We start from the raw sequence: 72,089 nt of genomic DNA, 5'->3' as shown, positions 1-72,089 counted from the left end.
AGAAGCAACAAAGAGACCAAAGATAACCCTGAAGAAGCTGCAAAGCTCCACAGCGGAGATTGGAGTATCCATAGGACCACTTTAAGCCGTACACTCCACAGAGCTGGGCTTTACGGAAGAGTGGCCAGAAAAAAGCCATTTCTTAAAGAAAAAAATAAGCAAACACATTTGGTGWTCGCCAAAAGGCATGTGGGAGACTCCCCCAAACATATGGAAGAAGGTACTCTGGTCAGATGAGACTAAAATTGAGCTTTTTGTGAGTATAACAGAACTCATATGGCAGGCAAAAACCTGAGAAAAAATCCAAACAGGAAGTGAGATTTCTGAGGCTGGTCGATGTTCAACTCATCGCCTATTCAAATCCCTGTAGGATATGGATCTGTTAGCACTTCCTACACCTTCCACTAGATGTCAACAGTCTGTAGAACGTTGAATGAAGCCTCTACTGTGATGTGGGACCGGATGGGAGGTGTTTCAGTCAGTGGTCTGGCAGAGTGCCAGTTCTTGGTCACGCGCATTCCAAATGATATCGCCTTGCGTTCCATTATTTCTGTAGACACAAAGGAATTCTCTGGTTGTAACGTTATTGGATATTTATGATAACAACATCCTGAAGATTGATTCTCTACTTAGTTTGACCAGTTTATTCGACCTGTAATATAACTTTTTGAAGTTTTCGTCCGAGTTCGCCTGCATCTGCGCGAGCGTTTGGACATGTGTACTAAACGTGCTAGCTACTTGGAGATAAGTAATGGACATTATCGAACAAAACAACGATTTATTGTGGAACTAGGATTCCTGGGAGTGCATTCTGATGAAGATCATCAAAGGTAAGGGAATATTTATGATGTAATTTTGTATTTCTGTCGACTCCAACATGGAGGAGAAATGTTGTTATATCTGAGCGCCGTCTCAGATTATTGCATGGTGTGCTTTTTCCGTAAAGTTTTTTTGAAATCTGACACAGTGGTTGCATTAAGAACAAGTGTATCTTTAATTCTATGTAAAACATGTATCTTTCATCAAAGTTTATGATGAGTATTTCTGTTATTTGACGTGGCTCTCTGCAATTTCTCCGGATATTTTGGAGGCATTTCTGAACATGGCGCCAATGTAAACCGAGATTTGTGGATATAAATATGCACATTATTGAACAAAACATACATGTATTGTGTAACATGATGTCCTATGAGTGTCATCTGATGAAGATCATCAAAGGTTAGTGATTCATTTTATCTCTATTTCTGCTTTTTGTGACTCCTATCTTTGGCTGGGAAAAATGGCTGTGTTTTTCTGTGACTATGTACTGACCTAACATAATCGTTTGGTGTGCTTTCGCCGAAAAGTCTATTTGAAATCAGACATGTTGGCTGGATTCACAACATGTGTAGCTTTCATTTGGTATCTTTCATGTGTGATTTAATGAAAGTTTGATTTTTATAGTATTTTATTTGAATTTGGCGCGCTCCATTTTCTCTGGCTTTTGGCCAAGTGAGACAGTAGCGTCCCGCCTAAACTCAGATTTTTGGATATAAATATGAACTTTACCGAACAAAACATTCATGTATTGTGTAACATGAAGTCCTATGAGTGTCATCTGATGAAGATCATCAAAGGTTAGTGATTAATTTTAACTCTATTTCTGCTTTTTGTTACTCCTCTCTTTAGCTGGAAAAAAATGGCTGTGTTTTTCTGTGACTATGTACTGAGCAAACATAATCGCAAGGTGTGCTTTTGCCGTAAGTCCTTTTTGAAATCAGACACTTTGGCTGGATTAACGAGAAGTTTATCTTTAAAATGGTGTATAATACTTGTATGTTTGAGGAATTTTAATTATGAGATTTCTGTTGTTTTGAATTTGGCGCCCTGCAATTTCACTGGCTGTTGGTTAGTTGGGACGCTACCGTCCCACATATCCCAGAGAAGTTAAACAAGCATCAGTATAGAGACAAAGTAGAGTCGCAATTCAATGGCTCAGACATGAGAGGTATGTGGCAGGGTCTACAGTCAATCACGGACTATAAAAGGAAAACCAGCCCCGTCGCGGACCAGGATGTCTTGCTCCCAGACAGACTAAACAACTTCTTTGCTCGCTTTGAGGACACTACAGTGCCACTGACACGGCCCGCTACCAAAACCTGGGGGCTCTCCTTCACTGTAGCCGACGTGAGCAAAACATTTAAACGTGTCAACCCTCGCAAGGCTGCAGGTCCAGACGGCATCCCCAGCCGCGTCCTCAGAGCATGCACAGACCAGCTGGCTGGTGTGTTTACGGACATATTCAATCAATCCTTATCCCAGTCCGCTGTCCCCACATGCTTCAAGAGGGCCACCATTGTTCCTGTTCCCAAGAAAGCTAAGGTAACTGAGCTAAATGACTACTGCCCCGTAGCACTCACTTCCGTCATCATGAAGTGCTAGTCAAGGACCATATCACCTCCACCCTACCTGACACCCTAGACCCACTCCAATTTGCTTACCGCCCCAACAGGTCCACAGACGACGCAATCGCAATGACACTGCACACTGCCCTAACCCATCTGGACAAGAGGAATACCTATGTTAGAATGCTGTTCATCGACGACAGCTCAGCATTTAACACCATAGTACCCTCCAAACTCGTCATCAAGCTCGAGACCCTGGGTCTCGACCCCGCCCTGTGCAACTGGGTCCTGGACTTCGTGACGGGCCGCCCCCCAGGTGGAGGGTAGGTAACAACATCTCCACCCCGCTGATCCTCAACACTGGGGCCCCACAAGGGTGCGTTCTCAGCCCTCTCCTGTACTCCCTGTTCACCCACGACTGCGTGGCCATGCACGCCTCCAACTCAATCATCAAGTTTGCAGACGACAGTACAGTGGTAGGCTTGATTACCAACAACGACGAGATGGCCTACAGGGAGGAGGTGAGGGCCCTCGGAGTGTGGTGTCAGGAAAATAACCTCACACTCAACGTCAACAAAACAAAGGAGATGATCGTGGACTTCAGGAAACAGCATAGGGAGCACCCCCCTATCCACATCGACGGGACAGTAGTGGAGAGGGTAGAAAGTTTTAAGTTCCTCGGCGTACACATCATGGACAAACTGAAATGATCCACCCACACAAACAGCATGGTGAAGAAGGCGCAGCAGCGCCTCTTCAACCTCAGGAGGCTGAAGAAATTCGGCTTGTCACCATAAACACTCACAAACTTTTACAGATGCACAATCGAGATCATCCTGTCGGGCTGTATCACCGCCTGGTACGGCAACTGCTCCGCCCATAACCGTAAGGCTCTCCAGAGTGTAGTGAGGTCCGCACAATGCATCCCCGGGGGCAAACTACCTGTCCTCCAGGACACCTACACCACCCGTTGTCACAGGAAGGCCAAAAATATCATCAAGGACAACAACCACCCGAGCCACTGCCTGTTCACCCCGCTATCATCCAGAAGGCGAGGTCAGTACAGGTGCATCAAAGCAGGGACCGAGAGACTGAAAAACAGCTTCAATCTCAAGGCCATCAGACTGTTAAACAGCCATCACTATCCTTGAGTGGCTGCTGCCAACACACTGACTCCAATCTTTTTTTTAACCCCCACCCCTTGTCTATAAGCACACCCCCCTCTTCCCCTTCTGTTACCATCTCCTGCCCTCCCTCCCTTCCAAAGAGTGTAAACAGCGCCTGGCCGATTGCCACCGCACATCCTCCCAGTGTCGCTGCCGGCCTTCCTTAGCCTCATGGTGGGCATTCTGCCTGTAGCCCAGACATTTTTTCTCCTAACCCGCAGTTTGAGGGTGTTGTTGACAGGGATGTGAGCTGGTATTTTCCAGGGTCAATGTGGATACAGTGTCTTGACCAAGGTACACAAGGGTGTAGGCACTGCTATGTCTGGAGGTTTATTAATACCCACATTAGCAAGTTGTTGTCCTAGTGCAGCTAGTGGCCCTTGAGCAGGGATTAAAATGATAATTTTACTCTGTCTTCACCAACCATTGTTTTTATCAGATAACTGTCCTACTCTAGTTAGACCCCTATGGTACTGTGACGTGAAAAATAAATATTGCCACGTGACTATATTGATTGATCAGAGTTCAACATCAAATGTCAGACCATTGGACAAAGAGGAATAACAATCCATGATTTATGAGAATGAGCCACATCAAGATTATCAGATTATCGTCATCTCATTTGTTTTGGTTGGGGGACTGTTTGAAATGGATAGAAATTCTTATCAACTGATAACATAACATGTTATATTTCTTCCATATATTACAGCCTAGTGATGTGTTGTTCTCACATGGAGATATATTTTTCAACCCACGTTTCAAGTTTGTTCATTTGCTTGTCAAATTAGATTACATTTTTTATTTGGTTGTTTACTACACTACCTTACTTACTGTCACATCTACTCCCACTCCCCGGCGCTCAACGCAGTTTACTAATCACTGGCTCTGACTACTATCAATACACACACACCTGGCACCTTCGTTAAGTGCACCTGCATCTCATCATGAGACACACCTGGACTCCATTACTTCACAGAACTCCCTTAGTCCTGCCTGGGGAAGGGAACTGACTATGTGTTTCATGTCTCGACGCTACTCTTGTCTTGTATCGTTCCATGTTCATTATATTATTAAACTCACCACCTGCTTCTCGACTTCCCAGAGTCTACGTTACACTCACTCTGTTTAACATATGGCCTCACATGTTAGTCCTTAAAAAGATAGGTGAGGCTAAGGCTTAAGAGGGTGTGAACAATGCTGAATGAGTGTAGACTAAGAAGAGCTCTCCAGTAGGTCTACCAACACATTTTCTCAAAAGTGGAGTTACAAGTTTATCAACTGTCAAAGCAGAATTACCATTGTTCCTCAACTGCAGTGTATAATATTGCATTTTGTAGCTCTGAGTCTATACTTTATCCAATGTAAAAAACACAATTTGAAATTTTGCTACGTTACACTGAATCGAGGCAGTCGGTCACATTTGTACTTCCCAAATACATTTTTAGACCTTGTGACTTAGAAAGGCATCTTGTGAGCCGCATTGAAGACAGTGTTTGAAAACGCAACAGGGCCACACAAAGTGCATTTGACGGCATGCACACTGTGAGCCATATTTGTCTCCCTCCTTAAGGAATGTGATCGACGACATTGAGTCTTTGAGATGGCACAGTTACCCATTTCAATCACACGGCTGGGAAGTGTGAAGTGTGAATAATTGGGAATATCTATTAACAGATCAATGGCAAGCCTGCTAGTGCCACATTTATGGTGTTCCCGAGGAGTTTGTTGAACTTGTGATGAGGAGGGCGGAATCTGTCTCGTGGTTTACCAGTAACACTGCACTCTGTGTCAGCCTCAGCGCAATCAATGGATGTATTGTCAAATACTTATCAAGGCCCCCAGATAGCACCTCGTTTCTCTTTTAAACAGATAAAATGATGGTAATGGGAAATGTGCTCTCCTGAGCATCTTAAATATCTGCCATGTAAATGAAGAGATGCAGAGTATACTTAAGGATTTGGACATGGATAATAGATGTGATGAGCATGGCACTCTTAAGTTGTGTGGCATTTTGGTGTCTTTGAATATTGTGTTAACATCTCGATCTTGAGGAATTATGCTCAAATATTTGTTATAGAATAATATAATATGTGAGTTTGTGACCCCTTACTGAGCCACAAATGACATATTCTACAGGAACTGCTGTATACCATGGACACATTACTGTACATTTTTACTACAGTAGCTGAAAATATCAAAATTCATGCATATCTTTTACTTGAATGGCACAAAGGACAAACCTTTCCCTGCTCCCTAAATGAACTCTTGGTTGGGGCCTCCGGCATCCCACTCTGAAATATCTTATCCACTTTCTGTAAAGGAGATAGACACACACATTTCAATGGTATTTCATGAGATAGTCGTGAGAAGTTGTTACAAGAAGATGTAATGAGTAAGATGGTAGGAATGTGAGGACCAGGGAATGGAGAATGAAGTCAAGATGTGGAGGATGAAAAGGAGGAGGATGAAAGATATCTGGGGATACCAGGGTATTTGATCTGGAGTCTAGGATCATGTTCAATATGTCTAGGGCAGTGGTCATTCACCTTTTCTCAGTCAACATTGCTTCACGAATCAAAATACAAGACAAGATCTTCCACTCAGAATTTTTAAAAGGTAAAAGGTAAAACCTTTTAAAAGTGTAGGAATGAGGTTTCGTGCAATAGGTCTAATCCATTATCACAGTATATTGACTACCGTTGCCAATGCTGTTCTTCTCAGACCACAATTATATTTCAAAACTCGATGATACTGTATATGATAATACGGGTAATATATCAGTTGTTGTGTTACTTGAGGCACAGCTGAGAATACATTGAAATAATTAGCTTTTGGACTGAAGGTACCTGTAGCTGTTTGTTTTGAAAACCCCTCCACTGAGACTGACAGAGTCCACAAGACACAGAACTCTGTGGCTTTTTGCAAAACAGTAAATGCCTTTTTCAAAATGTAGATGCCTTCTCAAAACATAAATACATGAATCAAAACTATATTTTAGCGTCGAAATTGCAAATACATTCATCAAAAGAACACGACTGCCTGCAAAAAAAAATATCCAACAATACTTATCTCTTGAGTCCAAGCAGACAAAACAAAAAGATAGTCACTGTTTGAAATATCCCAGTAGATCAATACATTTTCTTTGCAGTCACTACATCATGATTACAACTATCAAAAGGTACAGAATTATGGGCAATTACTCTTCTTTTATGCATACAGTATTTCACACGCATCAAATCAAATATTAATCATGATAAAACATTTAATACAAAAAAAGCACAGTGTGCAGGATTCATTCATCGGTATCATCACAATCCAATTCAATCTATTCAATATAAAGGTTTGTTTAGACATTCAATTGGTGCAAAGAAACACAATCCACAATAGAATAAAGGAAAGTTGAATACAATGGAGGAACACAACTGATATGAATGTACTGTATATGTCTAAATCCACACCAAAGCAAAGTTCTATAATGGAAGGTCACAATGTTGGAGATGATCATTTAGGAGTAACCCAACTTTATTCTCTGCATCTCTGCATGTGCGCAATAATGCAAAATAAAAAAAATTAGACCAGGGCTTTCCAATGTTCCTGGAGAGCTACCATCCTGTAGGCTTTTGCTCCAACCTAATCTAGCGCACCTGATTCTAATAATTAGCTGGTTGATAAACTGCATCAGGTAAATTACAACTCGGGTTTGAGGGAAAACCTGCACGAGGGTKTCTCTCCAGGAACAGGGTTGGAGAACCCTGAATTAGACAGTCCCAATTTCCTAGACCTTTCCATATATCCTTATTTCAACACCAAACCCACAACTGGTGTGCATGGCAAAAGTGTCATCTGACCTTAGCACCGGTTCCAATCCAAGTGCCAATGCCGTTTACGTTTGTTGGATGACATGAAAACAGAGCTCTTTGGCCACACGCACGAGTTGTGGGTTTGGCGTCGAAAAAATGATGCATAAGCAGAAAAGTACCCCATACCTAATGTAAAATATGGTGGTGGATCTTTGACATTATGTGGCTATTTTGCTTCCACTGGTCCTGGGCCCGTTGTTAAGGTCAACGGCATCATGAACTTGACTTAGTATCAGGACATTTTTTGCAAAAAACCTGGTTGCATCTGCCAGGAGGCTGCCGCAAGTATATCTTCCAGCAAGACAATATCCCCAAGCTCACAGCAAAATCCACGAAGCAATGGTTAATTGACCACAAAATCAGGCTCTAAACCCCATTGAAAACCTTTGGTTTGAATTGAAGATGGCAGTCCATAGGCACAGATGAAGGATATCAAGGATCTGGGAATATTCTGTAAGGAGGAATGGTCTAAGATCACTCCCAAATTGTGATCACTCCCAAACTCCAATCTCATAAGAAAAAAGGCTCAGTGCCATTATCCTCGAAAGGTGAGTTATTGAAGGTTATAAAATGGATGGTTAAAACCGCATTCCAGCTGGTGTCTATTGCACAAGTTACCACCGGCTAAAACTATGACGTTGAAATGCCTATTTACTCTATTCCATCTGACTGCGCAAACTAATGTATTATCAGCCCAGTCAGTCAATTTATAAACTTGAGCACCACTATAAAAAATTATCTAGACATTTTCTCCCATTTCATTTAAACTAGCATTTTCCACAGCAGAGATATGTATAAACCTTGCTGTCTGTCTCTCCCATATTTGCAACATTGTTTCAATATTGAAATCTCCAGCTGCCCCGTAGTAATGAACGTGTCGGGGGTCGGAACGAAACAGACCGGCAGGCAGCTTTTCTTAGCCAGTCGAAATCATGAATCAGCTGGCATCATTTTTACGGATATATACAAAGAAATGTCAATAGAAACAGGTAAAATGAAACTAAATGCAGCTAGTTTGCCATCTTTCCAGTTTCCGTTTGAAGTGATTGTGTCAGCTATTTTGTTGGCTAGCTCCTCTGAACAACAGTGTCCTGACATTTTCTATGCCAGGATAATCACCTATTATTAGCTAATTCTTATGGATGTATGCAAATAAATGTCACAAGAAAACACCTTAAACTCAAATGCAGCTATTTTGCTGATATTCTGGCTGCACTGTTTGACGTGACTGTAAGTTAGCCGTAGTTGGCTAGCTAGCAAGCAAGGGATAAGAGCATTGCCAGCCAGCATGGCAATGGAACATTTAGAACGAAGATAGATAGATATCCATAGATACAGAACAAAAAGACTGATCGACTGGATCGCGTCCCTGGCAACCGAACCGATAGAACGAACGACCACCCGGCTTGGGTAGCAACCCTAGATTTGTGTCGAGACTATATATTGTGGAAGGATGAAATAGTATGAAGAAATTAATCAAAATAATGTTTTTAATGAAAATATGTCAATCGTTATTTGAATATGTTGGTACCCATTATATTAAAGTGATAATGCCCTTGAAGCCGGTGTTTGGAGGATATGCAGTATTGGCACAGTTTACAACACTCGTGCCAACATATCCTCCAAACACTGGCTTCTCGGGCAATATCACTTAATTTTTACCTTTCATTTGAGAAAAAATATATTATTTGTTAAACATTACTTGCTAAGCTTTATCTGGGCAATTGTATGAGTATAAAATAATTTAAACAAATGCATGCAATATAGCTCAGTACTTGAATTATTTTAAACAGTATTTTTTGCTCATTTTTATCAAGGGTACCAATCATTTTGGATCTGACTGTATATTGTACATGGTATGACAGCCCAAAAGCCGGCAGATTGCGATATTGAGGGTTTCATCTTACCCTCCAAACACATTGTAAGCAGATGGTAATACACTCGTATACCACGTGGACTGGTTCGTACCTAAAACATTCTCCATTCAGGTTGCAAATGCGTCGATTTAATCCTTAACTAGATTTAACGGCGAGAAGGCAGAAAAATCATCTTTATAGCAGAACAGCAATGATCAAATGCTCAAATACATGTACAGAACTTTTGATGACTTTTGTTTGCCTTAGTACCTGACTTGAACGCATACTCTCATAAATCTGCAGCACCTATCTAACCTATAATTTAATAAAATAATATTAATTGATTGATTTAATGATTATAATGGATTATTACAGTATAGGTATATAAGTGCTGCAGATTTTTACAAGAGTATGCGTCAGTTACTAAGGCAAGAAAATGGTCAGATGTTCTGTATATGTTTTTGAGCATTTGATCATTGCTGTTCTGTTCTGTTTGCCTTGATGACAGCTTTGCACACACTTGGCATTCTCTTAACCAGCTTCACCTGGAATGGTTTCCCAACAGTCTTGAATGAGTTCCCACATATACTGAGCACTTGTTGGCTGCTTTTCCTTCACTCTGCGGTCCAACTCATCCCAAACCATCTTCATTGGGTTGAGGTCAGGTGACTGTGGAGGCCAGGCCATCTGATGCAGCACTCCATCACTCCCCTTCTTGGTCAAATAGCCCTTACACAGCCTGGAGGTGTATTGGGTCATTGTCTTGTAGAAAAACAAATGATAGTCCCACTAAAGTGGTTCAGAGAATGGCAAGAGTGTGCAATGCTGTCATCAAGGCAAAGGGTGGCTATTTGAAGAATCTCAAATATACAATATATTTTGATTTGTTAAACACACACACAAGTTTGGGGTCACTTAGAAATGTCCTTGTTTTTGAAAGAAAAGCAKATTTTTTCCCCATTAAAATAACAGTGTAGACATTGATAATTTTGTAAATTACTATTGTAGCTGGAAATGGCTGATATTTAATGGAATATCTACATAGGTGTCCAGGGGCCCATTATCAGCAACCATCACTCCTGTTCCAAAGGCACATTGTGTTCGCTAATCGAAGTTTATAATTTTAAAAGGTTAATTGATCATTAGAACACTCTTTTGCAGTTATGTTAGCACAGCTGAAAACTGTTGTCCTGATTAAAGAAGCAATAAAACTGGCCCTTTTTAGACTAGTTGAGTATCTGGAGCATCAGCATTTGTGGGTTCGATTACAGGCTCAAAATGGCCAGAAATAAAGTCCTTTCTTCTGAAACTCGTCAGTTTATTCTTGTTCTGAGAAATGAAGGCTATTCCATGCCAGAAATTGCCAAGAAACAGAATAGCTCATACAACACTGTGTACTACTCCCTTCACAGAACAGCACAAACTGGCTCAAACCAGAATAGAATAGTACCCGCAAAACACCAGTCTCAACATCAATAGTGAAGAGGCGACTCCAGGATGCTGGCCTTCTAGGCAGAGTTCCTCTGTCCATTGTTTGTGTTCTTTTGCCCATCTTAATCTTTTATTTTTATTGGACAGTCTGAGATATGGCGTTGTCTTTGCAACTCTCTTGGGGTATGTCTCTATAAGCTTTGCACATCTAGCCACTGGGATTTTTGCCCATTCTTCAAGGAAAAACTGCTCCAGCTCCTTCAAGTTGGATGGGTACCGCTGGTGCACAGCAATCTTTAAGTCATACCACAGATTCTCAATTGGATTGAGGTCTGGGCTTTGACTAGGACATGCCAATACATTTAAATGTTTCCCCTTAAACCACTCAAGAGTTGCTTTAGCAGTATGCTTAGTCATTGTTCTGCTGGAAGGTGAACCTCTGTCCAAGTCACAAATCTCTGGAAGACAAACAGGTTTCCCTCAAGAATTTCCCTGTATTTAGCGCCATCCATCATTCCTTCAATTCTGARCAGTTTCCCAGTCCCTGCTGATGAAAACATCCCCACAGCATGATGCTGCTGCCACCACCATGTTTCACTGTGTGGATGGTGTTCTCGGGGTGATGAAAGGTGTTGGGTTTGCGCCAGACATTTTCCTTGATGGCCAAAAATATAAATTTTTGTCTCATCTGACCAGAGTACCTTCTTCCATATGTTTGGGGAGTCTCCCACGTGCCTTTTGGCGAACACCAAATGTATTTGCTTATTTTTTTCTTTAAGCAGCAGGACCGCTACCTCCGCCTTTGTGCAAGGAGGGGCACTGCCAGAGCCCTGCAAAATGACCTCCAGCAGGCCACAAATCACTAATTTGGACTCTTTTGTGTATGTCCATTACATGAAATCCAATTAAAAATCAATTTAAATGACAGGTTGTAATGCAACAAAATAGAAAAACGCCAATGGGGATGAATACTTTTGCAAGGCACTGTATATACAGTGGGGAGAACAAGTATTTGATACACTGCCGATTTTGCAGGTTTTCCTACTTACAAAGCATGTAGAGGTCTGTAATTTCTATCATAGGTACACTTCAACTGTGAGAGACGGAATCTAAAACAAAAATCCAGAAAATCACATTGTATGATTTTTAAGTAATTAATTTGCATTTTATTGCATGACATAAGTATTTGATACATCAGTAAAGCAGAACTTCCGTATTGAGCGAGTTACTGGTACTTCCTGCTTAAATCTTTGCTTGTAAGCAGGAATCAGGAGGATAGAATTGTGGCCAGATTTGCCAAATGGAGGGCAAGGGAGAGCTTTGTATGCATCTCTGTGTGTGGAATAAATGTGGTCCAGAGTTTTTTTCCCCCTCTGGTTGCACGTGACATGCTGGTAGGAATGAGGTAAAACGGATTTAAGCTTGCCTGCATTAAAATCCCCGGCCACTAGGAGCGCCGCTTCTGGAGGGGCATTTTCTTGTTTTCTTATGGCCTTATAAAGCTTGTTGAGGGCGGTCTTAGTGCCAGCATCGGTTTGTGGTGGTAAATAGACGTCTACGAATAATATAAATGAGAACTCTCTTGGTAGAAGGTGTGGTCTACAGCTTACCATGAGGTATTCTACCTCAGGCGAGCACTACCTAGAGACTTCTTTAATATTAGACATTGCACACCAGGAGTTATTGACAAATAGAAACACACCCCCACCCCTCGTTTTAACAGACGTAGCTGCTCTGTCCTGCCAAAAGACGGAGAAGCCAGCCAGCTCTATATTATCTGTGTCGTCGTTCAGCCAAGTCTCTGTGAAACATAAGGCATTACAATTTTTTATGTCCTGTTGGTAGGATAGTCTTGATCGTAGACAGTCCAGTTTGTTTTCCAATGATTGCACGTTGGGCAATAATACTTGTCGGTGAATTCTTCATGCTGATAATGGGGATTTGGGCCTTGTCTCCATAAAGCAGTATATCCGTCGCATCGGACTCATTAAAGAAAAAATCTTATCCAGTTCAAGGTGAGTAATCGCTGTTCTGATGTCCAAAAGGTATTTTCAGTCATAAGCGATGGTAGCAGCAACATTACGTATAGAATGAGTTACAAACAATGCAATTMTTTTTTTTTTTAAAGCCCGTAAAACAGCAGCCCTCCTCTCCGGCGCCTTTATTACCACTGTCTGGATTACATCTTCAAACCAAGAGCAACCATGGCATCCGTGACAGAGAGGGAGAAGCGTCCATCCATGCATACGGGTAAGAGAGTCTAACTAGCTACATTTTCAGATATTAAACATTTCTAATTTTGTCAGAAAGTCGTTTTCATTTCAAGTTAAAGTATACCGTTAGCTAGCTAGCTAACATTAGCTTGCCCCGTTAGCTAGCTAACATTACGTGTATGATCTGTGTAGTAATATTATTCATATCTCAGAGCCATTTGCATTGCTAGTTATAGCCTAATGTTAACTAACATTGAACCTGGTTGGATAGTTATCTGCAGATTCATGCAAGGTAGTAACGTTATGAGTTGGGATTATGATTCATTGTTTCGCTAGCTAGCTACATGTCTAAACACAAGACTCCACTATTCAAGTAACTACACTACCGGTCAAAGGTTTTAGAACACGTACTCATTCAAGGGTTTTTCTTTATTGTTACTATTTTTTACATTGTAGAATAATAGTGAAGACATCAAAATGATGAAATAACACATATGGAATCATGTAGTAACCAAAAAAGAAATTAAACAAATCAAAACATATTTTATATTTCAGATTCTTCAAATAGCCAACAAGTGCTCAACATATGTGGGAACTCCTTCAAGACTGTTGGAAAAGCATTCCAGTTGTAGCTGGTTGAGAGAATGCCAAGAGTGTGCAAAGCTGTCATTAAGGCAAAGGGTGGCTATTTGAAGAAGGTCAAATATAAAATATATTTTGATTTGTTTAACACCTTTTTGGTTACTACATYATTCCATGTGTGTAATTTAATAGTTTATGTCTTCACTATTATTCTACAATGTAGAAAATAGTCAAAATGAAGAAAAACTCTTGAATGAGTAGGTGTTCTAAAACTTTTGACCGGTAGTGTATTTCAATAGAATGTTTGTCATTGCGACAACTGTCGATAGACGTAGCTGTTAAATTCGCTCTGGCTATCTACTCCCGATTTCAGAGCACTCTAGTCTGAGTGGCCAGAGTGCAGAATAACTGACGAATTTAAGAACACTCAACACCCGTTGAATATGGCCGGTGTCAGTGAACGTTGGCAAAAAAAAGCGTTATTACATTGTTGCCAGCAGCACAGTTGCATCACCAATACTCTGGATAACATAAAAACAGCCCAACCACCTCTGCTAGGGTGAGTAAAATGAGCGGTTCTCTCATTTGTGTCTGGAATTAGCTAGCAAGCTAGCCAATGTTAGCCAGTTAGCTTGGGTTCTTCACGGCTGTTGTTAGGTCAGAACGATTGGATCAACCATACTCCTCGGCCAGAGCATCCAGTGTATGCTTTGAACGCTCCGAGAGTGGAACACTCGGAATTTACAAAGATGGACAATTTGACAATGCTATGAGTTTACGAACGCCCAGAGCACACTCTGTCACTCAAGATTAAATTCACGAACACACAGTTTAAGCCAGCCTTTAGTCTTGAAATGTTTTGTTGTTTAGTACATAGCCTCACATGTGACTCTTTAAAGAGATGGGTGGGGCTAAAGCTTAAGAGGGTGTGAACGATGCCGAATGGGTGTAGACAAAGAAGAGCTCTCCAGTAGGTACCAAAACTTTCAATGGGCATATTCTCAAAAGTCAGGTTACAAGTTTTTCAACTTTGAAAGCATAGTTACTTTCCCATTGTTCCTCAACTGTATTTTATGATATACCATTTTCTTTCTCCGAGTCTCTACTTTTATCCAATGCAAAAAACACAATTTCAAATGTTGCTACATAAGACCGAATCGAGCCGGTCGGTCACATTTGTTGTGGGACTCATCACATACGCTGCTGCTACTGTTTTATCTCTCCTGTTGCCCAGTCACTTTATTCCTAGGTATATGTACATATCTACCTCATTTACCTTGTACCCCTGCACATCGACTCGGTACTGGTACCCCGTGTATATATACTCATTGTGTATTTAATATTACTTTCATTGTGTGTTATAACTTTTCTATTATTTCTCTATTTTCTTCCTCTCTGCATTGTTGGGAAGGGCCGTAACTATGCATTTCACTATTCGTTTACACTTGTTGTTTACGTAGCACGTGACAAATAACATTTGACGTGTTGACGTCATTTCACAGGATTCGTTTTTGGACAGAAGCCAATCATTGGATGTAGCCAAATATTTTATCAATTGTTTTAAGCATTAAATGACCTGGTATGATGGTGCATTGATCAGTTATACAGTTTAAAGACGTTCTTTTTGTGTTTACCCAAAGTCTAACTTTAAGCAGAATAAGTAGTAATTCATGTCCTCTACTGTATGTCCATTTAAAATATATTATCATATCATCAGCTTCATCGACTGAGTGAGGCCTCACACACTAGCGATTCTTTCCATGCAGAGTTAACGGATGAGTAGGCACTGTGTTTTGAGTGTTGGTAGTGTGTTGGTAGTGCATTGTTTAATGCAACCTCATGCAACTGATGCGCCAACCCCTCGCACCTTCACCATAGAAATACACTGAATTGTCTCCGTCAATTGATGCTGCGTTGCTCAGTGTGAAAGAGCCTTAAGACCATATATTTGTAGGAACGGAGCCATGATGAGCCATGATTTTCCATATCAATTACCTTTGCCATGCCTTGTGTGTGGAGTAACACTACCAAGTAATATTAAAAGTCATCCTTGAGTAAGTAACTACTAACTCCGGTTCATTTAACTCCTTGATTGAAAGAGTGGAAATTATGATCCTGTGTTTMTTTTTTTTGAGGTTAGCGTGCTCTGCCGGCACAGTTTTTGACACATTTGGACAGTAGATGGTGCTATTTTAATGTTTTACTGCCAAAATCAGGGTTTGATTTAGATGTGAAGAACATTTTTTTAAATAAACACTTTATAAATATGTTTATTCAAAATGAAATATATACAGTTTTGCTGTGATTTCATGTAGAAAACAATCATAAAAATTGCAATAATTTAATAATGAAAACAAAAGATGGAGTAAATTTTACACAAAGGAGCAATGACAGGAGTAAAACTTAAGACATAGTCCAACCAACATAACTTGTTCTTTGTTGATAATGTTGAAACAGTTTAAACGGTTTAATTTAATGAGAATCTAGGAAAGTACCATAGCTGCATTTAAACAATGCTGCACTCAAGTGGTCTGGTGAAACCATTTGTGACTGGTGTAGCCTCAGATCGAGTACAGAGTTAAATTCTAACAGGCAGTTGGACAATTTTCTGGAACACACTAACCATTTTCCAGTAGTTCCACATACCTGTTCTGTAGAAAGATGTGAATATAATGTACCATTTTACTGGAGATGGTGAAAGTGTGATGATTTAGGACATTTACATCTGGTGTCGGTGTACACAAAATGTACGCACTCTAAAAAAATAAACACTAAGATAATGTAAGCAACACTAAAGATTACGCTAACACAGCCATGGAGCATTAAGCGCTTATGCTCACGAACACCGTTGTAATACAACTGGGGCCATATTAGCAACTCGTTTTTTTCCCTCATGAAGTACAGATATGCACTAACAAGGTCACCTGGTATCCATATCGGATCCATGCTGTATTCAGCACATTGGAAACAACATTCAAGAGTCAGAATGTAGAGGAGTGTGGATTCAATATGGATAGCAGGCAAATAACAAGATGAAAGGTATCTGTCCACTAACAAGATATGTCAGACGCAACTGAATCTTCTGGGAAGGGGGAAAAAAACACTAGTTGTGAGTAAAAGGTATGGGCATCCTTAATATTGCACAACACTTATATAATATGCAGAGTAAGGTTTTTGTGCGGGGGGAGGGGGAAGCAATCGCTGTGGATGAACACGGAGGAAAACAAACAGTGAACACTGACATTGCTGCCTCCTTGTCTCATGACTAACCTTATGCTAAGGGAGCATTACGCTGTCACGTGTTAACCTTGACCGCCCACATGAGTTACATTTCAGGCATTCACACCAGCACGAGCCCCCAAGAGTAAATACAGGCAGCAAGGCCATGTCCTGGACAATGCAGAGTGGGTGGCTACTGACGGGCACTTTTCCAATGTTTACATGGCAAATACGAAAAGGTCTCTCAAAAGGGAGACAGTAAATAAAAAGGAGGAGAGATTACGTGAGAAAATTAATATTGTGACTGGAGAAATTCCTTACYAAGACCGTTTCAAATGAGCCGATTCAACATTCAAACGAGGCAAGGGACCATAACATTTTTACAAAAGAATAACAGAGAAAAAGCCATGAGACAAAGTGAGAGAGTAAAATAAATAAAAACTTTACACTAGGAAACCAGACTCTAAACTCAAGGTGGTTCTGTGCCGTGGCGCAGAACTAGCGTGTAAGAACGCGTCGCATGAATACAATGAAGGGTGCACTTATGGATATCCCACCTTTTGGCTGAAATGTCTAATGGAACACTAATCCCTATTTTGCATGCAAGTCTACTCTACATTGGTCCAAAAAAAGACTTCAAGGTTTCACTTTCCAGGTCGGATCTAATTGGTTCAGGAAGCTCTCAAAATGTTATTCGTGTTCAGAATTTGACCCCTAAAAAATACAGTCAAACAAACATCAATCTCAGACATGGGTTTCACTTAGTGAAACAAAGAAATGATAAGAAAACAAAGGTGAGASAAAAAATTGCACGCAAACCCACTCAACCTCTTCAAGGACAAGGGCTTGGCTCAGGTGGTCAACATTAATCTGCATTGAAATGGATTTTACACTGCACTTATCAGTTGATGAAATTGTGCATTGAGAGACATTTACACCAGTATGCAATTAAAGTGGGCCAATCCCCAATTGAAATAGTTGCAAAGCAGTCAACCTCCCACTGTTTTGTAAAAAAGCTGGGGCTTTAGAAATGTAACCACTCTTTGTCATAGACAGAGCTATGGATACAAGGACGAACCATCCATGATATAACATCGTTTTAACCATGTTTTGAGGCTAAAGTGTTTGTTTACATTTAGAGTTTACAAACACTAGAGTAAAACAAGTTAGTGATGGGGTACAACAGCTGTTCTAGTTATATTCTTCAAAAATCAATGAGTATGCACCGTGTACGAAACATGCTCTTTCAATGACAGAATGACAAGGTGAAACCAGGGGAAAGCTATGATCCCTTATTGAAGTCACCTGTTAAATCCACTTCAATCAGTGTAGATGAAGGGGAGGAMACACGTTCAAGAATGATTTTTAAGCCTCGAGACAATTGATACACGGATTGCGTGTGTGTGCCATTCAGAGGACGAACGGGAAAGACAAAATATTTAAGTGTCTTTGAACCGTGTATGGTAGTAGGTGCCAGGCGCATCGGTTTGAGTGTGTCAAGAACTGCAACGCTGCTGGGTTTCAACAGTTTCCCATGTGTATCAAGAATGGTCCACCATCCAAAGGACATTCAGCCAACTTGACAACTGTGGGAAGCATTGGTGTCAACATGGGCCAGCATCCCTGTGGAACGCTTTCGACACCTTGTAGTGCCCCGACGAATTGAGGTTGTTCTGAGAGCGAAAAGGGGTGCAACTCAATATTAGGAAGGTGTTCCAAATGTTCTGTACACTCAGTGTATATCGTTAATGTATAAGTTCAAAAATGTATGTAGCAACTGTGGATTGCCCCTTTAACAAAAGGGCTGCTTTTTCCTTCATTGTATAAATATTACAAAAAAACACCAATATGGTGAATATAAATCAAAGAAGCCAGGAGTAATCCTCTGAAAAATGTATTCACCCTTGKTATTTCCTATTAACCTTTGAGCAAAAGACTAAGGCATCATCTCAAATTGATTGAAAAACTCAATCTTGTTTCAAACAAATGTTAGACGATCATATCTTATGAAAACAGTAGTGAATTAATGTAGGACAACTTTATCTATAAGTCCATAGGTGTCACTCCATTTAGTCTATAACTAGAAGGAGTTAATAAGTTCATAAACTCATTGTTTAACATAGACACTCAACCAACCAGAGGTTGGCACATTATTTGATCGTTTGAGGGAAGACTGTTCGTCTTTTTCAATCACTCTGGTGCAATTTTCAAAAGCATCTTTCACAATTCTTAGCACAAAAATCTAAACATTTCATCAAAATGGCTGTTTCAAAACTAAGTGCATTTACAAAAAAATTCACAGTCACTTGTCCACTCCAAGTATCTGCTTTTCATTACTTTTTATATGATTATCTTGTAATTTCTTAATTTAACTATAACCGAATTAACATGCTCAAAACTGAAGACTACTGAAACAAAAGTGTATAGTGCCTAGTTACTACATTGTCCATTGTCATCCTTCATCAGCCAGTATTCTTCAATACGATCTATTATTCCTTCGATTCAGCACTTCAAAAATATCAGTTTTGAAAATTGCACAATGTATTTTCTGCTATCGGATTAAAAGTTATTTAAAATGACTAAACTGTGAGCCTGTTATTATCTGATGTATTGGTGACTAAGCAAAATGTTCTCATGGTTTTTGAGAAAAAATTGCATGAAAGACTCCAGGACTCGGAGATGAAAGATGTGTTCAACTCCAATGAAAGGTTTTGAACATAAGACACGGGCAAAATACCACTTACATCAAAAAAAATGCACCAGAGTGATAGACATAAAACCTGTAATGTTCATTTCACAGTCTTTGATTTTAACAGAATATTAAAATATTTCTCCTTCATTAGATCCAAGTTCAACGAGAATGTGGCAATGCCTTAAATTGTAAAAAATGTTTTTGTCATAGCGAAGACAAATTAGGAATTATTCCAAGTTTAGTTCAGTCAAGTCCAGTTCAGTTCCTCAGGACTCTGTGTTGTCCTCCTTTGAATATTCCTCCACAAGCTTCTCATAAGAGTGGTCATGTTCTGATCCATCGCTGGTGAACACGGACTCTTCTGATTCAGAGCCCTGCTCCTCTTTGGAGTCAGTCTCCGACTCTACATTTTCGTCGCARGTGGTGATTGACAGCTTGGCTTTAGCATCATCGTCCTCATCCTCCAGGTTGTTGTTGAGGACGTTSTCCTCGTCAATAAAAGTGATGTTCGCATTCTGGAAGATCAGGGACTGGTACTCTTTGGAGTCCCARAGCCGTCGGCCACCCATACCGCAACCTCCACCACCGCCCAGGCCYCCACCTCCGCTCTCCTGGTCCACCTCTTTGTCCAGTTGGTTCTCGTACATCCTCTCCTGGTCCCCGTCCAAATCACCCTCCCCATGGTCCTCTGTGAGCAGCATCCCGTTCTCCGAGCCCAGGAGGTAGTTCTTGGACTTTGAGAAGGCCACGGTGACGCGGTCACTGAAYCTGTAGCGCCGCTTCTGCCGCGGTGAGCGGTCCAGGCTGAGGATAGTGTTGCCGTTGCAGGTAACCGTGTCGCTGCAGCTCTGGGAGCGGTTCGCCTCCTTGGCCTTGTTACTGGCATCATTACCATCACAGTGGACCCCGCCACCATCTGTCTTGACACCAATCTGTTTGATGAGGTCGTTGTAGCCTTCCTGCTTCTTGGACAGGAAGCTGAAGATGTTAACGTCGTTGGCGGTGGGCGGCAGGTGGAGGGCCTTGTGGCTCTCCTTGTAGTGCCTCAGCTCGTCAAGGGAGAGCTTGCGCCGCTTGCGTCGTTTCTTCAGAGCCTTGTGGGCCTCCACGACCATGCGCACCTTCCAGTTGAAAAACAGGGAGAGCCAGGCCAGACCCAGGTAAATCCACACCTCCACAAAGTAACGGTACAGAGTGGGGTAGTCTGCATTTGGATCCACACCTGAATAAAGAAAAACAGGAAGGGAAAGTTTGAGTATGTATAAATGTCAATGTCCAATTTTTCGAAAGAGGTAGTACACTGCCGTTCAAAAGTTTGGGGTCACTTAGAAACGTCCTTGTTTTTGAAAGAAAAGCAATTTTTTCGTCCATTAAAAAAACAGCAAATTGATCAGAAATACAGTGTAGACATTGTTAATGTTGTAAATGACTATTGTAGCTGGAAACGGACGATTCTTTTACTTTGTTTATTGAATTTTCAACACCAATATTTACAAAATAATTGCACTTGTAAGTTGGAGTCGGAAGTTCACATAGACTTAGGTTGGGAGTCATTAAAACTCGTTTTTCAACCACTCCACACATTTCTTGTTAACAAACTATATAGTTTTGGCAAGTCAGTTAAGAAATCTACTTTGTGCATGACACAAGTCATTTTTCCAACAATTCTTTACAGACAGATTATTTCAATTATAATTCACTGTATCACAATTCCAGTGGGTCAGAAGTTAACATTCACTAAGTTGACTGTGCCTTTAAACAGCTTGGAAAATTCCAGAAAATTATGTCATGGCTATAGAAGCTTCTGATAGGCTGATTGACATAATTTGAGTCAATTGGAGGTGTACCTGTGGATGTATTTCAAGGCCTACCTTCAAACTCAGTGCCTCTTTGTTTGACATCATGGGAAAATCAAAAGAAACCAGCCAAGACCTCAAAAAAGAATTGTAGACCTCCACAGGTCTGGTTCATCCTTGGGAGAAATTTCCAAATGCCTGAAGGTACCAAGTTCATCTGTACAAACAATAGTACGCAGGTATAAACACCATGGGACCACGCAGCCGTCATACCGCTCAGGAAGGAGACACGGTCTGTCTCCTAGAGATTAACGTACTTTGGCGCGAAAAGTGCAAATCAATCGCAGAACAGCAGCAAAGGACCTTGTGAAGATGCTGGAGGAAACCGGTACAAAAGTATCTATATCCACAGTAAAATGAGTCCTATATTGACATAACCTGAAAGGCCGCTCAGCAAGGAAGAAGCCACTGCTCCAAAACCGGCATAAAAAAGCCAGACTATGGTTTTCAACTGCACATGGGGAAAAATATCGTACTTTTTGGAAAAATGTCATCTGATCTGATGAAATAACAATAGAACTGTTTGGCCATAATGATCATCGTTATGTTATCTCAAGACATCAGTCAGGAAGTTAAAGCTTGGTTGCAAATTGGTCTTCCAAATTGACAATGACCCCAAGCATACTTCCAAAGTTGTGGCAAAATGGCTTAAGGACAACAAAGTCAAGGTATTGGAGTGGCCATCACAAAGCCCTGACCTCAAACCTATAGAACATTTGTGGGCAGAACTGAYAAAGCGTGTGCGAGCAAGGAGGCCTACAAACCTGACTCAGTTACACCAACTCTGTCAGGGGGAATGGGCCAAAATTCACACAACTTATTGTGGGAAGCTTGTGGAAGACTACCAGAAACGTTTGACCCAAGTTAAACAATATAAAGGCAATGCTACCAAATACTAATTGTAAACTTCTGATCCACTGGGAATGTGATGAAAGAAATAAAAGCTGAAATAAATCATTCTCTCTACTATTATTCTGACATTTCACATTCCTAAAATAAAGTGGTGATCCTAACTGACCTAAAACAGGGAAATTTTAATAGGATTAAATGTCAGGAATTGTGAAAAACAGAGAGTTTAAATGTATTTGGCTAAGGTGTATGTAAAATTCCGACTTCAACTGTACATAGGCGTACAGAGGCCCATCATCAGCAACCATCACTCCTGTGTTCCAATGGCACGTTGTGTTAGCTAATCCAAGTTTATAATTTTAAAAGGCAAAATTGATCATCAGAAAACCCTTTTGCAATTATGTTTTCATAGCTGAAAACTGTTGTGCTGATTAAAGAAGCAATAGAACTGGCCTTATTTAGACTAGTGGAGTATCTGGAGCATCAGCATTTGTGGGTTCGATTACAGGCTCAAAATGTCCAGAAACAAATACCTTTCTTCTGAAACTTTTCAGTCTATTCTTGTTCTGAGAAATGAAGGCTATTCCATGCGAGAAATTGCCAAGAAACTGACAATCTCGTGCAATGCTGTGTACTACTCCCTTCACAGAACAGAGCAAACTGGCTCTAACCAGAATAGAAAGAGGAGTGGGAGGCCCTGGTGCACAACTGAGCAAGAGGACAAGTACATCAGAGTTTCTAGTTTGAGAAACAGACGCCTCACAAGTCCTCAACTGGCAGCTTCATTAAATAGTACCCGCAAAACACCAGTCTCAACGTCAACAGTGAAGAGGCGACTCCGGGATGCTGCCCTTCTAGGCAGAGTTCCTCTATCCAGTGTCTTATTTTGCCCATCTTAATCTTTTATTTTTATTGGCCAGTCTGAGATATGGCTTTTTCTTTGCAACTCTGCAACTCTTGTTTGGTAAAATTTTTTAGCCGAGCAATCGCAAATAGATATTTTTTATGGTACGTAAAACCAGTCTGATTTGCATCCGTCTCAGTGGACTAATCCATTGAGGAGGCCACGGTCCAAGAAGAAGTGAAATCAGCTAATATCTATAAGGCACATCTCTCTCAGGAATGTGCACTTTCCCACCATTTCATGCACATTCATTGTTTCATAAATTGTGTGAATCGTTTGCCCTTTACATGTTTGTCAATCAATTCCCCATTACATACTGTATATCACCAGTAGTAGCTTACATTGACCGTTAATTCCCATAATAAACTACAATGTTTGTTTGGTTACAGTAAATTCTGTTAATGCATTCCATATATTAATATTAGTCGATTACCGTTCTCATATTGTCGGGACACTTTTCAGAGCTCACAACATATGCTACACTTGAGAAACAAATGTTGCTTTATTTCATTCAATTTTCCGAATTGTCAATTTATTCATTGTTTTGTTTGGAGCGCTCCTGTCAATGTTAAGGACATTACGCATATAGAAGTAGGCATAGGCTACCTGGCCTGCGCGCAAATGTAGGCCTATAAATTGTCTTAACTTTGGAGCTTCAAAGTAATTTTTTCTTCACCTCAAAACAGGAAGTAAGATTTTAGAATCCATTGAGAATGACAATAGCTTGTCAATGTATGAGAAAAATATTTCCAGCTCTCTCCCTTTCGATAACCACTCGGCATGAAAGGGAAAAATGTAATGCTCTGTTCGAGTGGAAACTTCATAAAACACCTGATTACTTTTAATCCCTTGCAGAAATAGCCTACAGTTTTGTCTGTGCCGAGCTCACTGGCGCAAGAAACTCTGAGGGCCCAGAATATTTTATACAATGTTMCAAATCAGGCCGGACACAGTTGAAAGTTGATACAATGTTTAAAGTTTGTTACAGACAGGCAATGTGTAGCCAATGGGATTTTACAGGATATTTATTTTTAATCATGATATTTTCTACCTGCAGACKGCAATGTTTTTATTTTTTGGCTTTATGTAGGCAATTTTTTACATAGTTGGCAATGGCAGTGTAAGTTACTTTTATATTTGTATCATTTTCATTTAGATAGRATTTAAATTAACCACATGAKAATGCTTTTTGAGATCCAAAGACTTATGAATTAAATGAAACTGTTCAAACGAAAATGTGCATATAAAAATCAGAACCGGCCCTTTCCTGTTTCAGCATGACTTGTGTTCCTGTCCATACAGAAATAGTTTGTAGAGATCGGTGTAGATGAACTTGACGGCCTGCACAAAGCCCGGACCTCAACCACATCGAACACCTTTGGGATGAATTGGAACGACAACCGCGACCTATCGGCCCAACATCAGTGCCGACCTCACTAATGCTCGTGGCTGAATGGAAGCAAGTCCTCGCAGCAATGTTCCAACATCTAGTGGAAAGCCTTCTCAGAAGAGTGGAGGCTGTTATAGCAGCAAAGGAGATAGCAACTCCAGATTAATGCCCATGATTTTGTAATGAGATGTTCGARGTGCAGGTGTATAGTTGATTTTATTGAAACACATAGGGTGTGTCTATATATGGAAAAATATATGTTTAAAAATGTTGACCAATTGATTGGTCGAAAGAAAAGACAACTCTATTTCGACCAATATTTTTTTGSCGGGGACAGTCCTAATGCGAGTAGACTGCTGACTGGCTATGAAATCCTCCTCTATGAGGAAATAGCAATACTTTTTGAAATGGTCTGTTTGAGATACAAGTTTGAGTTGGGGTTTAAGTGTTTTCTCTCCAWTTTATGCTTTGGCCACAAATACAAGTATAGGACGAGTCAACAACATTATTTTTTGTATGCGTTAACAGAATATAAACTTTTAAAAGTGAGATTATCACTTCACAGTTTTATTAAGCACATTTCTGAGGAAGTGGGAACATTGTTGCATGAGAACTACCAAACCATATTGGGTTAAAAGGTATGTTGAAAATAAGAAGTACCTTACAAAATACAAGTTGGCAAAAAAAAATCACTTGCAAAGTCTAAGGACAAATACCCATAAACATGCGAAGAGCTTGATAATGCAAAGGGAGGATGAGCTTACCTGCTACAAGYTCACCAAAGCCAATCGTGGTCAAGGTGACAAAGGAAAAGTACAAGCCCTCCACATAGGTCCAACCCTCTTGAGACATAAATACAAATGGGGGGATGACCAGATGGACCAGTACACCCCAAAGGACAAAGATGGCTGTGCAAGTGAACTGGGCCTTTCGCTGAAAAACAAAAAAGAATGCAAAAACCGACGAAGTGAGTCGAATGTAGTGGAATGCAAGGAAACACATTCACTGATTTCCCTCTGATCATTTTAACTTAGACAAWGATAAATTAGCCATGCTAGATGAAAAAAATATTTCTAAGACAAAAAGTATCTTTCTTACCAGTGAAACCCCTCTCTTMGTAAGGTACTGGCCCAGGTGCTTGGCCCTGCCTCCAAAGAACTTCCCCAGCTCACTGATCCAGGTAAGACAGAGTGGCACCCCGAAGAGCCCATAGAAGATGCAGAACACCCGTCCTGCTGATGTTTTGGGGGCAATGTTGCCATAACCTGTCAGAGCAAGAAAGGACAGGAAGGGGTTTTAATAGTAGTACTCAAATCAACAGCATTCAAACCTGAACACTTCTTTGTTTTGACCAATTCAGATAACACATTCTACCAAAAGAACGCACATTTCATAACCACAGTTTATAAAATACAGTATTTTTCAGTGATGAGAAATGATAGAGACTTGGCAAGGCTGAATAAACATGTAAAATCATCAGAAAAAAATCCTGTTGGCATTCAGAGTACCAAAATAAGATAAATTACTCTATTGACAAACTAAACCAACAATAAAGACCAGTTCTTTAATCTGGCTTTTCTTTACCCGATCCCATTTTATCTGTACCGTACATTTAGATTATACAGACATGGACTAAAAGGGCAAGCAGTCCACCCTAAATGAGAGTTTATCCCATTAGAGTAAAGTTAAGCAGATCATTACTGAAAGATTTTGAAATAAGATCCACAAATCCTTGCACAATAAATGATTATGGAATATATTCCTGTCTTGTTGCATCAATTAAGATATTCCCTTTTCTCCTGACTATAAACCACAATTACATAAGCTCCATGTGACACTCTCAGGACAGTTTGCCTACCTATAGTTGTGATGACAGTAGCAGCAAAGATGACAGCATTGGGCCAGTTCCAGTTGTTGAAAGTCTTGCTGCCAGTGATGGTGACACCTTGGCCGGCAGCATCCGACACCACCTGGGGACAAAGACAGCAGTGTGGCAGTTAGTGAATTGAAGGCAAAACTCGGATGCATGTAATTTCTCTCGCTATAAACAGGCCCATTTCCCATACCACATCATTCCTGTGAGCCGTTGATTTTATCTCCAGATGCACTGATGATCCAATGATTGCAGATGCACTGATGAGCCAATGGTCAAAGCGCCTTATACCACCAACCACTGCAACTTGTATGCTCCAGTCGGATGGCCCTCGCTGCATATTCGTTGCCAGACCCACTGGCTCCAGGTCATCTATAAGTCTATGCTAGGTAAAGCTCCGCCTTATCTCAGCTCACTGGTCACAATAACAACACCCTCCCGTAGCAGGCGCTCCAGCAGGTATATCTCACTGGTCATCCCCAAAGCCAACACCATCCTGGATGGGTGGGAGAACAGTCTCAGTGATGCACTGGGCCATCTTCACCACCACCTGGAGGGACTTGCGGTCGTGGACGGAGCAATTCCCACACCAGGCCATGACGCAACCGGTCAGGACGTTCTCGATGGTGCAGCGATAGTTTTTGGACAGGACCCGGGGTGGCATGCCGAATTCAGCCACCTTAGGAAGTGTTGCGCCTTCTTAACAAAAGTGGTGCTGTTGATCCATGTCAAGTCCTCGGTGATGTGGACACCTAGGAACTTAAAACTGCCAACTCTCTACTGCATCCTGCAGTCAACAATCAATTCCTTTGCTTTGCTGACATTGAGGGAGAGATTGTTGTGCTCGCACCACAATGCCAGTTCACTTACCTCCTCCCTAAAGGCTGACTTGTCGTTGTTGGTAATCAGGCCTAGAACCGGGGTGTCATCAGCAAACTTGATGTCGTCAGCAAACTCCCRGTTTACCCAGTCATGGGTCAAAAGGGAGTACAGCAGAGGGGTAAGGACACACCCCTGGGAGGCCCCTATGTGACGAGTCAGTGTGGAGATGATGTTGTTGCCAATCCTCACAGCCTGTGGTCTGCCCATCAGGAAGTCCAGGATCCAGTTGTGAGGATTCTCACATAGGTGTTCCTCTTGTTCAGATGTGTTAGGGCCATGTGAATAACAATAGAAATGGCATCTTCTGTGGATCTGTTGGAGCGGTAAGCATTTTGGAGTGGGTCCAGTGTGCCTGGCATGCTGGCCATGACCAGCCAGTTGAAGCACTTCATGATGACCGGGGTGAGTGTGACCGGGTGATAGTCATTTGGGCATGTCACCTTGTTTTTCTTGGGCACTGGGACAGGTTGAAGATTTCTAAGATGCTGGTCAGCACTCACTCGGAGGACGTMGCCAGGGATGCCATCTGGGCCGGCGGATTTGTGAGGCTTCACTCGAGAGTTTTCCTAATGTCAGCTTTGGAGAGCGAAAGCACCTGATCGTTCGGACAAGCGAGACTCTTCCTGGTTAGCTTGGTATTATCTGCCTTGAAATGAGCATAGAATGTGTTAAGCTCATCTGGGAGGGAAGCTTCAGTGGGTACCACACAGCTGGATTTGCCTCTCTAGTCCGTGAAAGACTGTAGTCCTTGCCACATGAGTCGAGTCTGAGTTGTTGAACATCAATTCCAGTTTGAGTCTGTATTATCTTTTTGCGTCCCTAATGGATTTGTGGCGCTCATACCTGCTTTGTACACGTCGCGCCACCAAGTCATATGCTGACACTGAATGCTGCAGTATGGGCTCTCAGCATGGTACGGATATCCCTGTTCATCCATGGTTTTTGGTTGGGGTATGTCCGGATTGTTATTCTGGGTACAACATCATCAACATATTCCCTTATGAAGCCTGTAACTAAGGATTTATATTCCTCAATGTTGATGGATGAGTCCTGGATGGATGAATATTTGATATTCCAATCAAAATTGTAAAAAAGTCTGCCTCCTCTGTCCAGAGCCTCACTATTCTAGGTGTTGGTAGCTCCCTCTTGGGTTGCTGCTTTTGTGATCCAAATGGCCAAAGTGGGACCGGCTATGTAAGCGTCACGGATGTTTATATATATATATATATATATATATATATATATATATATATATATAAGACAGTAGTAATAGCGTGTGGTGTATTAGAGGTCGACCGATTAATCGGATTGGTCGATTATTTAGGGCCGATTTCAAGGTTTCATAACAATCGGAAATCGGTACACCGATTTGGCAACAAAAAAATTTTACACCTTTATTTAACTAGGCAAGTCAGTTAAGAACACATTCTTATTTTCAATGTAGGTTAACTGCCTTGTTCAGGGGCAGAACGACAGATTTTTACTTTGTCAGCTCGGGGTTTCAATCTTGCAACCTTACGGTTAACTAGTCCAACGCTCTAACCACCTGCCTCTAATTGCACTCCACGAGGAGCCTGCCTGTTACGCGAATTCAGTAAGAAGCCAAGGTAAGTTGCTAGCTAGCATTAAACAGAATTTTACGTAATTATGACATAACATTGAAGGTTGTGCAATGTAACAGGAATATTTAGGCTTATGGATGCCACCCATTAGATAAAATACGGAACGGTTCCGTATTTCACTGAATACGGAATAAATGTTTTGTTTTCGAGATGATAGTTTKCGGATTCGACCATATTAATGACCTAAGGCTCGTATTTCTGTGTGTTATTATGTTATAATTAAGTCTATGATTTCATAGAGCAGTCTGACTGAGTGATGGTAGGCACCAGCAGGCTCGTAAGCGTTCATTCAAACAGCACTTTCATGCGTTTTGCCAGCAGCTCTGCTGTTTATGACTTCAAGCCTATCAACTCCCGAGATTAGGCTGATGTAACCGATGTGAAATGGCTAGCTAGTTAGCGGGGTGCGTGCTAATAGTGTTTCAAATGTCACTCGCTCTGAGACTTGGAGTAGTTGTTCCCCTTGCTCTGCATGGGTAACGCTGCTTCGAGGGTGGCTGTTGTCGATGTGTTCCTTGTTCGAGCCCAGCTAGGAGCGAGGAGAGGGACGGAAGCTATACTGTTACACTGACAATACTAAAGTGCCTATAAGAACATCCAATAGTCAAAGGTATATGAAATACAAATGGTATAGAGAGAAATAGTCCTATAATTCCTATAATAACTAACAACCTAAAACTCTTACCTGGGAATATTGAAGACTCATGTTAAAAGGAACCACCAGCTTTCATATGTTCTCATGTTCTGAGCAAGGAACTTAAACCGTTAGCTTTCTTACATGGCACATATTGCACTTTTACTTTCTTCTCCAACACTTTGTTTTTGCATTATTTACCGTAACCAAATTGACAATGTTTCATTATTTATTTGAGGCCAAATTGATTTTTTATTGATGTATTATATTAAGTTAAAATAAGTGTTCATTCAGTATTGTTGTAATTGTCATTATTACAAATAATAATAATTTTAAAAAAATTCCGATTAATGGTATCAGCTTTTTTTGGTCCTCCATAATCGGTACCAACTTCATCTGTACAAACAATAGTACGGCAAGTATAAACACCATGGGACCACATAGCCGTCATACTGCTCAGGAAGGAGACATGTTCTGTCTCCTAGAGATGAACGTACTGTGGTGCGAAAAGTGCACAGCAATCCAGAACAACAGCAAAGGACCTTGTGAAGAAGATGCTGGAGGAAACAGGTACAAAAGTATCTGGATCCACAAGTAAAACGAGTCTATATCGACATAACCTGAAGGCTGCTTAGCAAGGAAGAAGCCACTGCTCCAAAACCTGCATTAAAAAAGCCAGACTACGGTTTGCAACTGCACATGGGGACAAAGATCATACTTTTTGGAGAAATGTTCTCTGGTCTGATGAACAAAATAGAACTGTTTGGCCATAATGACCATCGTTTATGTTTGGAGGAAAAAGGGGATAATTGCAAGCCGAAGAACACCATCCAACCGTGAAGCACGGGGGTGGCAGCATCATATTTTGGGGGTGCTTGCTGCAGGAGGGACTGGTGAACTTCACAAAATAGATGGCATCATGAGGGTGGAAAAGTATGTGGATATATTGAAGCACATCTCAAGACATCAGTCAGGAAGTTAAAGCTTGGTCGCAAATGGGTCTTCCAAATGGACAATGACCCCAAGCATACTTCCAAAGTTGTGGCAAAATGGCTTAAGGACAAAAGTCAAGGTATTGGAGTCGCCATCACAAAGCCCTGACCTCAATCCTATAGAAAATGTGTCGGCAGAACTGAAAAAGCGTGTGCGAGCAAGGAGGCCTAACAAACCTGACTCAGTTACACCAGCTCTGTCAGGAGGAATGGGCCAAAATTCACCCAACTTATTTCGGGAAGCTTGTGGAAGGCTACCCAAAACATTTGACCCACGTTAAACAATTTAAAGGCAATGCTACCAAATACTAATTGAGTGTATGTAAACTTCTGACCCACTGGGAATGTGATGAAAGAAATAAAAGCTGAAATAAATCACTCTCTCTACTATTATTCTGACATTTCACATTCTTAAAATATAGTGGTGATCCTAACTGACCTAAAACAGGGAAAATCTACTATAATGTAAGGAATTGTGAAAAACTGAGTTTAAATGTATTTGTCTTAGGTGTATGTAATCTTCTGACTTCAACTGTATATACACACACACACATACATATACATATATATTACACACACACACACACACACAGAACAAAAATATAAATGCAACATGTAAAGTGTTGATCCCATGTTTCATGAGCTGAAATAAAAGATCCCAGAAATGTTCCATATTATGCACAAATTTGCTTACAACCCCATTATTGAGCATTTCTCCTTTGCCAAGATAATCCGTCTACCTAACAGGTGTGACAAATCAAGAAGCTGATTAAACAGGATGATCATCACACAGGTGCACCTTGTGCTGGGGACAAAAGAATGCCACTCTAAAATGTGCAGTTTTGTCACAACACAATGCCACAGATGTCTCAAGTTTTGAGAAAGCATGCAATTGGCATGCTGACTGCAGGAATGTCCACCAGAGCTGTTGCCAGATAAATGAATGTTAATTTCTCTACCATAAGCCTACATAATTTTTTACGAATTTGGCAGTATGTCCAACTGGCCTCACAACCTCAGACCACGTGTAACCACGCCAGCCCAGGATCTCCACATCCGGCTTCTTCACCTGCGAGACCAGCCATCCGGACAGCTGATTAAACTGAAGAGTATTTCTGTCTGTATTAAAGCCCTTTTGTGGGGAAAAAATTCATTCTGATTGGCTGGGCCTTGCTCCCCAGTGGGTGGGCCAGTCTCCCAAGTGGGTGGGCCTATGCCCTCCCAGTCCCACCCATGGCTACGTCCCTGTCCAGTCATGTGAAATCCATAGATTAGGGCCTAATTTATTTATTGAAATTGACCGATTTCCTTATATGAACTGTACCTCAGTAAAATTGTTGAAATTGTTGATATTCTTGTTCAGTATACATGGTCCAGCATGTTGTTTCCTCTCGTGGGGCAGGGTACATGTTGGTGATATTTTGGAAAAATGTTGTGAAAACTTGCTTGTTTAAAATCTCCCACCACAATAAAAGACTGCTCCGGGTGAGAGGACTCTTGCTGGCAAATGTTCTTGCACAGTTCGTTGAGTGCTAGCTTGATGTTTGCTTGAGGTGGTATTGTACACAGCTGTGATAACTCACGTGAATTCACTCGGCATATAGAAGGGTTGGTATTTTAGCATCAGAAACTCCAGGTCGGGTGAACAGGAGCTCATGATGTTTTAAACTTTGGTACTCCAGGAATTGTTCATGAAGAAGGCACCCCTGCTATTCTTACAAGAAGCCGCCGTTCGATCCATACGGAAAATGGAAAAGCCATCTGGTCGAATAGCAGAGTCGCATGTATTGTCCGTAKGCCATGTCCTGTAAAAACAACGCTGCAATTGAAGCTTTGCTCCGAGTTCAAAGTTTATTTTCCAGCGATTGGACATTAGTCATCAGGATACTAGGAAGAGGAGGCTGTAGCCAGTCTTTCAGCATAGCTTGGAGTCACCCTTTCCTTCATCTCAGGCATTGCCTTCAGTTATCTAGATCAGCAGCAACAAGTAAGCCTGCTGTGTGGGGAACAAAGGAGCTTATGTGGTATTCCAGTTCTGGGAGGCTGAGAGATAAGTGTGGTAGCTTCTGATTCATGACCCAGAAGTATTTGTCATCGTAGGAAATTATTGGACAAACATTCTGAGCAAACAAAGTAATAATTAATGCAAAAATAGCCATAAAAAAAGGTTGAGTAGGAACGGGCAAGACGGGGCACGCTCCTCAGCACCACCATCTTATAACTTTAATTACAGAATCCATCAAGCTATGCGTGTGCTTGAGCAGCCACAAGGAAAAGCCAAAGAAGCCCATTCCCCCAGGTATGAGCGTACACCCTTAGGCAATAACTTCTAAACTGGGATGGGGCAATGCATTCCCACACACCAAAGCTCTTTTAGATTCATCCAAATGTGCTCGAGGGCAAAATGTGCTTGAGCTCATAAGTGCTGGCAGTGCAGCAGATGAGGGCTCTCTCTAATAACGGGCCTGCGACAGTTCAGCTCTGTAATTAGTCAAGCACTAGAGGAGCCAATTCCTTTGCCTGCTGAATCAACAGTCATTCTTCGTCTCCATCAGGCCCCATGACAAGGGAATTGATGGACTCGTTAAAGAAGAGACACAGAGGACCGATGCTCGGCCGAAAGCAGTAGGTGGCCATCCTATCGCTTGCTGTCGCCACAYTGTGTCATAGGGACCACTTGCATGTAGAATCGGAAAATCCGTTGGTGCTTCGTTTTCACACCCTTGTGCCAAATCAGAGTGCTAGAGAGCTTCCCCCCAATGAAAACAAGTGTTTGGCTGTTATCTGGGCAGACAACACAGTTAATAAAGGCACCGAGTAGCAGTTATTTTGGTAATTTTTGGGCTTGAGTTTTGAGTAATGGTCAAACAGATGGAAAAAGGGGTCTTACAAAAAGACAATGTATTATAAATACATCAAAACACAATCAAGTCAAGTAGCTTATTTGCAGGTATTAAAAGTAATAAATAGGAATTCTTTGTTGGAGTTGAAGTAAAGAACACTGCCAACTAATATCAACACATATTTCGTTTTGGAGAAATGATTTGCCTTCTGTATGATTATACACCTATTGCCTAGTGCCTTGTCATTTCGTTACAAAAAACCCACATATCTTTAAGATATTTTCTAATTTCTCTCCCTCATGGGGGTGGATGATGAAAGTTTGCAGACGTTAGACCTATCATTTAGACAGTGTTTTTACTGATATACATTATGTTTATGACTTATTAGATGATAAAACTCATCATTACATTACCAAATCGGTAACGAAATTTCCCCKAAAAATTGAACGGAATCACAGCAATTAAATTGACTACAATGGGAAATCATAGTAGTCACAAACTACRGTTGGGTCACCTGCTACTGTCCTCCCTTCTTGGCATACTGTTCAGCTCATAACTATTTTCTTTCTCTTTGTCGTCTGGCGGTCAAAGCGTGAGTGTGAAAACAGTCTGGATAGCCCCTTGCTCGCTCTCCCTTTCGCCCTCTGGAAGTCATTCTTGTGCATAGAGTTACATGGTTTGTTAAACTTTGCAATCACTGTTTATTGTTTGGGATACATTTGAAAGTGAAACATCTGTCTCAATAAATTTCCGTTGACGTGGAATTGCCCTTCATAAGTGGGGAAATGACTCTCTGGCAAGAACCCGTGGTGAGCAATGAAGCAATTTTTATAATCTGCAATGTCAATTTATTCCTGCACGTCTTGAAAGGAATTTAACCCCAACCCAAGATAAAGTTTTGAGTTGTCATTCCTGAATGTGTTTTTTGTTGTTGTATTTTTTCAGATGGGGATTACCTTAAATGGCAGTGTCGGGTCTATCAGACTACCGACCGTGAGAAAGGAGCACCTGCCGACAGCAGCTGAAAGTATTTTACACTAATGGAAACAAGTCAAATATTGTGAGTCGAGGGCTGCACATAAACAGGAACTGAAACTAGCCATTTCATTAGGACATTCTGCTTCGCTCCAGACATTTTGCTCAGAAAAAAAGAAGAATTGAAAGGCCTGCTCGTGAAAAGTAAACACAAAGGGTATAGATTGTGTCCGTCATCTCGTCTCCAAGGAACTGTTCCTCTCTCTGGAAGTAGTTGCTTAGAAAGGCAAAGTAAAAGATCCATAATCCTCCAAAACAAACATCAATGCATTACAGTGAACCCTTTGGAGATCAGCTTGTAATATTTACTCTAGGATGTTATTTCACCCCCCCCCCGACCATGACACGGGATAAACAGCTGCTTTTTGTGGCTGTATTATAGATATGTTTTGGGGTTGTGAAGATGACTATGTCTGTATATCCATATCTGTGGCCTGATGTGGTCAGTACTCTTGTGCTTTAACAGAAATACTTGCATGGCATCTAGAAACTGATTTTTAAAAAAGCATATACCGCTTGAGGAAAAGTGCTTAAGTGTGGAGAGTCAGAGAAAATGCTGACTCCGAGGAAAAGGCACAGAAGAATTGTGAGGGCATAACGACAGCTGTTCCCATCTCAAGCTGAAGAGCAGCCAAAAATAAGTTTATGATTTAATGGTCGATTACAGAGCAAATTGAATAGCAGTTGCAAGGTCATGGGAGTGAACCTAGAGAGCCTGCTCCATTTCTTCATCCTATTGTAAGACCCGGGTTTACTTTAGAAAAGCTACAGATATCCAATGGTAGGCTGGCTGACAAACACTGCCGCTAAGTTGGGCTGCGTCACGATTCTCCACACTTCTAAAGTGTGCATTTGTCATGGATTTAAAAGCATTGGATTTGGTGTATAGATTGGTGTATGTATTGGCTGTGGGGAGCCCCCATGGTTACTCAAATCCATGAGAGTGCACACTAAGGGAGAGTGAAGAATTGGGATCAAGTCATGTTATTTGTCACATGCGCTGAATACAACAGGTGTAGACCTTACAGTGAAATGCTTACTTACAGGCCCTTATCCAATAATGAAACAAAGAAAAAGTGTTAAGTAAAAAAATAAAAGATATATATTTTTTTAAATAAATAATTAAAGATCAGCAGAAAAATAACAGTAGCGAGGCTATACACAGGATGCAGCCTTTGTTTCGCTGCACTAACGTGGAAGGTCAATGGAAGGTCAGCTCTAGCTCAGCAAAGAGGGAATCACTCTTGGAGGCCATAAACCCAGAGCTATGTGTGATTCACTGTGGCCAGTGGTGCTAGACCTGCTCTGTAGGAAGCTGTAAAGTAGGATAGTACATTTTACAGCCATATGGAAGGATACGGAATATGTATAACATTTCTGCAATATCTTTTGAGTTTGCTAGCTTGAACAATGGGTCTGTCTGTAAAATGGATTTATGTAACCGTAACAAATAGATGGTGACAGAAACATAATTTCACCTTATTTCAAAATGGGCAAATGTTCTACAACACCCCACGTTCATGCCGGAACAGTTGCAAAAGAAAATGGAATCTAGATCTGTCCAAAAAATTCACCAACACAATTACACAATTAATTACAGGGCTCATCTGTAAAATAGACCTTGTCAAAATAACTCCCTATCGAAATAAAGGTTACGTACAAATACCTAATCTGCTGTGTGAGGTGAAATGGTAGCTACACACACAACTTGCACACCTTATCTTTAGTTAACATGAGCAAATTAACTTCGGGCCTGACTGACTTTTCGCAAGAGACTTCTTGTTCCTACAAATATTTTGAAAAGGTAAAGTAGAATCAAATAGATTTCAAGATGGCGTAGCAGTTCAGACATCTTTGTCTTGTCGTGTCCTGTGTATATATATATATATTCTTTATATTTTTATATTTTGTATTCTTTTTTATATTTTTAACCTCAGTTTCAACATACTCTCCTGCAACCCGCCTCACCAAATGTGGTATGGATCTGCTATTTTCTATACTTTAGAACTAGAACCCCCAACAGAAGCTAGCCAGCTAACTAACTACTAGCTAGTAGTCAGTTAGCCACTGCTAGCGGTCATCAGCTAKCCTTAGCCCGGGTCAACTCCTGCCAGTTTGCACAGCGCGATTCAACCCAGAGCATACTGGACTGCTTTTTCACCACATCTCCGGTTTCCTACCGCAAGCTCCGAACCTTTTCACCTGGATCATTGCAGCTAGCTAACGTCTCTGTCCCGAAGCAAGCACCAGTGAGCCTGGAACTAGACTCGTGCTAGGCCCATCTCCCGGCTAGCTGAAGAGGTCCATCAGCCAATCCTTGGGCTACAATACATATTTTGCCAATTGGCCTGGACCCCCTTTACTGCCGACACGGAACCCCGCCGATTTCATCACGACTGGTCTACCGACATAATCCGCCCGAGGGGTTTCAACAGGCTCCTCCGTCGCGACGTCCCCTGAAGGCCCATCATCTAGCCTGCTAGCCGCGGCCCGCTAGCTGTCTAGAGCATATTGGACTGTTAGCTGAAGAGGACCATCAGCCAATTTCTTGGGCTACTATACCTATTTTGCCAATTGACCTGGACCGTTATACTGCCCACACGGAGCCCTGCAGATCCAACACGACTGGTCTGCCGACATAACCGTCCGAGGGGGCTACAAAAGACTTCTTCCGTCACGATGTCCCCCTAAGGCCCTTCTGCTAGCTGTCTGAATCGCCATGTCTCCAGCTTGTCACTGGCCCCTATGATCACTTGGCTACGCATGCCTCTCCCTAATGTCAATATGTCTTGTCCATTGCTGTTTGGGTTAGTGATTGTCTTATTTCACTGTAGAGCCTCCAGACCTAATCAATATGCCTTAGCTAGCCCTTTTGTTTCAGCTCCCACACATGCGGCGACCTCACCTGGTCTAAATGATGTCCCTAGAGACGAAACCTCTCTCATCATCACTCAATGCCTAGGTTTACCCCCACTGTATTCATATCCTACCATACCCTTGTCTGTACATTATGCCTTGACTCTATTCTTCCGCGCCCAGAAACCTGCTCCTTTTACTCTCTGTTCCCGAACGCACTAGATGACCAGTTCCTACAGCCTTTAGCCCGTACCCTTATCCTCTGTTACTCTGGTGATGTAGAGGTTAATCCAGGCCCTGCAGCACCTAGCTCCACACCCATTCCCCAAACACTCTCATTTGTTGACTTCTGTAACCGTAAAAGCCTTGGTATCATGCATGTTAACATTAGAAGCCTCTTCCCTAAGTTATTTTTACTCACTGATTTAGCACACTCTGCCAACCCAGATGTCCTAGCTGTGTCTGAATCCTGGCTTGGGAAGGTCAACAAAAATCCTGATATTTCCATCCCTAACTATAACATCTTCCGACAAGATATAACTGCCAAAGGGGGCGTGTTGCAATCTACTGCAGAGATAGCATGCAGAGTTCTGTCATACTATCCAGGTATGTGCCCAAACAATTTGAGCTTCTACTTCTAAAAATACACCTTTCCAGAAACAAGTAAGTCAACGTTGCCGGTTGTTATAGACCACCCTCTGCCCCCAGCTGTGCCTTAGACACCATATGTGAATTGATTGCCCCCCATCTATCTTCAGAGCTCGTACTGCTAGGTGACTTAAACTGGGACATGCTTAACACCTCGGCTGTCCTAAAATCTAAGCTAGATGACCTCAATCTCACACAAATGATCAATGAACCTACCAGGTACAACCCCAAATCTGTAAACACGGGAACCCTCATAGATATCATCCTGACAAACATGCCCTCTAAATACACCTCTACTGTCTTCAACCAGGATCTCAGCCTCATTGCCTGCATCCGTAATGGGTCTGCGGTCAAACGACCACCCCTCATGACTATCAAACGCTCTCTAAAACACTTCAGCGAGCAGGCCTTTCTAATTGACCTGGCCCGGGTATCCTGGAAGGATATTGACCTCATTCCATCAGTAAAGGATGCCTGGTTATTCTTTAAAAGTGCTTTCCTCACCATCTTAACTTCACTAGAGTAGGGGGCAGCATTCGGAATTTTGGATGAAAAGCGTGCCTAAATTAAACTGCCTGCTACTCAGCCATAAAAGCTAGAATATGAGATTAGAGTTCTCGTTGTTTTATCACTCTGTCCTCGCTGCCACACGTAAGGCTGCTGCTAGGTCCAAATAGTAGATTTGGATAGCAAACACTCTGAAGTTTCTAAAACTGTTGGAATGATGTCTGTGAGTATAACAGAACTCATATAACAGGCAAAAACCTSAGAAAAAATCCAACCAGGAAGTGGGAAATCTGAGGTTTGTAGTTTTTCAAGTCATTGCCTATCGAATATACAGTGTCTATGGGGTCATATTGCACTTCTTAAGGCTTCCACTAGATGTCAAGAGTCTTTAGAACCTTGTTTGCGCCTCGTGAGTTTGGATTGTGTACTAAATGCGCGAACAAAAAGGAGATATTTGGAAGTAAATTATGGACTTTATCGAACAAATCAAACATTTATTGTGGAACTGGGATTCCTGGGAGTGCATTTCGATGAAGATCATCAAAGGTAAGTGAATATTTATAATGCTATTTCTGACTTCTGTTGACTCCACAACATGGCGGATATCTGTATGGCCTGGTTTTGTGTCTGAGCYCTGTACTCAGATTATTGCATGGTGTGCTTTTTCCGTTTAAAAAAAAAATCTGACACAGCGGTTGCATTAAGGAGAAGTGGATCTAAAATTCCATGCACAACAGTTGTATCTTTTAGCAATGTTTATTATGAGTATTTCTGTAAATTGATGTGGCTCTCTGCAAAATCACCGGATGTTTTGGAACTACTGAACATAACGCGCCAATGTAAACTGAGATTTTTGGATATAAATATGAACTTTACCGAACAAGACATACATGTATTGTGTAACATGAAGTCCTATGAGTGTCATCTGATGAAGATCATCAAAGGTTAGTGATTCATTTTCTCTCTATTTCTGCATTTTGTGACTCCTCTCTTTGGCTGGAAAAATGGCTGTGTTTCTCTGTGACTTGGCTCTGACCTAACATAATCGTTTGGTGTGCTTTCGTCGTAAAGCCTTTTTGAAATCGGACACTGTGGCTGGATTTACAACAAGTGTATCTTTAAAATGGTGTAAAAGGAATGTTTGAGGAATTTTAATTATGGGATTTCTGTTTTTTGAATTTGGTGCCCTGCAGTTTCACTGGCTGTTGATTAACTTCTTGTGAATCCAACCACGATGTCAGATTTWAAAAAATGCTTTACGGCGAAAGCATACCTTACGATTATTTGAGAACATAGCCCAGCAGACAAATCATTACAAACAGTAACCAGCCAAGTAGAATTGTTACACAAGTTAGAAATAGAGATAAAATTAATCCCTTTGATGATCTTCATATGGTTGCACTCAGCAGACATTCATTTACTCAATAAATGTTCCTTTTGTTCGATAAAGTCTCTTTATATCCAAAAACCTCAGTTTTGTTCGCACGTTTTCTTCAGTAATCCACAGGCTCAAACACAGTCAAAACAGGCAGACAAAAAAAATCCAAAATTGTATCCGTAAAGTTCATAGAGACATGTCAAACGAAGTTTATATTCAATCCTCAGGTTGTTTTTAGCCTAAATAATCGATAATATTTCAACCGGACAATAACGTDGTCAATTTAAAAGGTAAACAAGAAAGGCACTCTCTCGGTCGCGCGCATGAAAAAGCTCTGTGACACTTTAGGGTCTACTCATTCAGACTCCCACTGCTCTTACTTCCTCATTTTTCAGAATACAAGCCTGAAACTATTTCTAAAGACTGTTGACATCTAGTGGAAGGCATAGGAACTGCAACTTGAGTCCTAAGTCAATGGATACTGTAATGGCATTGAATAGAAAACTACAAAAAGAAAAAGAAACACTTCCCGAATGGATTTTTCTCAGGTTTTTCACCTGCCAGTTATACACACAGACACTATTTTAACAGTTTGGGAAATTTTWGAGTGTTTTCTATCCAAATCTACCAGTTATATGCATATCATATCTTCTGGGCACGAGAAGCAGGCAGTTTAATTTGGGCATGCTTTTCATCCAAAATTCCGAATGCTGGCCCCTACCCTAGAGAAGTTAAACAGGTCAACATACACAAGGCTGCGGGGCCAGACGGATTACCAGGACGTGTGCTCCAAGCATGTGCTGACCAACTGGCAGGTGTCTTCACTGACATTTTTAACATGTCCCTGATTGAGTCTGTAATACCAACATGCTTCAAGCAGACCACCATAGTCAATGTGCCCAAGAACACAYAGGCAACCTGCCTATATGACTACAGACCCGTAGCACTCACGTCCGTAGCCATGAAGTGCTTTGAAAGGCTGGTAATGGCTCACATCAACACCATTATCCCAGAAACCCTAGACCCACTCCAATTTGCATACCGCCCAAACAGCTGTCTCTTATACACATCTAGATGTGTATAAGAGACAGGTTATATGCATATCATATCTTCTGGGCACGAGAAGCAGGCAGTTTAATTTGGGCATGCTTTTCATCCAAAATTCCGAATGCTGGCCCCTACCCTAGAGAAGTTAAACAGGTCAACATACACAAGGCTGCGGGGCCAGACGGATTACCAGGACGTGTGCTCCAAGCATGTGCTGACCAACTGGCAGGTGTCTTCACTGACATTTTTAACATGTCCCTGATTGAGTCTGTAATACCAACATGCTTCAAGCAGACCACCATAGTCAATGTGCCCAAGAACACAYAGGCAACCTGCCTATATGACTACAGACCCGTAGCACTCACGTCCGTAGCCATGAAGTGCTTTGAAAGGCTGGTAATGGCTCACATCAACACCATTATCCCAGAAACCCTAGACCCACTCCAATTTGCATACCGCCCAAACAGATCCACAGATGATGCAATCTCTATTGCACTCCACACTGCCCTTTCCCACCTGGACAAAAGGAACACCTACGTGAGAATGCTATTCATTGACTACAGCTCAGCGTTCAACACCATAGTACCCTCAAAGCTCATCACCAAGCTAAGGAACCTGGGACTAAACACCTCCCTCTGCAACTGGATCCTGGACTTCCTGACAGGCCGCCCCCAGGTGGTGAGGGTAGGTAGCAACACATCTGCCACGCTGATCCTCAACACTGGAGCTCCCCAGGGGTGCGTGCTCAGTCCCCTCCTGTACTCCCTGTTCACCCACGACTGCATGGCCAGGCACGACTCCAACACCATCCTTAAGTTTGCTGACGACACAACAGTGGTAGGCCTGATCACCGATAACAACGAGACAGCCTATAGGGAGGTCAGAGACCTGGCCGGGTGTTGCCAGAATAACAACCTATCCCTCAACGTAACCAAGACTAAGGAGATGATTGTGGACTACAGGAAAAGGAGGGCCGAGCACGTCCCCATTCTCATCGAAGGGGCTGTAGTGGAGCAGGTTGAGAGCTTCAAATTCCTTGGTGTCCACATTAACAACAAACTAGATTGGTCCAAACACGCCAAGACAGTCGAGAAGAGGGCACGACAAAGCCTATTCCCCCTCAGGAAACTAAAAAGATTGGCATGGGTCCTGAGATCCTCAAAAGGTTCTACAGCTACAACAACGAGAGCATCCTGTCCGGTTGCATCACTGCCTGGTACGGCAATTGCTCAGTCTCCGATCGCAAGGCACTTCAGAGGGTAGTGCGTACGGCCCAGTACATCACTGGGGCAAAGCTGCCTGCCATCCAGGACCTCTACACCAGGCGGTGTCAGAGGAAGGCCCTAAAAATTGTCAAAGACCCCAGCCACCCCAGTCATAGACTGTTCTCTCTACTACCGCATGGCAAGCGGTACCAGAGTGCCAAGTCTAGGACAAAAAGGCTTCTCAACAGTTTTTATTCCCAAGCCATAAGACACCTGAACAGGTAACCAAATGGTTACCCGGACTATTTGTATTGTGTGCCCCCCCAACCCCTCTTTTACGCTGCTGCTACTCTCTGTTTATCTTATATGCATAGTCACTTTAACTATACATTCATGTACATACTACCTAAATTGGCCCGACCAACCAGTGCTCCGGCACATTGGCTAACCGGGCTATCTGCATTGTGTCCCACCACCCGCCAACCCCTCTTTTTACGCTTCTGCTACTCTCTGTTCATCATATATGCATAGTCACTTTAACGATACCTACATGTACATGCTACCTCAATAAGCCTGACTAACAGGTGTCTGTATATAGCCTTGCTACTCTTTTTTCAAATGTCTTTTTACTGTTGTTTTATTTCTTTACTTTCCTACAAACACACACACCTTTTTTTCCTGCACCATTGGTTAGAGCCTGTCAGTAAGCATTTCACTGTAAGGTCTACACCTGTTGTATTCGGCGCACGTGACAAATAAACTTTGATTTGATTTGACTACACCACTACAACCATAAAACCTGACCACAACTACACAACTTCTGACCACATGTGGGGACCATAACCACTGGCCACTACCACACAACTTCTGACTACAACACAACTGCTCAACACATCTTGTGACCAAAACCACACACCTGCTTATAACATCTAGTGACCACATCATCACAACTACTGACCACTACCATACAACTACTGACCACATTTGGGGACTACAACCACACAATTACTGACCACACAACAACAGACCACAGCCACACCACGACTGACCACACAACAATTGACCACAATACAACTACTGACCACAACCACACAACTGACCACAACTTCTGACCACAAACCACACAACTACTGTCCACTCAACTGCTTAACACATGTAGTGACCACAACAACATAACTAATGACCACACAACTACTGATCATAACCACACAACCTCTGACCACAACCACACAACAACTGACCACAGCCACACAACTTCTGACCACACAACTACTGACCACATTTAGGGAACATAACCACACAATTACTGACAACTACTAAAATATTGACAACAGACCACAACCCCACCATTACTGACCACACCTAAACAACTTCTGACCACAACTACACTACTTCTGACCACAACCACACAACTGCTTACCACCTCTAGTGACCACAACCACACAATTACTGACCACAACATCTGACCACAACCAAAGAACTGCTTACCAAAATTTGTGATGACAACACAACTACTGACCACAACCACTCATCTACTGACCTCTCAAATGCAGAGCACAACTACACAACTACTGACTACAACCATACAACCTGACCACAACTACACAACTTCTGACCACATGCGGGGACCATAACCACATAACTACTGGCCACTACCACACAATTTCGGACTACAACACAACTGCTCAACACATCTAGTGACCAAAACCACACAACTGCTTATAACAGCTAGTGACCACAACCACACTACTACTGACCACATCAACACAGCTACTGCCCATTACCATACAACTATACAAAGTTGTTCCTTATCATTCATTGCAGGTGTTGAAAACCAGTACTTCCTGGTGGATGTCATTTTCATGGACAAATGCAACTACTCAACGTTTTCCCAGCTGTACTAGCCTCCCTCCACAGCAACGATCTGAACCTGAAAGATGCCCGGGCAGTGGTCACAGATAATGCCTCCTACTGCCTTAAGGCATACAAGGAGGTTCTGAAAGGAGTGATGCCCAACAGTGTCCATGTAACCTGTCTCTGCCATGCCATCAATCTGGTAGGTGAGACCTGGCAGCACTACAAATACTTCTCTGAAGTTGCATCAATTGTGACATGGATGAGATCTGTCTTCTTCAAGAATCCTGCCAGAAAGAGAAGATGGGTGAGCTTCCTCATTATGAAGGAGTTTGTGCAGGCCAAGGCTCCTCCTGAAGCAGTGAGATCCAGATGGAATAGCTGGTTTGAGGCAGTGAAGTACCGTGCAGAGCATGTTCATCTGTACGGAGAGTTTTTGTTGGCAGAAAAGTCATAATCCCAGGCAGTCACAAACATCCTTAGCCAGCTGGAAACAGAGAAGGTGAAGGCCCTCCACTGTTAAGCTAACCTTCATCTCCGGGGGCTGCTCCAAACTGATGACAGCTCTGTCAATCCTGGAAGGAACCCACCGTTCCACAGCCGTGTCTGCATACAATGTCATGGAGGATCTGGTCTCTTACCTAGTGAATGGAACGTGGCAAAAACACGTGGGTATGGTGCCAAGACAGATGTGCTATTGAGAAAGATGGGGATTGGAGAGAGGAGGGAGGTGCTTGACCATCTCCATGATACATTCCACTTGGCCTTCACAAAGTTCTCAAAGCACTGCGACACACATTCAGCCAGAGAGGTCTACAGGCCGACTAGAGTGTTCGATCCTAGGCAGGCTCCAGCCATGGAAAAGCAGATTGAAGGCTACACACAACTGAAACCCATGGCAAGCCCATCAACAGAGCTGAGCGAAGAATGGATTGCCTATCAGCTCTGTGTGTCCAGGGAGCTTTGGCGCTTGCTGATTACTGGAGGGGCCTGAGTGCGAGATTCCCAAGAGTTGCAGAAGTGGCAGTGCCCTACATCTCTTTCCCAGTCAGCTTAGTCGACTGTGAGAGGAGTTTCAGCGAATACAAGACTCGACAAGCGAGAAGCACTCACCGTGCTCAACACAAGGAGGCTGACAATCATAGTAGTAGTTCCATAGGTTTTGCCTATTGCTGCAATATTACCTAGATTCTTGCATTAATCTTTTTTTCTCACATTTATAATGAAACACTTATGTGAAGCACTTTATTTTACAAAAAACAATGAATGCAAAAGGTTTTTTTTTACACATAAGTATAACTCTAGGTTTTGCCTATTGCTTGCTGCAATGTTGCCTAGATTATTGCATTACTTTTTTTCATTTATAATGAAACACTTAGAAATCTGTATTGAAGCATTTGCCTTGATAAAAAAATAGTGCAATGTTTAGTTGCATCATTACAAATGTACTGTTATATCTTAAATAGCTGACATTTTATTCATTCACGTTAAGACACTCTTTCTGATGCTAAAATTAGCGTCAATCGCAAAACACAGAATTCCGATTTTTTTTATAGAAAAAAAGGGAATTAAAAAAAAAAAAATACGATTTTATAGGGCCCTACAACTGCTTTTAAAATCTAGAAACCAAACTACACAACTACTGACCACATAACTGCTTATAACATCTAGTGACCACAACCACAAAACMACTGACCACAACCACAAAACTGACCACATTTGGGGACCACAACCACACAACAACAGACCAGACCTACAACACAACTGATCACAAACAACAGACCACAACCACAAAAATATTGACCACACAACAGACCACAACCACACCACTAATGACCACAATATCCCTACTGACAACCACCAAAAGACTTCTAACCACAACTAAACAACTTCTGACCACACTACTTCTGATCACAACCATACAACTGCTTACCACATCGTGGTCACATAGTGACCAAAACCACACAATTACTGACCACAACCACAGAGCACAGAACTTCTTACCACATCTAGCGATAACAACCACACAACTAGTGACAACAACCACACAACTTGACCACACAACTACTGACCACAACTACTGACTACAAACACACTACTTCTGACAACATATAGTGACTACAACTACACACCTACTGACCACAACCACACACTTTTGACCACAACAATTGACCACTCAACTACTGACCACAACTGCTGACCACCACCACAAAACTACTGACCACCACCACACAACTACTGACTACAACCACACAACTGATTACCACAGTTAGTGACCACAAAACAACAACTGACCACAACCACACATCTGACCACAACTTCAGAGCACACATCACACATTTGCTGACCACACAACTTTTGACCACACATCTAAAATCACCATAACTACTGACCACCACCATCTGGCAACAACTGCTGACCACATCTAGCGACCACAACCACACAACTACTGACCACAACCACACAATTTATGACCACACAACTATTGACCACTCAACTACTGAACGCAACTAATCACCACAGCCACACATATTTTGTCACACAACTACTGACCACACATCTAAATCACCATAACTACTGAACACCACAATTACTGACCAAAACTACTGATTATTATTGTGACCACCACTACAGCTCTGGTTTGCACTAGATCTGGTGCAGGTCTGCACCTGGGAGTAGCTAGCTAGCACTGCCTCGCACTAGCTCTCGTCTAGCTGTGCTCTATAAAATAGCATATAATTACTACAAACAATAATTGTAACTCTTAAATCATTCCAACTACATATACCAAACCAACTATCACATGTTCAGGCTATCCTAACTTCAAATTATTTTAAACTTAGATCAACTATAACTATATAAAATGTGCGTAAAATAACTCGCCAATATGAATTCTTGAACCGTTCAAGCTAAAAGACACCAAACCAACTTTCACATGTTTACGCTATCCTAAGTTCAAATTCTTATTTTGATTCTCACCTATCATTATATAAATTAGATTAAGTTAGCATAGCCCCCACAACAGTCACTCAAATCATTCAAGCAAAATTCCAAACCAACTTTCATATGTTCAGGCTATTCTAACTTTTCATCTACCTACTTTTCAACTATAACCAGTCGCCACCATTACTACTGCAGACACTATCACCACAAAGCTTTCTAAACCATACATACTAAAAAACGTATTTGCTTTAAATAGTACAGTAAAACTTTTTAAACATCTACCACTACCACAAAAATTCTTAAAGATTAAAGCAAATCCCATCATTTGTACTTCATGAAAAATTACCATCTAGTTTCGATTTGCTTTCATAGATATACAACTTTAGCACCCATTAGTTGAACAATCTAAATAACTGTAACAACAGATTATAGACATAATGTATGCACTTCAATGACCATATTGAAAAATAAGGTCAATTATTTGGTCTGTTGATGGAGCGACCACAAAACTACTGATGATGGTGTGAATGCCAATGGGGGTTTGTTTGTTTGTTGTTTTATCTGACTCGAAAACATCTGAGTCAGTAAAAAGYGCCGAACTTCCTATCACTAATTATTTGGCACTGCTACACTCTGATAACRGAAGAGCGGCTAAACCACAATGACAAACTCTGTTACCAGGACAGCTGGCTGRAGAGAGATGGGCTCCACTCCATAGGTACTTTTTTCATTTACAGCATGAGTGCAAGAGACAGTGGTGGAAGGGACTGGGAACAGCTGCTATCGGGGCTGATTGCCTTATAGTGGCAAAACAATGGAGTCACTTATAAGCCCATCCTTGTCAGGACAACTGCTTTTAGAATCAGCAATGGGGTGATTTGTACTACAATCAATGCAAATGCAACCAGGAACACTCGGTTGAGAATTGTCTGGTCATTCTCTCCAGAGCATGAGAAGGTTTTTTTTTTTAAGGGGGGGGAGTCCGCGAATAGGTAGAGGTGTGAATGGTCATTAGCTAGGTTTCCCTCAATTTGATTTGTCCAAAGATTTTCAAGTGAATAATYGTCACACCAAAAAATATGCACATTTTACCAGCAGCAATGAGTTTCCATCAAAATGTCTTACTGTGAATAGAAATAGAAATGAAATGCATAGTCATAAAAAACTTTTCATTTACCAAATAAAATACAGATGTTCTGTGTTTCCATCCCACTTTTAATATTGTCAATGGTTTTGGCACAAAAAACAGTCTGCGAGATATAGCAAATGTGCCCACTGTCACATGCGCTCCAGCCAACGTCTTGCAGATGCAGTGTGTAGAGGCTATATGATGAGATTATGGATAAGTGGAGATACTGGGGTGCAAAGGAGCWAAATAAATAAATAAATAKAGTATGGGGATGAGGTAGTTGGATGGGCTATTTACAGATGGGCTATGTACAGGTGCAGTGATCTATGAGCTGCTCTGACAGCTGGTGRTTAAAGCTAGWGAGGGAGATAGGAGTCTCCAGCTTCAGTGATTTTTGCAGTTCGTTCCAGTTATTGGCTGCAGAGAACTGGAAGGAAAGGCGGCCAAAGGAAGAATTGGCTTTGGGGGTGACCAGTGAGATATACCTGCTGGAGTGCGTGCTACAGGTGGGTGCTGCTATGATGACCAATGAGCTAAGATAAGGCGGGGCTATACTTATCAGAGACTTGTAGATGACCTGGAGCCAGTGGGTTTGGCGGCAAGTATGAAGCGAGCGCCATCCAACGAGAGCATACAGGTCGCAGTGGTGGGTAGTATATGGGGCTTTGGTGACAAAACAGATGGCACTGTGATAGACTGCATCCAATTTGTTGAGTAGAGTGTTGGAGGCTATTTTGTAAATGACATCACCGAAGTCAAGGATCGGTAGGATGGTCAGTTTTACTAGGGTATGTTAGGCAGCATGAGTGAAGGATGCTTTGTTGCGAAATCGCTTTGTTGTGAAAACCGATTCTAGATTTAATTTTGGATTGGAGATGRTTAATATGAGTCTGGAAGGAGAGTTTACAGTCTAACCAGACACCTAGGTATTTGTAGTTGTCCACATATTCTAAGTCAGGTGCGGGCAGCGATCGGTTGAAGAGCATGCATTTAGTTTTACTTGCATTTAAGAGCAGTTGGAGGCCACGGAAGGAGAGTTGTATGGCATTGAAGCGCGTCTGGAGGTTAGTTAACACAGTGTCCAAAGAAGGGTCAGAGGTATACAGAATGGTGTCGTCTGCGTAGAGGTGGATCAGAGAATCACTAGCAGCAAAAGCGACATCATTGATACAGAGAAGAGAGTCGGCCCGAGAATTGAACCCTGTGGCACCCCCATAGAGACAGCCAGAGGTCCGGACAACAGGCCCTCCGATTTGACACACTGAGCTCTATCAGAGAAGTAGTTGGTGAACCAGGCGAGGAAATCATTTGAGAAACCAAGGCTGTTGAGTGTGCCGATAAGAATGTGGTGATTGACAGAGTCGAAAGCCTTGGCCAGATCGATGAATACGGCGGCACAGTAATGTCTCTTATCGATGGCGGTTATGATATCGTTTAGGACCTTGACTGTGGCTGAGACAGAACTCTGCAGGCTATCTCTGCAGTAGATTGCAACACTGCCCCCTTTGGCAGTTCTATCTTGTCGGAAGATGTTATAGTTAGGGATGGAAATATCAGGGTTTTTGGTGGTCTTCCTAAGCCWGGATTCAGACACGGCTAGGACATCCGGMTTGGCAGAGTGTGCTAAAGCAGTGAATAAAACAAACTTAGGGAGGAGGCTTCGAATGTTAACATGCATGATACCAAGGCTTTTACGGTTACAGAAGTCAACAAATGAGAGCACCTGGGGAGTAGGAGTGGAGCTAGGCACTGCAGGGCCTGGATTAACCTCTACATCACCAAAGGAACAGAGGAGGAGTAGGATAAGGGTACGGCTAAAGGCTATCAGAACTGGTCGTCAGGTACGTTCGGAACAGAGAGTAAAAGGAGCAGGTTTCTGGGTGCGATAGAATAGATTCAAGGCATAATGTACAGACAAAGGTATGGTAGGATGTGAGTACATTGGAGGTAAACCTAGGCATTGAGTAATGATGAGAGAGATATCGTCTCTAGAGACGTTTAAACCAGGTGATGTCACCGCATATGTGGGAGGTGGAACTAAATGGTTGGTTAACATTTTCACTTTTGGATGAATAGCGTGCCCAGAGTGAACTGACTCCTACTCAGTCCCAGATGCTAATATATGCATATTATTAGTATTGGATAGAAAACACTCTGAAGTTTCTAAAACTGTTTGAATGATGTCTGTGAGTATAACAGAACTCATATGGCAGGCAAAAACCTGAGAAAAAATCCAAACAGGAAGTGGGAAATCTGAGGTTAATAGTTTTTGAACTCACCCCTATCGAATACACAGTGGGATATGGTTTATTTTTCACTTCCTAAGGCTTCCACTAGATGTCAACCGTCTTTAGAATGTGGTTTCAGGCTTGTTATGTGAAGGGGGGCCGGATGGGAGATGTTTGAGTAAGGGGTCTGCCTACAGCCTCCTTCTCAATCACGCGCTTTCACTTGAGAGGTTGCTCTCGTTCCAGTGCATTTCTACAGACAATGGAATTCTCCGGTTGGAACATTATTGAACTTTTATGATAAAAACATCCTAAGGATTGATTCTATACTTAGTTTGACAAGTTTCTTCGACATGTAATATAACTTTTTGAACGTTTCGTCCGAATGGACCAGATCGCACTTTTGGATTGTTTACCAAACGCCCTAACAAAAGAAGCTATTGGACATAAATGGACATAAATTATGTGGAACTGCGATTCCTGGGAGTGCATTCTGATGAAGATCATCAAAGGTAAGTGAATATTTCTAATGCTATTTATGAATAATGTTGACTACCCAACATGGCGAATACCACTTTGGGTTAATTTGTCGTCTGCGCCGTACTCAGATTATTGCATGGTTTGCTTTTTCCGTAAAGTTTTTTAAAAATCTGACACAGCGGTTGCATTAAGGAGAAGTGGATCTAAAATTCCATGCATAACAGTTTTATCTTTTATCAATGTTTATCATGAGTATTTCTGTAAATTGATGTGGCTCTCTGCAAAATCACCGGATGTTTTGGAGGCAAAACATTACTGAACATAACGCGCTAAAGTAAACTYAGATTTTTGGATATAAATATGAACTTTATCGAACAAAACATACATGTATTGTGTAACATGTTGTCCCGGGAGTGTCATCTGATGAGGAATATCAAAAATTAGTGATTCATTAATAATAATATGCATATCTTAGCTTCTGGGACAGAGTAGCAGGCAGTTTACTCTGGGCACCTTATTCATCCAAGCTACTCAATACTGCCCCCAGCCATAAGAAGTCAACACAGGTGTGAGTGTTGACAAGGACAAGGCTGGAGATCACTCTGTCATGCTGATTGAGTTCGAATAACAGACTGGAAGCTTCAAAATGAGGGTGGTGCTTGGAATCATTGTTCTTCCTCTGTCAACCATGTTTACCTGCAAGGAAACACGTGCCGACATCATTGCTTTGCAAAAAAAGGGCTTCACAGGCAAGAATATTGCTGCCAGTAAGATTGCACCTAAATCAACCATTTATCGGATCATCAAGAACTTCAAGAAGAGCGGTTCAATTGTTGTGAAGAAGGCTTCAGGGCGCCCAAGAAAGTCCAGCAAGCACCAGGAACATCTCCTAAAGTTGATTCAGCTGCGGGATCAGGGCACCACCAGTACAGAGTTTGCTCAGGAATGGCAGCAGGCAGGTGTGAGTGCATCTGCATGCACAGTGAGGCAAAGACTTTTGGAGGATGGCCTGGTGTCAAGAAGGGCAGCAAAGAAGCCACTTCTATCCAGGAAAAACATCAGGGACAGACTGATATTCTGCAAAAGGTACAGGGATTGAACTGCTGAGGACTGGGGTGAAGTAATTTTCTCTGATGAATCCCCTTTCCGATTGTTTGGGGCATCTGGGAAAAAAGCTTGTCCGGAGAAGACAAGGTGAGCGCTACCATCAGTTCTGTGTCATGCCAACAGTAAAGCATCCTGAGACCATTCATGTGTGGGGTTGCTTCTCAGCCAAGGGAGTGAGATCACTCACAATTTTGCCTAAGAACACAGCCATGAATAAAGAATGGTACCAACACATTAGAGGTCGACCGATTATGATTTTTCAACACCGATACCGATTATTGGAGGACCAAAAAAACGCCGATACTGATTAAATCGGCCAATTTTTTTTCTTTATTTGTAATAATGACAATTACAACAATACTGAATGAACACTTATTTTAACTTAATATAATACATCAATAAAATCAATTTAGCCTCAAATAAATAATGAAACACGTTCAATTTGGTTTAAATAATGCAAAAACAAAGTGTTGGAGAAGAAAGTAAAAATGCAATATGCGCCATGTAAGAAAGCTAACGTTTAAGTTCCTTGCTCAGAACATGAGAACATATGAAAGCTGGTGGTTCCTTTTAAGATGAGTCTTCAATATTCCCAGGTAAGAAGTTTTAGGTTGTAGTTATTATAGGAATTATAGGACTATTTCTCTCTATACCATTTGTATTTCATATACCTTTGACTATTGGATGTTCTTATAGGCACTTTAGTATTGCCAGTGTAACAGTATAGCTTCCGTCCCTCTCCTCGCTCCTAGCTGGGCTCGAACAAGGAACACATCGACAACAGCCACCCTCGAAGCAGCGTTACCCATGCAGAGCAAGGGGAACAACTACTCAAAGTCTCAGAGCGAATGACGTTTGAAACGCTATTAGCGCGCACCCCGCTAACTAGCTAGCCATTTCACATCGGTTACACCAGCCTAATCTCGGGAGTTGATAGGCTTGAAGTCATAAACAGCAGAGGTGCTGGCAAAACGCACAAAAGTGCTGTTTGAATGAATGCTTACGAGCCTGCTGGTGCCTACCATCGCTCAGTCAGACTGCTCTATGAAATCATAGACTTAATTATAACATAATAACACACAGAAATACAAGCCTTAGGTCATTAATATGGTCGAATCCGGAAACTATCATCTCAAAAATAAAACATTTATTCCGTATTCAGTGAAATACGGAACCGTTCCGTATTTTATCTAACGGGTGGCATCCATAAGTCTAAATATTCCTGTTACATTGCACAACCTTCAATGTTATGTCATAATTACGTAAAATTCTGGCAAATTTGTTCGCAACGAGCCAGGCGGCCCAAACTGTTGCATTTACCCTGACTCTGTGTGCAATGAACGCAAGACAAGTGACACAATTTCACCTGGTTAATATTGCCTGCTAACCTGGATTTCTTTTAGCTAAATATGCAGGTTTAAAAATATATACTTCTGTGTATTGATTTTAAGAAAGGCATTGATGTTTATGGTTAGGTACAGTCGATGTGCTTTTTTCGCAAATGCGCTTTTGTTAAATCATCCCCCTTTTGGCGAAGTTGGCTGTCTTTGTTAGGAAGAAATAGTCTCCACACAGTTCGCAACGAGCCAGGCGTCCCAAACTGCTGAATATACCCTGACTTAAAAATATATACTTGTGTATTGATTTTAAGAAAGGCATTGATGTTTATGGTTAGGTACCTTTTTCGCGAATGCGCACCGCATCGATTATATGCAACGCAGGACACGCTAGATAAACTAGTAATATCATCAACCATGTGTAGTTAACTGGTGATTATGATTGATTGATTGTTTTTTATAAGATAAGTTTAATGCTAGCTTGCAACTTACCTTGGCTTCTTACTGCATTCGCGTAACAGGCAGGCTCCTCGTGGAGTGCAATGAGAGGCAGGTGGTTAGAGTGTTGGACTAGTTAACCGCAAGGTTGCAAGATTGAATCCCCGAGCTGACAAGGTAAAAATCTGTCGTTCTGCCCCTGAACAAGGCAGTTAATTTCTTATGGCTGCAGTCCCATTAACGGGATCGATATGACAACAGCCAGTCGAAGTGCAGGGCGCCAAATTCAAAAAACAGAAATCTCATAATTAAAATTCCTCAGACATTCATGTGTTTTATATAATTTTAAAGGTAATTTTGTTTTAAATCCCACCAAAGTGTCCGATTTCAAATAGGTTTTTCAGCGAAAGCACTACAAACGATTATGTTAGGTCACCACAAAACCACAGCCATTTTTTTCCAGCTAAAGATAGCTTCCACAAAAACCAGAATAGAGAAAATTAATCACTAACCTTCGATTATTTATCAGATGACACTCATAGGACTTCATGTTACACAATACATGCATGTTTTGTTTGATTAAGTTCATATTTATATAAAAAAATCTGAGTTTACATTGAGGCGTTAGATTCACTAGTTGCAAAAACATCAAGTGACTTTGCATAGCCACATCGTTTCAACAGAAATACTCAACATAAATATAAATGATAATACAAGTAATACACATAGAATTATAGATATACCTCTCCTTAATGCAACCGCTGTGTCAGATTTAAAAAAAACTTTACGGAAATATAAACCATGCAATAATCTGAGACGGAGCTCAGATGATTAGCCAAATTAGCCACCATGTTGGACTCAACAGAAACCAGAAAATACATGATAAATGTTTCCTTACCTTTGATGAATTCATCAGAATGCAGTCCTAGGAATCCCAGGTCCACAATAAATGCTTGATTTGTTCGTTCATGTCCGTTATTTATGTCAAATTAGCTACTTTCGAATTGTTTACCAAATACCCTAACCAAAGTCTCAAAGCGCGACCACTATAACGTGACGAAATGTCCAAACGTTCCGTTACAGTCAGTAGAAACATGTCAAACGATGTACTGAATCAATCTTTAGAATTTTGTTAACATACATCTTGAATAACGTTCCAACCGGAGAATTAAATCGACTTCAATTGAGAGAAGGAACGGAGCTCACTCTCACGTGAACGCGCCAGTTCAATGCGTGGGCACCTCATGGAAGTGATTACTCATTCCTGTCTCCTTCGAATCCCCTTCAAATTAGAGTCATCAGACTAAGTTCTATTGACTGTTGACATCTAGTGGAAGCCGTAGGAAGTGAAAACCCATCCATATCTCTCTTTATATTCAATAAGACCTTGATTGAAAATATGGCACCCCCAGAAAAAATCCAAACAGGAAGTGGAACTTCTCAGAGTTTTGCCTGCCATATGAGTTCTGTTAATCTCACAGACGTAATTCAAACAGTTTTAGAAACTTTAGAGTGTTTWCTATCCAATACTAATAATAATATGCATATATTAGCAACTGAGACTGAGGAGCTGGCCGTTTACAATGGGCACCTTTCATCCAAGCTACTCAATACTGCCCCTTCAGCCATAAGAAGTTAACCCACCGTTCCTAGGCCGTCYTTGAAAATAAGAATGTGTTCTTAATTAACAAGAGAATCACTGACATGATGTCAGCTGGCCCTTTTGTGGCAGGGCTGAAATGCAGTGGAACTTTTTTGGGGGGATTCAGGTCATTTGCATGGCAAAGAGGGACTTCGCAATGAATTGCAATTCATCTGATCACTCTTCATAACATTCTGGAGTATATGCAAATTGCCATCATACAAACTGAGGCAGCAGACTTTGTGAAAATGTATATTTGTGTCATTCTCAAATCTTTTGGCCACAACTGTACAGTACTAAATCCATGTGTATGTATAGTGTGCATCTTATCGTATGTGTGTGTGTGTGTCTGTGCCAATGTTTGTGTTGCTTCACAGTCCCCGCTGTTCCATAAGGTTTTTTTTTTAATCTGTTTTTTAAATCTAATTTTACTGCTTGCGTCAGTTACTTGATGTGGAATAGAGATCCATGTCGTCATGGCTCTAAGTAGTACTGTGTGCCTCCCATAGTCTCTTCTGTACTTTGGGTCTGTGAAGAGACCTCTTGTGGCATGTCTTGTGGGTTATGCATGGGTGTCCGAGCTGTGTGCCAGTAGTTTAGACAGACAGCTTGGTGCATTCAACATAAATAGAACTAGTGATGAAGTCAATCTCTCCTCTACTTTCAGCCAGGAGAGATTGACATGCATATTATTAATATTAGCTCTCTGTGTACATCCAAGGGCCAGCCGGGCTGCCCTGTTCTGAGCAAATTGCAATTTTCCTACGTCCTTTTTTGTAGCACCTGACCACACGACTGAACAATCGTCAAGGTGCGACAAAACTAGGGCGTGTAGGATCTGCCTTGTTGATAGTGTTGTTAAGAAGGCAGAGAGCATCGCTTTATTACAGACAGACTTCTCCCCATCTTAGCTACAAATGCATCAATATGTTTTGACCATGACGGTTTACAATCTAGTGTTACTCCAAGCAGTTTAGTCATCTCAACTTGTTCAATTTCCACATTTAGTACAATATTTAGTTGAGGTTTAGTTAGTGTTTTATTCCAAATAACATGCTTTTAGTTTTAGAAATATTTAGGCCTAACTTATTCCTTGCCAACCACTCTGAAACTAACTGCAGCTCTGTTAAGTGTTGCAGTCATTTCAGTCGCTGTAGTAGCTGACGTGTATAGTGTTGAGTCATCCACATACATAGAAACTCTGTCAGTGGCATGTCATGAGTAAAAATGTAATTTTGATAAGACCAACACAACCTTAAATGGTTTGAAAAATGGTGGCATAAACATTGAAACAGCTATGCATTCTAAGACACCAGGCATTATTACATTATGCCCCGTCTTAGTGCTACATGTAGTAATACTACAGAATAGTCGCTTCACTTTTGGTTGACGTTTGACTGAACAGTATAAAACAATCAACATGAAGAAATCCCCATTTAAATCACTTAGTGTTGCAACCCTAGGGTCATGCACAACTCATAAAGCAAATGTTGAACTTTTATTATTCAAAAACACAATGCCATCATACTGCCAGAAATGTGGAAAATATTGTGATAAGGTATTTTGCCCATGTCACCCAGCCATATCCTACAATCTAATGTTAAACACAGACAAATACACTGACTGACTTAGATTCATTTCGTTATCCACATAAAAGTGCAGTTCATGCTTCGGCTATGCACAATTCCATTTCATTCCTTCCACATAATGATATCCATTACTGAGTTCAAGGTCTAGATTGTCAGTGATAGACAGATCATTTATTGGTTTGTTGCAGCTCCAGACAAGTAATCAAATTGATTCTGGTGAAAGGGGCAAAACAATAAACAAATAAAAATTCCAGTAATTATTAACCTAGTTTCATGGTTTTTTGGTGGCTGCTTTACATGGAACTACGTGACAGACTGTTGAGACTTATCTTACTTTTGGACTTCTTTCACATAAGTAGAATTCAATATTGTTGCTGTCAGAAGCAAGCAGTGGATTCACCAAAGAAGCTTTGCAGTAGTGYCTTGTGCCAACACTGACGGTATTTTCATTGGGCACCAAACCTGTGTTCGAAGTGCAATTGGTCCATTTTATCAACATAACATATTACCCTTAAAAGAGGACAAGTCAAAAAAGTGCAGGTTAATGACTAACCTTCTTGAGGGCTGGTTGGACTCGGTTCCTTGGACCGATTTCTCCATGGTCGTTTAACTAGTGGCATGTTAGTTAATCTGTAAATCATCAAGAATGTCTTAACCTCAAAAGCAGAAATTGAAAAGTGTATCGCGCTTGAAAACCATTATTTCTACAGAGGGACTTCACCTCTGTACAGGGGAGACTTGAGGTGTGTGAAGGGTTAGACCTGCAAGGGCATGAATCAAATTGCAGCAAGTTGACACGGTAGGACAACTTTTGCTATTTATAGCCAAAAGCATTCAATGTTTAAAACCCAGGACGATTGAGGCACATGCAGAATCAGCTGAACACTCAAAGGTTATCGCGATAAGAGTTGAAGCACTAAGCACCACTGTCGTTAAATCTGACTTAACTCAATCCTCCTGACACCAGCAACTTTTCAAGAGACAGAGAAGAAGTCCAACAAATGTATGGCCTGTTTATTAGGGATGTAAGGATTCACCAATACAGATGGGAATCCAGTTCCAACGTTTAAGATACCAGTGCATCGGTTCTTGGGACCCCAAACCAATACGATTGTAGTATGTGTCGGTCATAAAACGTTTTCTATTGCTTTCCTCCTTCCTCCCGAAAATACCTCATTTTTTATGACTGAACTGGTGCGTCCTCAATTGCATATGTAACTGTGTGTGACAGTAATTGGCATCTTGCATGCCAAGCAACCCCAATACCTGTCAATAGTTTTTGTAACAACTCTGCGCACAGTGCCCAGCTTCCCATGTTGTCCAACGAGAGGTAGGCCTATCCCTGATCAAATATTTGCTCATCTGCGCAGCACCTTCAGCATTCAAATGCTTGTAAAAATGACTTAGGCAATATTTAATCATTGGCTTCATTAGTTAGGTGACAACCAATGTAATTTGCTGGGATATTGTTATCAAATGTGCTGTAGAAAATGGTGGTTTACTGGAATAAAAGTAGGCTACCGGACAGACAACAGTTGGGGCTTACATCATTTATATTATTGTTGCACGGTACACCGAGTTTTGATACTAGAACATGAAACATGTTGTTTCGGTACTAGAATTTTTGTTACTTTCGGTACTTTTGTAAAATGTGGCTCGTGTCATCTACTGATTGAGAGAAGATCAAGTCTGTCTATCAGCACAGCCAATGTCCCCTTATAGAGCAAGCCTTCTCCATCAGTGCCTGCTCTACTTTCTCATTGCTAGCTCTAGCCTGTCCTGAGGAACCACTGCACTCACTGGGTGTCTGGGATGCATCACCACTTATGCAGCACAGAAGTTAACACACTTGAATAATGCAACACTGCGTCATCTTAGCGACCGCATTGGTCTAAGGTTCAGCAATGGCTGAAGAATTGCAACATTTACCTGGAGCTAACTCTGCAAATAGCACTGTTGGGTGACTTGAAAAGCCATAGTCAATAGATCAACAATATAAAAATACTTTAAGTACAAATATTCATTATAATTTGTAATCTGGAGAAACTATGAGAATAGAAAGGCTCATGAAACATTACATTACAGCACAGTTGAAAAATATATGGCAATTAGAAAGTTTTCAGAGATCGATGGGAGGYGTTGAGGGTAGCTGAAGGGTGGGACTAAAAACAAATAAAAACAAATTTAAAAAAGATAACTCATGTAAAATATACAGTGTCTGTAATATGTATATAGTATAAGCTGTACGTAGAAGCCTAAGTATCGTTGTTCATTATTTTTCTCCAATAAGGGGAGGGGTGGTAGGATTATGGTAAAATAATAAAGGAAAGAAATATTTTAAATAAATATATATTGGGTATTGGAAATTATGCAGATAATTACATTGATAGAACCCATAATCTATCTGCAATATTAAAGCTGATCCACCCCAAAAATAACAAACGGACTGTGTGTGTGAGAATGACATCATCGGTCTTAAAGATACACTTTAATAAAAGAAGAGATTGCTTATTTTATGCAAATGTTGTTGATCAGCATAATAAAATAAGTCCCAAATGGAAGGGAAGCTGATTGTTTTTCATCTGTAGCCTCATGAAATCAGCAAAAACAAGCACAATAACTCAATGAATGCACACACTCCTATTGAATATGCAGTCTCTTGTGTATTGTAAATAGGCCCAAGCTACATCTTGATTTACCCAGCTTATCAATAAAGATGTATCATTCAAATAAACTATTACTATTAAGTTATATGTAGATAGATCAGTAAGAAAAACAAAGTCTAATTGAAAGTATGATTGTATAATTGATTCATTAATGCATACATCAAAAAATCAAACATTTAAATAGAATGATATTGAACTCAAAAGATCTGTCTGGATCAAGTGCCATTCTGTGACTGGCTAAGGAGTCTTCTTTTTTGCTGCGGTATTGTTTTGGAATCGAGTATCGTGATGGTATCGCGTATCGTGATACTAAACCCTGTATCGAAGTAAAAATTCTGGTATAGTGACAATCATTTATTTTGCTCAGGGTCACCATCATAAATTATTCTGGTAGTTTTGCTTTAAAAAGTCAGTGTATTACATGAACTGGATAAAGTTGTTCATTTTATAAAAAGGACAGCAATCGTTTTTGCAAGCCTCACAGCACCGAATAGTTGCAAACGGTCAAAACCACTCACTTTTGAGACGGGTCAAATCCAAAGCCGTCTAATATTCATCGGCTATGTCTCCATTTTTTTWAAGATAACGATACATTACTAGCTCAAAACACTTAGGGCTCCTGAGCTCCATCAGCAGCAGATTTAGAATGGAAAATCACTGTCTTCATGCAAATGTTAGTATATCGAACCACATCATATCAAACCGAATTGTTCCGTTCCTCTGATCAAACTGCATCGCACAGAATCGTTTCGACCGAAAATGTATTGTTCCTGTATCGTATCGGAGCTGATGCATCTGGATGCGAATCATCATTGAAAGGGAAACACCCTACTGTTTATCTACTGCTCCCAGGCAACATCCTAAAGAGGATATAAAACAGGTTGCTAGCCACGAACCAAGTTCCGCCGTCCAAGACACCACCAGTATATTCAATTCTTATTTGTACAGAGGATAATGAACAGCTCCAGTCTTTTATGACTGTTTCTTGAGGACAAGCACTTGATGGGCCATAACACGGCAATCACAAAACRTTTAAAACAGCAAGCACTTCACCGCACAGCGCTCACTGTGAGCAGTTACCTCCCTGTTAATGAACTTTTTGCTAGTGTCCCAATTTACAGATGAACACTGCTTTTAAACTTTTACAAATAATTTAACAGGTCAGAGTTCACATTGGCCATTTGATACATGTAGTTGACATGTGTTGAGCAACACAACTCTTTATAAATGAATTGTGTGTGTGCCTGAGTGGTTACGCCCCAAACAAAGTACAAATGAGTCTAGAAGTTCATGGTTTAGATCCATGTGACTGCCTATCCTGCATTCTCTCCTCCTGCTCTATATTCTCCTCTGTTTTTGAACATATAAAAGAAGGGATTCTAGTCTCAACATTTAAAAATGTACACGTCAAAATGGCAAAAATACTAACAAGGGACATTTATTTTCAAATGACGGAGCTTCAAGTAATTACATAATTACTTAAGCCTCCTCTGAATTATGGAAGGGGGAAAAATCTGGGAATTGAGTCTGGGAAATGTAATTAAGTCAACCATCCTGACCCCCAGTAATAATTTTTGGAGGCTTTTGAAATCCCATGGCTGGTATAATGCATTCTTTGTTTTCTAGACTAGATCCAGTTAAAGTTGAGCCTTAAGTCCACTGGCCCCTTCCCCCAGTAACCGAGCTCACAGCACCAACTGTTCCAAAGATAGAATACAACAGTCCCTTACTCTTCCTTCTTCTCACCCTATTCATCAGAATTGTTCCTGTAACCAAGAAAGTGAGGTAAGTGAACTAAATGACTTATCGTCCCTTAACAGTCACTTCTGTCATGATGAGGTGCTTGGAGAAAATAGTTAAGGACAATATCGCCTCCACCTTACCTGACACCCTAGACTAACTACAATTTGCATATCGCCCAAACAGATCCAGACTACGCAATCGCCAATGCACTGCACAGTGCCTATCCCACCTGGACAAGAGAAATACCTATGTAAGAATGTTGTTCATTGACTACAGCTCAGCCTTCAACACCATAGTGCCCCCCAAGCTCATCACTAAGCTCAGGGCCGTGGGTCTGAACCCCTCCCTGTGCAACTGGATCCTGGACTTCCTGATGGGCCGATTCCAAGTGGTGAAGGTAGGCAACAACACCTCTACCACGCAGATCCGCAACACGAGGGAAACCCACATGGGTGCGTGCCTACCACCCTCCTGTACTTCCCGTTTACCCATGACAYKGTGGCCACGCATGTCTCAAACTCAACAACGAGACAGCGTACAGGGAGGAGGTGAAAGGCCTGGCGGAGTGGTMCCATGAAAATAACCTCTCCCTCAACGTCAAAACGAAGGAGCTGATCGTGGACTACAGGAGACAGCAGAGAGCGCACATCCACACCGACGGGGCCACAGTAGAGAGGGTCAAAAGCTTCAAGTTCCTCAGCATGCACATTACTGACAACCGGAAATGCTGAAGAAATTCGGCCCTTAAGACCGTCACAAACTTCTACAGATGCACCATTGAGACCYTCCTGTCGGGCTGTATCACCCCCTAGTACGGCAATTGCACAGTCCACAACCTCAGGGCTCTCCAGAGGGTGCTGCGGACAGCCCAATGCATCACCGGTGCACACTGCCTGCACTTCAGGACATTTACAAGCACCCGGTGTCACAGGAAGTCCAAGAAGATCATCAAGGACCTCAACCACCCGAGCCACTYCTTGTTCATCCCGCTACCATCTAGAAGGTGGAGACAGTACAGGTGCATCAAAGCTGGGACCGAGAGACTGAGAAACAGCTTCCATCTCCAGGCCATCAGACTGTTGAACAATCGTCACCTCTAGCCGGCCTCCACCCAGTACCATGCCCTGAATCTTAGTCACTGTTCTAGCCGGCAACCACCCGGTACTCTACCCTGCACCTCAGAAACTGATGCCCTACGTACATAGAGTCAGTGTTTTCCATGGATTAGACAGCCAAATAGGGCAGTGTTAGTCTTATCAGATGTTCTATAAAACACAGGAAAAACTTAATTTTGACTACACTTGGCCTTTAAAAGAATCCTGAGGAGGATTCACCATCTTCATCAAATGTTTTAATAATTTATCTGCAATTAAATAACCAAAAAGCCAAATTTGGGAGCCAAATGAACAGCTTTCTTACCAATGCAATTCGGTAAGCTACTGACAAGTCACTCAATTGAACGTCACTGCCTGGAAAGTCTTGATGGACTTCGTATTGAAAATAAATTAGATCTTTAGTATACTTGTCCAGATGCGATACCGTGGACATAACAACTTTGTATGATTTTATTAATAGCAAGGATATACTTTATTCAGTCGGTTCTATACCTTTTATAAACTAGTCAAGCTTGCTGTCAATCAAAGAACTCCGTGGCTGCATATGAAACACGCCAGGGTCCAACGTTAACTTTTGTTGTTTTGTCACTGGTCCGGTTGGCCAAAAATCTACTGGGCCAAATTCCGGCTAGCAGTGTTCACCCCTGTCCCTTCTTCTTTGGGGTTTATCAGCGGCTGGCAACTAATGTTATTGTGCATTAACGCCACCTACTGTACTGGAGTGCCCCCACCTCTCCTAACTTAAAATTTGACCAATAGAAGTATAAAGGGTTCCTGAATTGCAGGCCGCAATTGCACCCTTCTCCTATATCTATTAAAAMGATTAATTTGTATTAACAAGCTGTTTAGTATAATTAAGCAATGCAAGTCATAACTATTCTTTAGAATTGAATTGTTTTATTCATTTCTGCATTCATTTTTGTTTCTAAAGCATGACATTGAGAATATGACGCTGCCCCTTTAAGACAAACGTTCCAAAATAGATATCAACATGGCTACCGTAGGCCAATAGAGTTGTCCTTTTTTTCTTTCTTCATTTAGCAGACTATCAACAGTAGCCAGCATATTGCTAGTATGTTCACTATTGAAGGTTTACTTTTGTAAATCAAATGCCTAAAATAAATAAACTTAACGAGTAGATTGATGGGCGGTTCTTTTTGATCTGGACAGCTGACATGTGAAGGCATCATTCATGTACTGCTCGAGAAGTTGTAACTCGCGGGAGCGTGGTGGTGCTTGAATGAACAGCCAAGAATATTGCTTAAATACAAATAGCATGACATTTACGCGTGTAGTCTTCAATGGTTATCTTTGGCAACAGAGCAGGTGAATGTTTATTTGGAATGCAAAAATGCGCTGAGAAGTTACTGGTCACTGACGAAATCCACTGGCCAACATGTTTTTACCAGTGGTGTAAAGTACTTAAGTAAAAATACTTTTAAAGTAATACTTAAGTAGTTTTTTGAGTATRTGTACTTTACCTTTTTTAAATTTATTTTTAACCCCTCCACCACCACACATCTTCGGAGGACAAATATCTTTGTTTTTCGACAGCTTTTCTGCTACATATCCATACATTTTAAGAAGTCACATAACAATAAAACAAGCTCTTTAATCCCAACCCTCAGTCACTCTCAGCCCATCCCACCTTTCACCATAGAGCATCCTCGTTTGGTTTCCATGGGCCATATATTTTTCCGTTGTGCTGTGATGTTTCACTTTTTTTTTTTTTAAACCTTTCTAAATCGTATAGTTTCCACAGATTGTAAGCTAAAGATGAAAACCTTTCCTACGAGTATTATTATATTATTTATTGACTGACTGAGGCTTTCCAAATCGCCCAACACTGCTATTTGTAAGGTACATTTTAAGTGCATGTTGTGATTTTTTAACCATTCCTGAACCTGTGACCAGAAACAAGCTTTACTTTACTATTTATGTTTTTGACTTATTTATTATTATTTTTTTTTTTACTTTTAACTTTTAATTTTACTTCACTACATGCCTAAAGAAAATGATGTACTTTTTACTCCATAAATTTCACCTGACACCCAAAAGTACTGTTACATTTTGAATGCTTAGCAGCACAGGGAAATGGTCTTATTTACACACTTATCAAGAGAACATCCCTGGGTCATCACCACTCTTAACTGACTTGCCTAGTTAAAAGGTTCAWTAAAATAAATAATCTGAAATAAATAAAAAATGGTGGATCGGGATCTGACTGGGCCACTCAAGGATCTCTGTACTTTGCTCCGTTCATATTTCCCTCGATCCTGACTAGTCTCCCAATCCCTGCTGCTGAAAAACATCCCCAAAGCATGATGCTGCCAACATCATGCTTCTCCGTAGGGATGGTGCCAGGTTTCCTCCAGAAGTGACGCTTGGCACTCAGGCCAAAAMAGTTCAATTTTGGTTTCATCAGACCAGAGAATCTTGTTTCTCAGAGTCCCTTAGGTGTCTTTTGGCAAACTCCAAGTGGGCTGTCACACTTTTTACTGAGGAGTGGCTTCTGTCTGGCCACTCTACCATAAAGGCCTGATTGGTGGAGTGCTGCAGAGATGGTTGTCCTTCTGGAAGGTTCTGCCATCTCCACAGAGGAACTCTGGAGCTCTGTCAGAGTGACCGTCAGGTTCCCTGACCAAGGCCCTTCTCCCCCGATTGCTCAGTTTAGCTGGGCGGCCAGCTCTAGGAAGAGTCTTGCTGGTTCTAAACTTCTTAAATTTACGAATGATGGAGGCCGCATCCCGAGTGGCCCAGCGATCACTACAGACCTGTGTTCCATCTCAGGCTGTGTCACAGTCGGCCTTGACCGGGAGACCCATGAGGCGGCGCACAATTGGCCCAACGTCGTTCAGGTTAGGGGGGATTTGGGCGTCTGGGATTTCCTTTCATTGTCCCATCGCACTCTAGCTACTCCTTGTGGCGGGCCGGGCGCCTGCAAGCAGTCATCGGTCGCCATGTCATTATGGGGTACTGTGTGTAGATTGATGATGAAAATGTTTTAATAACGCTAAAACAACAAAATGTGGAAATGTCAAGGGGTCTGAATACTTTCTCGAACTTTCTCGAATGCACTTTGTGTGTGTGTGTGGATGTATGTACGTACAAACACACACACACACACACACACACACACAAAAGTTTGGACACACTTACTAACTACATGTTTTTCTGTATTTTTACCATTTTCGACCTTGTAGAATAGTAGCGAAGAAATCAAAACAATGAAATAACACATATGGAATAATGTAGATACCAAAAAAGTGTTACACAAATCAAAATATATTTTATATTTGAGATTCTTCAAAGTAGCCACCCTTTGCCTTGATGGCAGCTTTGCATTCCCTCAACCAGCTTCACGAGGTAGTCACCTGGAATACATTTCAATTAACAAGTGTGCCTTGTTAAAAGATKATTTGAGGAATTTCTTTCCTTCTTAATGCGTTTCAGCCAATCAGTTATGTGACAAGGTAGGGGTGGTATACAGAATATAGCCCTATTTGGTAAAATACCAAGTCCATATTATGTCAAGAACAGCTCAAATAAGCAAAGAGAAACGACAGTCCATCATTACTTTCAGACATGAAGGTAAGTCAATGCGGAAAATGTCAAGAATTTAGAAAGTTTCTTTAAGTGTAGTCGTTTAAAAAAGCGCTATGATGAAACTGCCTCTCACGAGGACCGCTCATTAGAGTTAACTGCACCTCAGATTGCATCCCAAATAAATGCTTCACAGAGTTCAAGTAACAGACACATCTCAACATCAACTGTTCAGAGGATACTGCGTGAATCAGGCCTTCATAGTCGAATTGCTGCAAAGAAACCACTACTAAAAGGTCACCAATATGAAGAAGAGACTTGCTTGGGCCAAGAAACACGAGCAATGGACATTAGACTGGTGGAAATCTGTCCTTTGGTCTGATGAGTCCATATTTAAGATTTTTGGCTCCAACCACCGTGTCTTTGTTAGACGCAGAGTAGGTGAATGGATGATCTCCGCTTGTGTGGTTCCCACCATGAAGCATGGAGGAGGAGGTGTGATGGTGTGGGGTGCTCTGCTGGTGACACTGTCAGTGATTTATTCAGAATTCAAGGCGAACTTAACCAGCATGGCTATCACAGCATTCTGAAGCGATACCCCATCCCATATGGTTTGCGCTTAGTCGGACTATCATTTGTTTTTCAACAGGTCAATGACCCAAAACACACCTCCAGGCTGTGTAAGGGCTATTTGACCAAGAAGGAGAGTGATMGAYTGCTGCATCAGATGACCTGGCCTCCATAATCACCCAACCTCAACCCAATTGAGATGGTTTGGGATGAGTTGGATCGGGATGAGTTGGATCGCAGAGTGAAGGAAAAGCAGCCAACAAGTACTCAGCATATGTGGGAACTCRTTCAAGACTCCTTCAAGGCAAAGGGTGGCTACCTTGAGGAATCTCAAATATAAAATATATGTTGGTTTGTTTAACACTTTTTTGGTTACTACATGATTCCATATCTGTCTTCACTATTATTCTACAATGTAAAAAATAGCAAAAATAAAGAAAAACCCTTGAATGAGTAGGTGTGTGCAAACTTTTGACTGGTACTGTATGTATGTATATATAAATAAAACTACATTTTTGGGGGATTGTGTGTGTAGTGATTTGTTTTGGATTATTGCTAGGTATTACGGCATTGTTGGTGCTAGAAACACAAGCATTTCGCTGCCSCTGCGATAAMATCTGCACATCTGTGTACACGACCAATAAACTTTGATTTCATTTTAAAAAGTACCATGGGTGGGGGAATAGGTATGGAGCATGCATGCATATACCATTTCACTCCACAGCCAGAAGGGGAGAGACAGAAGGGTGTGGGGTAAAGGTATGGGTGTAGGTGTTTTAAATCAGCCTAATTCCTCAGCATATGTGGAGCAGAGAGGGGTGACATGTTAAGACATGCGCTCTGTTTTTGGCCAGACGCAATCAGGCGATAGAGAATAGTATCCATGCCTTCAAACCCAACCACAAATGTAATATTATAATATCCCTCACCTGGGATCCCTCACCTCACAATACATTTTTCAGTGTCAGAATGTGTTTTAAGACTGTTGCTTCGAGGTCATTCTCTTCCTGGTGGCATTCTCTTCCTGGTGGCATTCAAACAGAAAGCAAAACAGACAGAAAACATTGATTCCGCAACATCTTCCATCTCAAAGGACACCATGAAGATAAGGCATGGATTTTACAATAGACTTGAAAGTTTCAAGGGAGTGAGTTGTAATATTCTCTCTCTCAAACTGTCTTCATCTATAAATATCTACATCCACATCCCTGACAAAAACTGAGCCAAGTCATCAAAACGTGTGGCAACTGACAGGGACTTGAGGATAACAACAAAATATGTCATAGAGGGCTTGTCAAATCACCTCACTTAATTATGGGGTGTTGACTCTGGTCATTTGAGCACAGCACACTTCTGACAGAGAGGCCATGCATGGAGTTCAATGACACTACACCTACTTTGCTGCTGGGAGCATTATCATTTGTACAGGGAGTAAAATCTTTGCCATTGGAACAACACTGTGTACGAAAACTTATAAAAAGACACAAAGGTTATGGATTGGCCTACAGTACACACCCAAACATATTGGCACATTTTGTCCCTGCTCCAGAAAAGGATATTCTATAACACACAGGCACCATAATCTAAACCACATAAATGCAACTTAACCAGGTCATAAAACAGGTTATAGCCAAGTCAAAACAACAGAGGGCCTGGACACTATCTTACATAAAACCAATTAAGCCAAATTAGACAGACAAGTCTATGTGGAGAAAACAACCCATAGTGACATGAACACTCAAATCAAATTTGATTGGGTCGCGTACATATATTTTGCAAATGTTGTCGTGGTTGTAGCTAAATGCTTATGTTCCTAGCTCCAAAAGTGTAGTTACACCTAACAACACAACAAACACATGTAAATAAAGGAATTAAGAAATATTAGAACGAGCCATACCAGTCCAGAATATAAATATGTAATGATGGTGTGTATAGACATTTTGAATGGTATACGAATAGAAAAGGTGTGTACAGCAGTAGTTCTATAGGATGAGCCTTGACTTGAATACAGTATATACAGATGAAGTGGGTAAAACAGCATGTAAACATGATTAAAGTGACCAGTATTCAACGACTGTGTGCATAGGGCAGCAGGTCTCTAAAGTGCAGGTTTGAGTACCCGTACACAGTGCACAAAGACAAATACAAGTATCTGCATTTGGCTGGTCAACAATGATCCCATCGGGATCTTACATATCAGCTTGGTTCGTAAGTGGAGTCAGGAGTCACACCTGATTTAGGGTGAGATACGAGCTGTTCACTGATGGGGTACTGAGTTGAGGATAAGGTTGGGATGAGCTGATTCTAGATTTGTGGTAAATTGCAACTTCAAGATTAAGAACAATTTTGCAAAAGACAGGCTGTAATTAATTGAGGAAGTGAGCATAATGACAGGTGTTTATCCAGTGAACTTGCAGGTTGACTCAATGCATTTAGGCACTATGTACCTAATATCTAGTTCCCAACTGTTACACAGGCCAGGTGTGCACTCTTCTGATAATAAATATACAATGACATTGGCAGGATTTTGGCTTTATGAACTAGATTCCGTTACGTAAAATCATAAACATTTTGATCACTCCTCAGGACGTTTGTAAGACAAACACCATTCAAGCTTAGATGTCTAGTATTTAGTTAAATGCATGAATCAATCTTCAAAGAATTCTTGTTCTCTTCACAGGTACAAATTAATATACTACATTAAAATATCCAACAGCAAATGAGGGATTGTTGTCATACAGTAAGTGAATGATGCACCCAGAACTGTGACTTTTAAGCTACTCAAAACAACACCAGATAACACAGCTAATTACCACTATTAGTGCAATCTCGCAATCAGCGTGAATGACATTTCGACCAATAGAATATTCTGAAATTATTATCATCATACCTCCAAAATCTTGTCCAAATCATCTTTGGTGAGACAGGGGTAGTCTTCTAGTATTTTATCCCTTTGTGCATTGTACTGTTTTGCAGCAAGTTTCCAATTCGGTTCCTCGAGAACTTGGAATATTGCTGCCCCGATGGACAGATAAAAAATTATCGCAGAAGTCAATAGAGGACCTTTATCCACCATACTTAAATGGCTCAACTTTTCAATTCGCGGGAGAGGGGTCCCAATTTAAATGTGTAAGTGTTGTCCCAAGCACATGCTCAACAGTCTTTTGGGGCGGCTTGACTTTTATTCCTTACGAGTCTTTTGAAAAACTTGTCGAAAATACCTCTGGTACCATTTGCTCTGGTGAAAATAATAAGAAAGTGTACATAAATGTATCCGAACTGGGCGAATGGGAAGGCTGTGCTGAAATGTCAACACAGATGCGTGTTTATTCGGTGCCGCAGTTTGCTCTCCACGTGCGCGGCTCGGTTGCAAATGATTACGGGCTACGGAGATGCCAAGGCTACTACTGAAACTTGTGGGGGAGTGGAGAAACGCACAAAAAGATCCGCCCATTAGCCATTAGAATAGGCTCTTCTAGTCTTCTAGTCTGGGGGGTGGGGGTTCTGCTGGTAATGCCTGCTCCTCCAGCCTAAATTGTTCTAGTCTGGGGGGTGGGGGTTCTGCTGGTAATGCCTGCTCCTCCAGCCTAAATTGAAAGCATTACTTTTTATTTCACGTTTCAGTTTTCATTTGAAGCTGACTTTCGTTGTTATCATTGCAGAGGCCTATCTAAAAATATTTTACTATGTCAGGCAGCGGTGGAAAAAGTACCCAATTGTCACACTTGATTAAAAGTAAAGATACTTTAGTAGAAAATGACTAATGTAAAAGTGAAAGTCACTCAGTAAAATACTACTTTAGTAAAAGTCTACAAGTATTTTTTATTTTACCTTTATTTAACTAGACAAGTCAGTTAAGAACAAATTCTTATTTACAATGACGGCCTACCAAATTGCAACTGCATGCAATGTCGTGAGGGAGACAAATATTTAGCTCCTATTAGAAATAGAATAGGCTCTTCTAGTCTGGGGGGTGGGGGTTCTGCTGGTAATTCCTYCTCCTCCAGCCTAAATTAAAAGCATTACTTTTTATTTCACGTTTCAGTTTTCATTTCAAGCTGACTTTCGCTTCGGCTTGCCAGGTCATTATTGTGGTGAAATTGTTTAATGTTTTTCCTTCATCTCATTTATTCAGTGCGTTCGTTGACGTGGGCCCCCAAGGCGTTTGCCAGGGATAATTACAATACATTATTATTTTATAATTTCGAGGCCACATAACTTTATTTTTCCCAGAAGGAACTTCAGTTGTGGCAAACATTTCACACATGACAAATCCAAGAACATTGTGCAACAATAATGGCACTAATACAAGGAAGCTGTCATTGTTGTTATCATTGCAGAGGCCTATCTAAAAAATATTTTACTTTGTCAGGCAGCGGTGGAAAAAGTACCCAATTGTCACACTTGATTAAAAGTAAAGATACTTTAGTAGAAAATGACTAATGTAAAAGTGAAAGTCACTCAGTAAAATACTACTTTAGTAAAAGTCTACAAGTCTTTTTTATTTTACCTTTATTTAACTAGACAAGTCAGTTAAGAACAAATTCTTATTTACAATGACGGCCTACCAAATTGCAACTGCATGCAATGTCGTGAGGGAGACAAATATTTTAGCTCCTAGGTTAGGGCCCTTTATTTTGAATAAATCTAACAAATGTGAGTTGTTAGAATATATAAAAGGTAACCGTTTCTATGAAGTACATATGTTCTTTTCACCAACTACTCTAAGTAACTATCTGTCTTATGTACCCATACCAAATGTAAAATATCATACTAATTTGAGTGTTCCAGATTTATATTTACTATGTTACGTCTAGTCTATGAGACCAGACTGAGTAGGTCTGTGACATTGCATGTTGTCATTACTGGCTAATTAATACTCTTAATTACACCAGGAAAATTCTGGCTTATAAAATGTCCATGCCTTTTACCAAAATGTCCATGCCTTTTACCAGTAATACAAAGACGGTCTGATGGGGTCAATTGAGCCAAAATATGAATCCTACTTAGTTATCACGCAGCAGTCAGAACAATGGCCATAATAAGACTCATCTCCCGAACGCAACACAAGCCCACAAGCAACGTGTGACTATCCTCTCACATCTGTGGTAAACCACAATGGAAACAGAAGCAATTAATACGAACCTCTCTAAAGGATGTTACATTTGGAGTCGAATGCCAGAGCTGTGAATCAGTAGTGGAGTTATAATAAAACATCTACTGTACACTCGACTCATTTATCTAGTCCGACTACGACTGTCTGATAAAGCACTTTTGACAATCCATCTGAAGCCTTTAAAATAGTTTTGTGACCCACCAAGTAAACAAATAAATATTCCTAACCACAACACATTCAAATTCATTTTGTAAAGCTCTTTTTACAACAATTGTCACAAAGTGTGTGACCCACCAACAAAGCAATTCTTCCAACCACCCCACACACACACAAGTTGTGCTTTACAGTAGCCCGGACTAGACCACCACACAGTATTTAGCTGCCCTCCTAGTATTTAGCTGCAACCCATTAGTCGGTCTCCGACCCACTAAGAAACACTGTCCTAGACAACACATGACAACACAAGCTCCATGTGACCACCCACCCACCCACAGTTTGGTGCTTGTCCCATTGGACTCTGGTCAAAAGTAGTCCACTGGATAGGGAATAGGGTACCGTTTGGGACACCGCCTCCTCTTCACTTGCTGTCCTGACGAATAGCATATGTCAGATAAAGAGGTAAACAAACGCAGGGCACTGTTTGGATGTGGCTTCCCTTCTCAGGA

The 72,089-nt window shown here is 41.3% G+C and overlaps 1 protein-coding gene across 1 annotated transcript; it reads right to left on the bottom strand.

The window, feature by feature from the left end:
• Positions 1 to 15,744: 15,744 nt before the first annotated feature.
• Positions 15,745 to 69,701, bottom strand: kcnk5a (potassium channel, subfamily K, member 5a). Its single transcript, XM_023995102.2, has 5 exons — positions 69,199 to 69,701; positions 26,261 to 26,372; positions 25,501 to 25,667; positions 25,167 to 25,335; positions 15,745 to 20,625 (listed from the first exon to the last, which is right to left on the bottom strand). Exons 1-5 carry the CDS (start codon positions 69,382 to 69,384, stop codon positions 19,670 to 19,672), a joined length of 1,590 nt encoding a protein of 529 aa, XP_023850870.1. The 5' UTR covers positions 69,385 to 69,701; the 3' UTR covers positions 15,745 to 19,669.
• Positions 69,702 to 72,089: the final 2,388 nt, after the last annotated feature.

The sequence above is a fragment of the Salvelinus sp. IW2-2015 genome, linkage group LG10 (assembly GCF_002910315.2).
Source record: "Salvelinus sp. IW2-2015 linkage group LG10, ASM291031v2, whole genome shotgun sequence".
Lineage (NCBI taxonomy): Eukaryota > Metazoa > Chordata > Actinopteri > Salmoniformes > Salmonidae > Salvelinus > Salvelinus sp. IW2-2015.
Note: the sequence above shows the minus strand (reverse complement) of the source record. Positions and strands in the feature narration are given on the sequence as shown.